Below are 72,089 nucleotides of genomic sequence, written 5' to 3'. Positions count from 1 at the left end.
TTGGACGTTATCCAGATGACTCAAAATTCACTAGAACCTACTTGCAACCAGTTGGATACACCTGGTGTCTTTCAGAAATAAGAGCTTTTGTGATGGTGGGTATTTTGATGGCACTGGACAAATGTGAAGAATCTGTTTACAGCAACCGGATCACCAGTGAATGTGATGATGTGGTGTAATAAAAGCAGCACATTTTCCTGCTATGCATTATACCACACACACATGCACCTGCTGGCATGTCTCCCAAATTGAAACAGACTAAAATTTAAATGTATTTAAAAAATAACATGACACATTTAATTAGTTAAAATGCCATGTATATACTTATAAACCTTCATCTTCATAATTGTACCCTATAGTCTGCCAGTTTACACAAGACCCGGATCTCTTTGAATTTTGGCCGTTTTCTGACATGTTGTCGTTTGTCACAGTTCTTCACAGGAGAGTCCATGAACCCAGAGGGCATGGTTGGACTGCTGGATTACCGTGAGGATGGCATCACACCATTCATGCTTTTCTTCAAAGATGGCCTGTTGGTTGAGAAATTTGTAAGTACTCATCTGAGTTTCCAGAGACACACATGTCATGAAGCAAGCAGGAGAACTCCCTAGCTGGTAAAAGGCAGAGAGAGATTCCCACTCTGCACTCTTAATGTTTTCTGGCTGGACCATTGCTGGTCTGCAGAACGTGCACAAGAGAGCCCTCATGCACTTGATTGCACATGATTTGACGGCCCTAAGCCCTCGCTGACTGAGTAGGAACGTGCCTCAAAGTAAATATAGTCGAAATCACAGCATAGCCATTAAAATCTGCTGAGTGAGCCCAGGTTCAGGTCTAAACATGTTCTCATACTTATTCAGTGTAATTTCCAAGGCAGCAGCAGATGACTTTATGACTTTGAGAGTTTTTATTAGCTATAAGGAAAAAATATATTAAAGCTCTACCTACTAATAAATAGACAACACCTACAAATTAAGTAATGCTCCACATGTTTGTGACTGATCTCACTGTCTGCCATTTTAATCACAAAATAACACTGGTTAAACAAGACTTCTAGTGAAGGGGTTTGACCTATGATGTGCCCATCCTCCCAAAGACATTAACCAGTGCCATGTAGTCTTATTACACAGTATTCCCCACTAAATATCATTCCACTTTTGAAAGTAATGATTAGAATATTGAAATGTTGTAATATACACAGTAAAAGTGCTATATCACTTAATGTGAGCTACAGCAATATTGGCCTGTTTTTCGAGATAAAGACTAGCACTAGCACAAAGCGTGGACTTGATAACCTTATTTCTTAGTCCACATAGTTTTATAATCCCCCCGCCCACCTTTTGTTTGAGTATTTTGAAAGTAATTTAAATTGAAATATTATTTTGTAGCAGCCACTGGTCGCACAGTTCTGATGGTACATTTGTTTGGTAGAGTGACCCTGTAGACTGCATATGTGTTGTGGCATTGAGCAATGCTAACAATAAAATGTACCAGAACTTGAAATGGTATAGTAAGTGGTAATGATTGAAAGTTAAGAGTGTATTTATTTATGTGTATTCCTCTTTCTTGCAGTAACTACCTGGAACTTCATCTGCTTTTCAACTAGCTGCTGTCTTCCAGACGGCCCCAGGAGCAGACCGAGGAGCACTATTTTGCATCATGCCTGAACAAAAACATTCTTGTACAATTTCTTATATATTCACATTATGGCCCACAGTACAACTCCCCCCTTCAGACTGGGTGACTGAAAACATGACTGGTCAGTTTTTAACAATTTCTTTTTGGCTTTTGCAGTGTTGGACAGTGAGCAAAGATCTGACTCTACCTGAAAGTAAAAGAATTTTCTTCTGTCTGCGTACTGTTTTAGCAATGATTCATACAGTTTCAACCTCCTCATACCTCTGTGTTTATGGCTGCATTAGATTCCATCTACAATGGAAGACCGAATTTCAAAATAAAATCTAGACCCACCACTCTTGATTTCTGTATTTTTGTGTGTATGTTGAGTAAGCGTTCACCTCTCTACACTCAAACAGGCAGTTTTTAGGTTGAAATTTAGAATTAATGGAGGCTTAAAATGTACATATTACTACAGAGTAGAGTGAAATTGACCTGTGCATGAATGGAGAGCAGTTCCTTTCAAGTGTTATCATAGAAAAGCTTTAAAGTCCTTGTGAAAAGCTGATATGTAATCTCTGGCATGTTCCAGAGCTTTTGTCTTGAGTGAAAAATCATCTAATCAGTTGTTCACAAGCATTTTTCAGTGTTTAACTCAGAGAAAATGAACACAGGAATTTTGTTACTTACAGTATTTACAGATATGGTCCTGCTGCAGAAAACTTCAAAGATGTGATTGTTTAATGCATTTTGCAATTAAACATTATCCACAGTTTAGTCCATATTGACTGCTAATTTTGAAAAGTAGTGTATATTCGATTTACATGGTGTGCTTTGGTGTGTTTTCCAACTGATGGAAAGGTATATGATGAGCTGGAGATGCTGGGGATTGAACCCAGGACCTCGTACATGCGAAGCACACGCTCTACCACTGAGCTACATCCCCTTCACTCTGCTAAGTAGAACAGCTCGTAATTCACCAATTATCTGTTCCTTTTCAATTTGACTAGTTTATTGATTGATTAATTAGTCTATTGTCTTTTATTTATTTTAAAAAAGCAAATTTCAAGCGGCACTTATGAGAGCCCTGTCTTCACATGATTATAGTACTGAAGGGATCACAGCAATGTTATAAACAGTTTAGGTAATATCTAATGAATTATAATTGAATTAATTAATGAATAATAATTATATTATTACATTACTTTTTATTTACCTCTAAATCACATGTGTCTGCACTACCAAAGGTGGTTGACGGCTTGTTGGAGACCATGTGCATGCAAAACACACTATCACTGATTTACAACTCCTCATACAAACACATGGGCTGCCTCACTGTTCGGCGACTTATTTTAAAAATCTTCTCCTCACTGGACCAAATCAGTGGGTTAATTTATTGATTTGTAAAAATGAATTTTTTGTAAAGTTAATTTAAAAAACTGTCTTTTCTGCCTCTTTGTGATCAAGACATTGTAGGTATAACAGGGTCTGACAGTTTCATTACTTTATGTAATGATGGAGATGCAGGGGACTGAACCCAAAACCTTGTACATTCAATGCGTATGCACTATCAATAAGCTACATCCTCCCCCAGATAGTTCATCCGGCAGGGATGCCACTGGTATCATGTCTTTAACAGCGTATAGATCCCACAGCTGACATGTTTCAGCTGCACACCGTCCTTCAGGCGGGAAAAGGTGGACAACCCAACTCTCTCTAAAGAGAACGGGTGGTGAATGCTGTACCATCGAATCCTCAAACAGGTATTATTTACACTGAGTGATTCAACTACACCATAACTCAGTATAGTTGCTATGGGCTGAGTAATGGCAGAAAATGGACACAAGGGGGAGGCATTTACTTTTATTAGTGTGGGAACAGTGACAGTATGAAAACATGGTAGGACTGCAGTGTGGGTGTCAGAAGGGCCACATGAAGTAATCATTATTGAGGTGTCTGTTTGTAGCCAACATCAGGAGACTGGATATATATGCATTTACCCAAAATCCATGGTAGGTCGGAAAGGTTGGAGGTTGGACACCCCTGATCAAAGTTCAGGGGCTCACCAGGAATCATTGAATATATCCACTGGACCGTCAACATCAGATATCTCTCTCTCGACAAAACTGTCGGTAAGAGAAAACAGACAAATCATCACAGTCCTTTCATCTGCCCTGATCGATTGATCTGAAAGTAATGCCACCGCTGTTAGTAGCTCACAGTAGTGCACATAAATATACATAATCAAATAGTATCTATGAGTCCATGCCATAGTGAAGCTGTGGTTTAAAAGTACATTCAGGTTCTGCTGTATGCATCAGTCTTTCAGTACCTGTGACTGAGTCCTCCGGTGTTGGTTCAGATCTATTCCATACACCTCAGTTGTTGGTGCCACCAAAACCTTCAGTGTGTTACCTTAACAGCCTGATGTCACACCTGCCTGAGTGTGGACAAAGATTAGCACCTGTGCTGTAACAGGAGCAGGTATTCGTTACTAATTTATGCCCTCGTTACTCTTTTAATGACATCACCTGCATGTGTGCGACAGAAGATAATGAAGGTGAACCCTGGACCTCTGACACCCAAGGCTCTAGAAGTATATTCATGTCAGTTCAGCATTGGTCTGAGCAAGATATGAAGTCAGTTTAATCTAATATTCCACATTTCAATTTCAGGTCAGGAGTTTCTGGGTCTTTGCTGGTGGTTTGATTTAATTAAAATGGACTGATGAGGGAACATTGGGTTAGATACTGATGCTGAATTCCCCTCAAAAATCACAATTCAATGCTCTCTGCAAAGAGTAGAATTTAATTTGGGCAGCTGACTCTGAGTGAATCTACTGTGTCTGTGTCATCAGTGAGTATTAGAAGCTATTCCCTTGTGTGATTTAGGTTAAGCTGTATGCATTTTATAATTCAAACGTTGTGATGTTCCTGTGACACGAACACCACGCTAACTGTTTTTTGGTAGCCTATCACGAGACAGAGAAAAGACAAATAAAAACATCTACAGATATTGTTTTGTATTCAGTATATATATATATATATATATTTCTTTTTTTTTAATTTATATTTTTTCTGGGAAAGTTTTCATTCAGTTAAGGGGACGTCATGGACTCCACAGTAATATCTATGTCTGTGACAGGCAGAAAATGAAGTGCAGTTGATGAATGGTGATGTAACAAATATTATTAATTCATATTAGTGGCCTGTAACCATATGTGAAAGCCAGAGGTTGTTGTTGTTTGTTCTGGAAAGACAGAAGCAGAAGAGACCTTGGAAGCTGTTGTTAGGGGATGTGGAAACGTGCACAGTATACCACATGTCAAGTGTTAGTATTTACTGATGTTATAGGCTTGATTGTACTTTCATGTTTTCACTCCATCACCCGCTGCTGCTTACAATATCAAGGACACGCGGGCATTTGGCAGACTATAGGCAGGGTAAATTCCAGCTAGAGCTATATAGGTCAAATAAGCGAGATTGATGTACGATTAAAACAGTTTTGGAGTTGCCGGAAAGCACCTTTGAATGTAGGTCAGCTGTTGTCCTCTCCTAATGTGTGTCTGTGCTTTTTTTAGGCTAACAAAATCACAGAGTTAACACTAGTTACTCTGTACTCAAAGCTATTTTCAAGAAGTCTTCATGACGTTTTTCTTGAAGTGGCACAGGGGAAATATCAGCTACCTGATACTGTTATCAACTGAATACTGTAACTCTGAATTCTCTAACTGAGATATCGAGCTATATCTTGTTCAATTCAGTGTTTACTGTCATGGAGTTTCAGTCAGACAAATCTCTCAAAAAACGATTTTAACAGAACATCTCTTGATTAACCCTGTCTGCATTTGTCATACAGGACCACTTCAGTGGCGACATACGGCTCTTGTGCCATAACAGATCCATAGAATCCAGAGGTAAAACTATGGTAGTTTGAAATCATTACATCTTAAGTTTTACATAAATCAAATAAGGTGTGCTAATGAAACATGTTTGTGTTTCTGTCTGTATCGTAGGCTACACTGAGCCCTGACATCCAGCTCATCTGCAGAGAGAGAGCTGAGGGCCTGTCGGAGCTGCAGGTCAGCAGGTTCAGGTTGGCAGAGCTTCCAACACACACACTCACACACACACACACATTTTGGTTGTGTGCCCATATCTCAGCCGTGTTTGTCTGCAGAGAGGATGAGAGAAAGTAAGACGGAAGAGAGACAGACAGGGAAGGCACAGGGAGAATACAGAGCAGAGAAGAGAGGAAGAAAAAGGTATTGAATCTCATCAACTTAACCCTCTTACTCCTCGGGCTGAAAATCTTCTTACCCGCAAAATGTTGCCAGCATCAAGAGGGGGACAGTATCTGTGTCTAACCATCTAATAAAAAGATTAAAAACCGAGGGTAACTGTAATGCAGCAGTAGCTAATCCCTGGAATCTGACAGAAAACAATGGATGGCAACTAGGTGTTAAAAAAGACAAGGTGTAAGGTCTTCACACATTAGTTGCACCAAATGGCAATGGATGTTAACATGCCAGAAATTTTCATTTGAACAAATAATCATGAGCCAGTTTACAGCTTCACACATGTTTATTTGTATGAAGGACAGGAAGGCTCTGGGAAGAGTAAACAGGTTAGGAAAGGAAACTGGAAAAGAGAGACAGAGACGTCTGAAGCCGAAGCACTAAGCTGTTGTTGCTGCTGAGACATTACCCTATACACGAAGAGGGATTCCTCTCTCTCTCTCTCTCTCTCTCTCTCTCTCTCTCTCTCTCTCTCTGTTTCTATGTTTTTCTCTGTCCCTCCTCTCGTCCCACAGATCCAGTGACAGGGAAGGAATGGAAGGGGGGCTCGAAGTCGCACACAAGGGGATTGTGGGTTGATGACCCAGTTACCTGCCGTGACAAAATTGTCTGGCACGCTGGCCTGGCTGAGCCTCCAGCCTCCAGCACATACTCTGCCATCACCATTCATTCACCTATAAACACTTTCCATCTTACCGAAATAAGTGGAGATGAACGATGTGCCAGGGGCATAAACAAGGAAAAATAAAACCTAAAAGGCCATTTTCTTTCTTCTGAACTCACATATGAGATACATACAGCAAACCATTATTGTACCTTTCTCAAACCGACAATCTGACAATCACACCTACTTTACACAGTGACCGCCCAGACGAGCAAACATCTAAAAAAGTAAGCCCAGGTTTGACCTTCTCTGTCAAACACTCTTTTATTTTTTCATGCTCCTGAACACCAGAGACACTGAGACTGAGAACCTCTAACCCCATTTGTGTGACTCGTTGTGTGGAGACTACAAATACGTGAAAGATGCAGAGTTCTTGAAGACAGAGATCAGGGAGATAGTGCACTGTATCACTGTATCTCTGTATCTCTGTATCTTGTCAGTGCTGCCCATGCCTGTGAATGTTTTTTCACTCTTGGCTGAGGTGGAAAAGCAAGCCTATCATACCCACACTCACTGGGTGGGTGTTTAAGGATAGATTCACGTTTTTCAAGCCATTTCAATACTCATATGCTCATATGTTGTTGTTGTTGTGATAGTTGTTCCTCCGGCCCCATGGGTGAGTAAGTTGGTTGAGTTATTTACAGTTGTCACATTGATTAACTGACGGGTGCCCCATCCATAGGGAACGAGAGGTCACTGAATAGTTTGATGAGTATGAAAATGATCTGAATCATAAGCTTTGGCTCCTCAGTCACTAGATCTCGACCCCATTGAACATCTATGGGAGATTTCTCCAACACCATCATCAAAACACCAGATGAGGGAACATCTTTCATCCCTTGAGTGAAGCTCAGATATTTGGAGAATCAATAACAAGGAGCAGTGAAGCTGTTCTGGCAGCATGTGGTGACCCAGCACCTTACTAAGGCACTTGATCTTTTTCCTTTAATTTGTCACCGGCCTGTTTTTACAAATACATTCAGTTTGTTTTGGTCACATAGATGGCAGGATGTCTGCTGTGAGGACGCTTCTTGGAACATTTTCCATCTGGGTGGAAACAGTCTCTTGTCCGTGCTTACTCCAAAGTTTTGAAATGAAAACTGACATTTCCTCACAGCAAAGTTGAGCTCTCGACCTTCACACAAGGTTTTCAATTTATATTGTCTCCTTAGTCCTGTCAGGACATTATTACTGTGCACAGAAAGTATTCACTTTTTCCCCCTCTAGCCCAATACTTGTGGAAACATCACCATTAACTTGCTTCTCTATGTTTCTGTGTACAAACATCCTGTACATTATACATGTGCTGGTGTATTTGAAAATGGTCGTAAGGAATTTGGGTCAGTGCTTGTGAAAGGTTTAGAGGAATGTGTATGCACACAGACCCTAAACAGAGTATCTGTGTGTGTGTGTGTGTGTGTGTGTGTGTGTGTGTGTGTGTGTGTGTGTGTGTGTGTTTATTTGAACAGTTCTGTTTGGTCTTGCTTGTGTTGGATGTGATTTTTTGTTTGATGACAGTTTAATTCAGTTCATTTCAGACCACAGCTCCACATTAAGAAAGATAAAAACATTAAAATATCACATACAAATGGTCAAAATACAAACAAATTGTCAGCAACATCATTCTCAAAATTCAATACACATAATATGTACATGATGTGGGCACTTTGACATATAGGCTTTACTGAAATTAAAATATTGGCAACAGTCATATATGTGACTTTGCAAACAGACCTAGAAATTTGTCAAATTTAATCTTATTATCTTATTGGTGAAGCACAGTTGTCTCAATTTCGCCAGGGGTGTGTCCCACGCTGTCAGACCGCTGGACCAATTTATTATATCATCTGAGAAGGAACTTCCATGAAACAATGCAAAGAAATTCCTTCATCAAGCAGCTCTCAATTCAAAACCACAGATTCAAACCTAATAACATGTCTAATCTAATCTATAATATCTAATAATAATTGATAAACAGTAAGATTTGTGTGCTGAATAACAGTCAATAATAAAGTAAAAATTTTACTCAGTGTCACCATGACCTGGCAACACCTTGCAACACTGGGACACCTTGTCTTAGTATTGCTTACACATCAATGTTTTTATAGGCAGAGGAAATGAGGGTTGTGTAACTATGGAAAGGTCAGAAACATGGCAGCCACATGACAGTGTGAATGCACCTGGGAGCCAGCTGAGCCCAAACTCATCATTATATTATCTTATCGTGACTCTTCAGACCAAAGTAAATACAGCAGCTCTGTGTAACAATATCAAGAGGTGTTATTGAAACATTAAATAAACAGAATTACTAATTCTATTCATTTACAGCTACTTTGCATTATCTTTGATCGTTTTAGAGGAAATATAATGCTAATGTACTGTAAAATGCAACACAGTGCAATTAGTTTTCCATGCAGGATCCGCTCTGGGCAGCTACAGCTTGACAAATATTGAATATTTTCCCTCATGCAACCAAAACATTTGGTTAAGGTTAGGGCAGGATCATAGTATTTGCTGTGTATTTAAACAAAGTAGATCCTGATTTGAGGCATGAGACAGGAGACAAGTCATCCACTGTGTACGTCAGATGTCTAACTCAATGTCCTGCCTTGACTTTTCACTAGTACGCAAATCAGGTTTAGATTAGGGATGGCAGTTTCATTCAATGTCACGTTAATTTTTAAATAAAAACCTGCGTGACATGTGCACCGCTAGTCTGAGGGAGAGAGGCAAATTAAAACCAAATAGAATAAAGTTCATTTAGTACAATATTAGGAGACATATTGTTTACAAGACGGCCATACAGCATATTTCCATGTGAGCTCAATAATCAGAGCACACAAGATAACTAGATTAGAAATTACCCCATTGAAAGTTTCGTTACTGTAAATGTAACTAAAAGGAAGGAGTGAGAGGTAAAGAGGGGCCTTCATCAGCTGGTCGCTGTGCGGCTTCTATGCCCTGTGCTCATTACTGCTACTTTCAGCCTTCAGTGATCAGCAGTGTTGTGTATCACCCCCAAAGGACACCAGCTCACACTAACACACACATGCACACACACACACACACACACACACACACACACACACACACACACACACACACACACACACCTCTAAATGACAGTCTGAGGCCACAATAGCTTTTTGTCTAACGGAGTGAAACCATCACACAGAAGATAAGTTTAGCCTGAGGTGGGCCATGCAGACCTCCATATGTGTGTGTGTGTGTGTGTGTGTGTGTGCGTGCAGGAAGGCTGCTGATTGTTGTTCTCTTATGAGAGGTTTTGCATGTTTCAGCCCCCTTGCTGCTGAGCGTTTGCAAAGGCACTATCACAAATGTATTTTTAATTCTTACCCTTCAGGCAGCAAACAGTCGAATTTATTTTAACTGTGAAATCGCATGACAAACATCTCAAAACTAGCAAACAAACAATATTAGAAGTAAAGACCTTTTTACAGAGAGCACATCAAGGATAAATAGAATGAAAGTGTGAAGATTTGATGGCAAAATGTTTGTATTAAGAATATTTACATCCACCACAACAGCTGCCAGCACCTGTGCGTCTTATAAGCGTGTATTTATAAGAACACTCATTTTACTCCTAACTGCGTGTTAATATCTGAGTGTGTTTTGTATGGGCTAAGTCAAAGAGCACCAGCTGCTGTGAGACTTACCCATTGAGGTGATCTACCACTGTTGTTGCCCTGTCGCTGCTACCATATGTAACTTCTCTTGTTGTGACAGCACATGAAAGTTACACTTTGTATGTGAATGTGTGAGTAAAAAGGGTTTTAACTTGTCTTGCACAAATTGTAGACACCATAAAGTTGATGGTGCAAGGGGCAGGTCTCGTTGTAAAATGGTTATTGTTGTGTGCAGCCAGCTTTGTACTGTAATATAAAGAAATTTTTGTGTTCTTTTGAATTTTAGTTGAAACATGGGTCAGAATGAAGCTGCTGGTGATTCACATCTGATTGTGCGAAAGCTTGTGGACATCTGTCAGAGGGAAAATTATCTGAAATGGCAACTAACAAATGAAGTTGGATCACCTATGACCCCACTGTTCAACAGTTGTTATTCAAAATTCTGGTTTCAGAGCATCCTTGAACGCACCCGGAATAGTTTCCAAAACAGTCCCTTCTCGCAGCTGCTGTACCACACGATGATAATGTAATTAACAAAGAAAAGGAACATAAATAAAGATTTCCAAACTGATTACCTACTGTATGTCTATCAAGTTTCATGTCTGTGCAGGAGGCGACATTATAACAGAGACAAACTGATGTTTACCGTAACAACATCTTGTAAATCTGTCTGTAAATCTGTTAATGCTTGGCAGCATATTTCGAACAAGTGAAGAGAGCTCTCTAGCAAGTCGTGATAAAGTATTGCAAATTAGAATTAATGTAAGATAAATGCAATGTTTTCCAGAGTGTAGTTTTTGAACCCACTAGATTATTAAACCTAGAGGCAACAGGGCAACTTGGCTGTGATCACCAACTACAGGCAGGATTACTGCTAAGTACAAGTCAGACCCATAAAAAAAACAAGAACACAAATATATTAGCTGTTATTCACTAATGACAAGAAGCCCTGATCTTTGAACTCTTGTGTGTTTTAATGTTGGTGATCTAAGATGTTTTTGTGCTGCACATCCGCTGTGAGGTAGATAATACTGTTAAGATGAAATATAGCCTTTAGAAAAGTTATTAGAAAAGCACTTTCTTTTTTGGAGCACCATCTTGGATCCAGCCAGTGAATTTCATTTCCATGAAAAGTGTCAGCCGAGCATTTCCACGGAGACATAAATCATCAGGCCGACGCTCATTAATTAATTACATTACTCTCTCTGACATGCAGAGGCCTGATGGGAAGCTGTTTCTTACAACACCCACAGAAATAAAACCCTGTCAGAGGAGATGGGGTTTACATTTCTGAGCAGAGCCGCCCCCTCAAACATCACCAAGCTCGCGTCACTGTAGGAGGTCCTCTCTTACAACCAGATGAGGAATGTTTGATTTAACCATTACTTACACACACGCGCACACACAATCAAGCTAAATATAAGAGGTGCTGCTGTCACAAATGTGACTCAGCTGGATTTCTAGTTACACCATCACTGTTGCTTAACATCTAAACAACATCAGACGTTTTTCTCACGAGAGTTTAATTCGAAAAGAAGAAGGAGTTTTTACACTGTGACTGAAAAACAGCATCAGTAATTAAACAATTTTTTATTGCACTGATGGTATCTCGATTAATTGTACTGTAAAATGATATATACTGTAAAGAATAATATATAGCCTACAAATTATTTACCGCTTGAAGACTTTTAGGTGTTTATGTTTACACAACAGGGATACTGTTGAAATTCTCTAAATTAGCAGGTCACCTGTTGTTGACTGTCTGCTTTAGGGCTGCGGTACGCTTGAAAGTGTTATCCAACCATGTCTAAAGGCAAAAGTGTTTATTTGATGGTTTAAATTATACAAATGGGTCTAATCGCACAGTTTTGGACCACTCTCGCTAAGACCATTCAGTGTTGTATTTGGTTTTTCACACAAAAAAGCTCATTACAATTCTGACCTTCACACACACCTGACCAACTGCAGCATGAAGTGAGTGAAAATGAATTTTGACAGCACAGACGTTGCTGCAGCAGCACACACCAGAGTTTAGTGTGCGACACTTTCGGACTGATTATTACCATGAACTCCAGTTGCTTCACTTCTTCACCTCCAGGCTGTCTCCTGCCCCTGGACATTTATCAAGTGGAATCACGTAACTCAGGTTAACCGCAAATCTTGTTCATGTTGCAACATTTTCATTTAATTCAGGAACATCCTCACTTGAATTTTTCTGCCACCGGTGTCCACTCACCTTTGTTTCTGTCTTGCTGTTGACTTTGAATTCATTCATGCAGCTGGTAACTTGCACTTTGTCCTCATGCACCCAGACAGGAGGACAATGATGTCATCAGGACAAACACAGAGGTTTCTCACCGACATCTTAAACACACCAGGGGAACTTGAGTTCACCACACACCCCTCTGAGCTTCTCCCCACATCATCATCTGGGAAAATAAAAGCCAAAGTCACAGCTTCCTCCCTCTTGTTTTTTTTTTGTTTTGTTGTATTTCTTTTAGAACTGGACGTCAATTATTTTCCCAGGGAGTCTTGTAATGGCTGTGGTCACATGGTGTTACGTTTTCACAAATCTGCCCCTGATTGATGGCAGGGAGAATAATGGGCCACAGCAAACAATCCACATAGTATTTATTCAGTGTTTCTAGGAAGAGGCCTCTAGTACAAGCTCCTGAAGGGAGCTCAAAGGTCAACATTCATCAAGTCTGTCGAGGGGATTCTCAAAAAGACGGGTTCAGAGAAGACGTCTCAACAACCACTGGCAAGACTTCCAAGAAATTCATGGAGGATTTTCAGGAATGTACTTTTATATGCCTCAAAGCAAAGTGCTGCTTCGTGCACAATCTTAAATGGTCTATTAACAGGAGATTTAGTGAAAACAGCATTAAATGGTCACTTCACCCAAATTACAAAAGAAAGACCTTTATCTATTTCAGTGCTATCCACACAATATTACATTTAGGCCCACAGTGTGTTGTCCACTCCATCCATCACTTTTAAGTTTTGGGGTTACAAGCTGGTCTTTTAGTCTTTGTAGGGTTAGTTGTTGTTGTTGTTGTTGTTGTTGTTGTTGTTAGTTTAACTGTGCATCTGGTTCTGGTCCAGCGTTGGAGGCCTCCCAGTGCAGTCACAGCCCTCCACTGTTGAGTACCATGTGCTCTTGTACTTTCAGCTTGTGAGGGCCAGACAGTTAAGCTTTTAGACCTTGACAGTGATGACGTTTGGTCACTCTTCGGTTCTTTAAAGGGCTCTTTGAGGGTTAAGACTAGTTTTCTGCTTCAGGTTAGTATCATTAAATAAATGTAAGGAGTAGTGGCACATATCAACAAGTTTGTACACACATTCAGATGCTGTCAGCATCTTCTCAACTGAAAATAAGAAGTACATATTTTCACATATTTTCATGAATCATTGCTTTGGTTCTGACACCAGCTAAATAAAGGAAGAAAGCGCATCAGAGGAACAGTGTTCCTGTGTGTGTGTGTGTGTGTGTGTGTGTGTGTGTGTGTGTGTGTGTGTGTGTGTGTGTGTGTGTGTGTGTGTGTGTGTGTGTGTGCGTCTCCTTGGCTTGCCAAATGCTGACCCAGTTTCTCTGCTGTGGGTTGGCATCACCTGTGAGCATCAATTGGATGGCACAGAGACTCACACACACAAATGCACACACACACACACACACACACACACACACACAAACCAAGAAGTGATTGTGTTTGAATCTGCACATCCACAAGTGTGTGTGTGTGTGTGTGTGTGTGTGTGTGTGTGTGTGTGTGTGTGAGTGTGTTGACCTTGGCTGTCTGAAAGAGGGACTCAGCGCTCTTTAAACAGTTTTGGACTATTCTGCGGCAGGCCTGGGTCTCCAGGAGGAGGACATTTTCCAGCATGTTTATCCAAAACACACACACACACACTCACTCACAAAACACACACATTTCTCATGATAAAAATAAGCATGAACTGCTGCTCTTAAGTAGCTGATGATAATTCAGTTTGACTTTTGCTCATGTATGTTGTCTGACTCACGGTTGCACAAACATGTGCGGGGCTAAATACAAGCTCAAATTTATACAAACACGCACTGATCTGTGCAGAATAATTATGTTATTCCTGACTACAGTTTGTGTGCATGTGTGTGTGTGCACAAGGAAAGCTATTACATATTCATGCTGGAATTCCTAGAGGAGGAATATTCAAATGACGCAGGACGATCAAGTAATAAAAGGTCTTTTTATTCCACATTAAAATGCAAGACTAGACTTTTATGTTTCACGGAGGCCTCTCATCAGGGAAGACATTAACATGAAGGAGAAAACAGGTCCTGATGCTCATTAATTGAGTCACACCTAATCTAAAAATGTTCAGTCAGGCATCATTACAGTGGAAGCACAGGCCTGTATTTCCTCACATTTTTAGTTTGTTCATTTATTTCAATTCACTCAAGAATGAAATTGATGTATAAATGAAGGGCTGTTAAAGCAACATATGTTCATACTCAGTTGGCAAAAAGATTACTCAAATGTGCTGTATATTCAGTGTTGCAATATGAGAAACACTGTCACGGGACACACACACCCAGACGCCAGAACCTTAGACAGTTTCCACTAATATCATGAGACTGTTTTATGTTTATTCGTTAAAATTTGGGTCTTTAAAACCTTCCAAAGACAGTGATGAAACACATATTAATGCCAGACTGTGTTTCAGTGACTGTGTAAAGCCCAACACTCTGCTGTGCATGTTTGCTGGTTTCTGCATGTTCACTTTGGGCTTGTCCCCATGTGAGACTTGTGTGTACGTCTTTGCCTTCACACACATACCATAAGTGTGTATATGTATGTATGTATGTATGAGTGTGTTTCTGTGTGTGTGCATGTCGACGTGCGTGTGCCCTCTGCCCCTCGTTCTTGCGTTCTCTTGGGTTTTCAGGCTTGCAGTCATTGTGATTCTTTTGTCTGCTGCTGCTTTGTTTCCTAGTAGTTGGTCAGTAAAACAGTAGCGGTTAGCTGCTAAACCAGCGCACTGGTTTTGTATCTCAACACAGGAGGACAATATGAAGCGAGCTGGAGCTACATAACCAGCAGAAGACCCAAACAAAGAAGTGCGGGTAGCACTAATCATCAGGACAAAGCAACATGAGAAAACCTTCAATCACCAAAAACCCAAAGCCATCTCCTGCAGGGGCCAGGTGATGTGTTTCCCCAGAGAGAGATGTTTTGAATTGGCAGGCCTTAGTGACAGCTTCACTGGCTCCTGTCTTTTGGGTCTTGTAGCCAGGGGCGCCGCCAGGGATTTTGGGCCCCATGAAAAAATATCACATTGGGCCCCCTCACCAAAAAATATATATATATATATATATATATATATATATTTATATATATATATATTTTTTTTTTGGGAGGCCCCCTTTCAGTCATGGGCCCTTAGAATCGTCCTAACTTTTCCCCCCTTTACGGCGCCCCTGCTTGTAGCTATCTAAGAGTTTGCACCTATGTGTGAGTGTGGTCTCTTGTGCACCTGTGTGGACTTATGTCACTGTATTGGTTGTCTTCTATATAAATCATTTTCTTTCAGTCATGGCGTATGCTCTGAGGAAGGTCTGTGGCTGAAATACATCACACCACAATAAAGGTTTAAACTGTTGTCAATTCACTGATGAAAAACAAAGATTAATCCGGCATGCACAACTTCATGCCCTATTTGAGTGACATGACAGACAGGAGGTCACTTCAGTCACTTCAATTGGACGGTAATATACAGGGGCTCTTTCGCTCTGTGGGCATCTGAGGTGACTGATCGTGTCAAAAACAAAGCAAAACAATTTGATTCCACTTATTTTCATTTATAAAGGGGTTGTAAGCTCTAATTAATGGCTGTATTACTAGTTAATAAATCAATTAATAATGCTTTATACAGTGGATCAGTTATAAGCCATTAATGAGAACAAACTTTGGGTTGCCAGGTTGTGAAAAATCCTCCTCCAGCACGAGAATGTGCTTGTCTTTTTAGCTTTTTAATTAATTAGGGAGACTTCTCCAATACATATTTTGACCATTTTGGGCATCTGGCACATCTGGCACATCTGGCACACACACACACACACACACACACATACACACACACATACACACACACACACACATACACACACACTTGCACTTTCATCTGATGAGTGGCTGTTGTTGAAAGATGGATGAGTTAGTGAGTGGAAGTGATACTGAATGTGAGTCGTCACGGTGTCTGTCATTTGCTGGATTATGAGATCACTGTGCAGAGCACACTGAGCCCCTCGAGAGCAAACTATCGTTGTCGGCTTGAAGTCATGTTTGAAAAGCAGAGTGCAAATCGAGGCCACCGGAGAAACAGTGGGTGGAAGCTCAGGGTGACTCCACACTCTGGCGAGAGCAGGTGTGAGTGTCCATACTTGTGTGGTCTTTTAATGCATGCATGTGGGTGTGTGTTTGTGTATCAATCTGGTTTCAGATTACCCTTTTCAGACCACAGGAACTTCCAGGAATCCAGGAAACTTTTTAGGAACTCAAGAACTTTACCTGCCGTTCAATCGCTGGAGTCCAGTTTCAGATGTTAATGTTTGTAGGACCGAACATCACTGACTGGTCAATTCTAGTTTCTGTGTTAAAAAGGACAAAAACAGAGTGTCAGTGTCAAAGCACCAATCTGACATTTATGAAAATGCTTGTTTTGTCAAACCCACAACCAGAGAAGATTATTATCATTTCAAAGCCTGGACGCAGCGAGAAAACAAAGTCACTTTATTTATTTGTTGTTACTATGGTTACTACCATTATTACTTACTGCTCTTGCTACTCACCCTGTGATTAATGAGGTTAGAGATACTGTATGTCCTGGTGAAGAGTATTATGTACATCCACACAGGACCTCAAGCAAAGTCTCCATCAGCAGATGTTTCAGGTTAAAGGAGTGGGGGCAAAAATATTACAATAAGACAAACAGAGGGTTAATTATATCATTCATTCATTCATTCAGCTTTATCTCTGTTTTTGTTGTTTTTACAGCTGGCAGGTTTCTCCAGACATGTTTCATGGAAATGTTTGTTCAACACTGCAACCTTCCATAGGCCACATTTTGAGGGGGAAACAAGGTCACCTTGGATAGGTTTTTCTCATCCACTCTGAAAAGTGAGCACATTTCCAAAATATAACTTTAACAATGCCATTTTTCCACATTTTAAAGGTAAATGAAGGCATTACGAGGTCAACCAAGAACTGCAGGTGATCACACATTTTTCCAAATTACTTAGTGTGTCAAAGGAAAAAAGAAAAGTTGTTTTTTTTATTGTTTTTCAAATTTAGACAAAGACATAATGCAATATTTAAGCAACAAAATCTAAAATACTCTACACATACTAAAGTAAAGTAATTTAGTATTTCTACTGTAGTTATTCATTTTTATAGGTTGATAATATTTAGTGTTTGACAGATGTGTGCTTGTTGTGGCACACTTTAGATACTTTTTTCTTATTATACATTTATGAAAACTGCAAGGGTGGAAAGACATACACAGCATACACACACACACAAACATACACACACACACACACACAGACATGCACATCTCAAGGTAATCCTTGAGTCTGGTATTCAAATTGGGTCGAATAGCTGCGGAGGGCGGGGGTGTGTGTGCACAACACTGCTGCACCTCACTCACTGCCAGTCTCTGGGGACAATTAAACCAGTTTGGGCAAAGTGATCAAATGATGTGGGGCCAGGATTTATTCTGCTCCTCTTCAATTTTTTTGTTGTGGTGAAAAAAAAAAAAAAAAAAGTAAAAAGACATCTCCCTGGTGGAGTCACTGGAATCCCCATCATCTTAATAGTGCACTGGTGCGTTGGTTTCAGAAAACAAAGCATAAAAATCAAAGGATACATCACCTCCTGTCAAAAATTGCGTGTGTGAGTGTGCATGTGGTTCTGCACAAAGCAGAACCTTCACATTGACCTATTTTCACCTAAACCAGACCTACTTTCTATTTTGCTTCCCATTTTCACTCCCAATTAACCACGCAAATTAATGCAAATTAATGTGTGTTTCCATCCACTACAGTTACATGAATATTAGGAGATGGTTTGTCTAGAAGAAACAACTGGTGCTGCTAATTCTCCAGTTAGGTGCAAACAAATCAATGCAGAGGAGGCTACGTCCGTTTCCATTGTACTTTTTTTTGCAGTATTTCAAGGGTTATTCAGATTTTCTGTTTCCATTTACACTGTATCTTTCATCTTTAATCTAACACCTGCTGCAGTGTCTCTGGTAAGCTAGTATTAAACTTAAAGGATTTATGACAGAATTTAAGTTAAAAAAAAAAATGCGACCATATCAGTGGTTTTACTCAACAGGGACAACCCTCATTTTTCAACTGTTGAAATGACCAAACCTGGAACATTTTTAAGCAGAAATGACCCATCTTGAAGATGATAAAATGTCGCACGTTGGGTATTTTGATTCTTTGGGAGTGGAAGCCCCTCACACAGCCCGTGTAGTTGACTGTTTTTGGAAAAAAAAAAAAAAAAACTCCAGCTGGAAGCCTTCTCAGCTTTTCCAGGGCACTGGTAAAGACCTGTGCTTGTGTGGCAGGAAAAGAGTCAGTGTTGTTTCCTGTTCATGACAGAAGCACTGAGGACTCAACACATCAGTGCTGATTTGCTGACATGAAATAGACTGAACATGCGTTGCACTGTGTATTATGTTAGGCCTGGATGTGTGTGAGTTACTGTATGTAAAATCACAGATGAAGCTCTGTCTGGCCCCGGCAGCATCAAGGCCAGTGGGGGCCTGGCGATCAAAAGAAAAGAAGGGGGCTTGTTTGGGATGTAATGAGTTTCAACCCAGCGACCCGCCTATATGTTTTCATACAGAGCTTATTTTGTTCATGTCAGACCCTCACATGCAGACATCAAACATTTCCTTCCCTCGTCTACCGCTCCACCCTCGTCTCTCTTTACCTGAATTCATCGCTCACGTTTCAGGTTTATTTTACTAGTGTTAACTACTGTTTACCCTCCTCTCGTGCGGTGGCTGAAATATATGTTTCTGCTCGGCAGGGTGCATTTGGACTATAATTAGGGGAGCAGGTTTGAGGTAAACAAGCCAGACTTTAGGTCAGATAGTCTAAAACTTATATTCCAAAACAGGGCTACTGTGAAAGGGGTTTTTCTTACAGTGGAGAAGTGTGTGAAGTGACAACAGGTGATGGGTAGCTTTGCACTACACCAATTCACAATTCCCATTTATTTATCATATCTCCTGTGTGTATTCCTTCCATGTATTTGTGCATAGCCTTGTCTTTAATGGGCTTCCCTGATTCGAGGATGACACCTCAGGTATTTCCTCTGTTAAAGTCAGTAACAGCTGCAGTGTCACAGATGCATGTGCGTTCACGTTAACATGTCTGTCTGCCATCATGCAGACTTTTTGCATGATTATGGCCTCAAGGAGCTATAAACGGCCCCACCCCAGCCTGTATGTTGTTTGGTCTAACAAATATGTAGGTCACTCTGTACTTACATCAGTGTTATTACTCACACGATCTGTTATCTTCATGTGTAAATTTAAAACACTGTGTTTAAACAGGTGGAGAAATTCTGCATGTTTGGTCTGTACATTTGACCTTCTGTGGACTAAAAAGTGTGCGCTGCATATTTGTGTTGCCTGTTTCTTTGCTCTCAACACACTGTCCTCCATTAATATACTTGACATATTTCTGGTGATTGTGTTCCTTTAATTTTAAGTCCATTTTGACAGGGATGGTGTCCTCTCTCTCTCTTCTCTTCTCTTTCCCCTGATGGACATCACAACATCAAAAACCACAAGGTGGAGGGAAGTTGGAAAGAATAATTACACTGGTTGGAAACTTTTTTTTTATTTTGCACAGCTTATAAGTTTTTATTATGAGAAAGAACAAAACATTGAATAAATAGCTTGCATTCTTATTCACACTTTTCTGTGTGAATCACATGCATTTTGTCATCTAAGAGGGAGGGATTTCTCATGTGTAGTTTTGAAGTCAATGTGATATTAAAAGCTTTTCCATGAATATTTGATTGCAGAAACGGTCACTTTCATCAAAGAGAATGGGCTTGTAAGGAAAAATCCTTTACAGAAGATGCAAGTTTCTCAAAAGACACAGCATCAATTTGAACTGAGAACTGAGTGTAAAAAAAAAAAAAAAAACTAAAGAAAATATGTTCTTACTGTCCTGGCCCCCATCTCTACTCTCTTTCACTAATTTCCAATTTGTTCTTGCATTATGATTCTTTTCTTCCCTACAGTACAACTTTAGTCTACTCTCTCTCATAGCGAGAGAGAGAGTCTCACACGGAGAGAGAGACACAGACAATGGAGACCCCAGGGATGGGAAAGTGAGAGGCCTGAAATCCAGGTCAGCCATTGATGCTGACTTTGAACACATGAGGACATTTGATCTGCTGCCAGGACCTCTGTTTACTTCCTCATAGCACTTCTACTGTCTCTCTCACACATATAAAGAGAAATGTTAGAAGTATTTGTGGCTTCAGGCAGGGGTAGAGTACTGGAAGTATGTCCTGGCAAACAACAGTTGGGTGTGGTGACTGTGTGCAGCACCTGGAGTGCTGTTGTCACAGTGAGGATGCCAGGTTTTGGTACAGTTTTGTCTGTAAAGATAAAACCAAAGCCTGTGCTCAGCGATTATGTTCAACGACTCCTGCTACACCGCGTTGCTTTACAGAGGAGCTGGAAGGACGGATAAACTGTTATTTGTCGAAAACAAAGATTGCTGTTTTTTTTGTTTCAGTTTTTTTTTCACATGATTTTTGTCTGGACGCACTTCCTGTCTTTATGCTAAGATAAGTTAAAAACATCCTAGTGCTCTGTACTTAACACACAGACATGAGATTGATCTTCTCATCTCACTCTTCGAAAGAAAGTGTATAAATATTTTCCAAATGTATTCCTTTAAATGAAGCAACAGCAGCATGTTAGTATCATACTGATGTATTGATATCAGTGTCCTGACATCAATATATCAGTATCATGCAGGCTTCAGACTGATGAGCCAAACAAGCTGCTCTTAAATTAGAAAAAGAAATGCTGCAATGACAAGAGATACAATCAGATATTTGCTTCAGGGAACTTGAGTCATTGCAGCAGTGAACATTAGGGATTGATCAATCCATAAATCCATCCATATTCTCTATCACTCATCCTGCTGAGGATTGTAGGAACCAGCCTGGAGGTGGTGCACACCTGGATGGGTTACAACAGAGGAAAAATATAAGCACAGCTGAAGATTAAAATTAAACATGATGAGGGTTTTATCAACCAAAGTCAAATACACACCAACACTCCCAGGACTACAATGGAAATACATTGTCAGGCGTTATTGTGTTGGCCTTTTAGCACTAACAACAACAACATGTCCGCTGATGAAGCTGTACATGGTTGTCTAACTGTACTTGACAAAACAAACCAAATCCTCCCCTTTCTACTTACAACGATGTCACACACTTGTCAGTCTGCACATCATTATTAGTCTTCTGTTTAGACTAGTTTGCGTGTCTCTTCCTTTCTCCATTGGCGGAGTTTGTTTGTCCCTCCCCAAGCACACCTCTTTGATGCAGTTGCTAGGCAACATCTGCTCTGTCTCTGCACTCCTTTCTCTCTGGGCAGACAGCTTGTACTGTCAGAGAGTGAATGTTGTAATTTTGCTGTAACTGATTCAGAAATGTGCACATCACCCTGAGAAGAGCTGAGTAGTCATTCACCATGTCAGGGTTGGAATTCAATAGTTGTTTTAGAACTTTTTGTTTGTTTTTATTATCACCATAACATGGCCAGGAAAGGTTAATATTTGCAAATCATGTGTGAAAAAAGTTGCAGTTTACTACCCTGACCTGAAAAGATCTTGTCAGTAGGTAGTTATTACTCCCCTGTATTTATTCATAGAGAAGAAGGCTGTAATTTAAGTAACTTTAGAGGCTGCTTGTGAGTAGCATAGTGTGGAGCTAGGACTATCACGCTGGAAGTATGGGCTAGATTAATTAAATTACTATGATTCTTTCTCATTCAAAATATTGCCCCACCGCTGCAGTTTTCGAGATTCTTCAAGTCACAATATTCTTGTAGCCAGGACTATGGAGGATTACACCCATTTCTCATCCCGAAGGCAAATACCCTTTAGATGCCAAATATGGCACACCCAGATAAAACTAAAGCGGTTTGATACAACAGTTCTGCAATAAATCCTACCTCCATGAAGGTTATCATGATCAGTCTTTGTTGAAGCTGTTTTAAAAGCTACAGTCTGTGGTGCTAAAGATTTTAACCTTCATAAAGGCAAGCTTTAATGGAGGACTGGTGTATTAGACAACCTTAGTTTTATCTGGGTGTACCTAATTAAGTGGCAACTGAGGGTACTTGTCATCAATATGAACTTAGATGATGTGAGTCTTACTATTTCTATTACGACTGCTGCTGTTGCCACTGCTATGACATCACCTATATTTTTTTTCTTGTTAGTTTGTTTATGGATATGTGCTCACATTTCGGCCTCCATATGTCAACAGATACACAATCAAACCAGATGAGATCTGGCCACGCTCATCTCCGCCAGGTGCAAAGGGGAGCTGTGTGAAGTGCAGCAAAGTGAGGCAGGTAAGTTCCTGTGATAACTTCCAGGGTAAAAGTTATGAAAAACACTTTGCATTTAAGTCCCTTCGGGAGTTTTGACAACAAGATGAAATAATGTGGGTAGTACAAATGAACTTTGTGCGCTTCTGTAAAATACAAAATGTCGTTTCGTACCTGTTCTTTAAATGCTAAATCGTTCTACTAATACTTCGTGCTTGTATTTTGAAAGTGAATTCGTCGAGTTTCCGGTTTCACTGTGCTAGCTTGATGCAGAGGTGCTGTCGTCAGCCTGCAGCATCAGAAAATCACAGGCTAAACACACTAATTTATCCCGGGTATTGTAATCGTTCCGGAAGATGGTGGCTAAACAGAGGATCCGCATGGCCAACGAGAAACACAGCAAGAACATCACGCAGAGAGGAAACGTAGCCAAGACGCTGGTGAGCCGTTAACTGTCAGCGAGACGCCAGCATGACATTAGCCGGGATAAGTGACGTTCTCTCCGCTGTGAATACAGCAGCGTGGCGGTGGTGGTGGTGATGCCAGCTGGCTGTTAAATGTGCCTGTTTATCACACCTATGTCGCACAGCATGACTCAGGACCTGCACCTCACCGTGCGGTCCGGTGATTTAGTCAGTTTACCCTTGGACCCAGCAGACAGGGCTGTTTCGTTAAAATGTAATTTATTCAGCCTGGATACACTCCGCTCGTTACCGCCCTCCGCACTGTAACCTGACGGTACTTTGTTGGAGTGACAATAAAAAGTGGATGAATTTTATTATATGTCGTTAAATAACTGGAACCACTGCTGATTCATGCATGGATTAAATATCAAACTGTGTATTTAATATGTGAAGGTTAAGAGATAGCCAGATGAAACGATTAATCGATCATTCAATGGGAAAATTAATAACATATTTCAGTCCTTTTGAAAGTAAAAAATGAACATGTTTCAGCTTCACAAATATAGATGTTGAACAGTTTTAGTAGTCTTCTGTGTTAGTGGTAGGAAATTGTGATGGACATTTCAAACTCTTTTTATGACAAATAATTCATTCATTCATTCATCAACAAAAATTTGATTCAACATATTAATCTGTAAATACAATTATTACTTGTGGACTTTGGGTTTGTAAGCATTACAGGAACATTTTGACTTAGCTAGTGGTGAAACTTTTTATTGATGAATCAAGTAGCTGATGGATAGAAAATTAAGCAGCAACTGTTTTGATGCTGTGATAATCATTAATCAAGTACAACTGTCAGACACTAATTAACACTAATATTTAATATCACTGTAAATTGAGTATCTTTTGGTTTTGTGCTGCAATTTGATGACATCACTTTGAGCTCTGGGAAAATGTGATGGACATGTTTCACCATTTTCTGAGAGTCTCCCTTTTGATTGCATCACATGTTTATCAGCAGAAGGAATTTGCCCAGTTGTTATGAAGATGTAGATATTCACATTCCCATCCCTTTGAGCACTTTGAGGACCTCTCATCCATGCTAATTGAGAGTTGAAGTTCATTCTTAACCTTGGAAACAGCAGTTGACAAAAACCCATTTCATACCTGCTCTCATAGTTGTAGCCAAGATGAGTGAGGAGAAACAAACTCCAGAGTAACAACATTTTTTTCCCATTTATCTCTTTATGAAAAACGAGGCATCTTTCTTCATATCTGTCATAAGTTTTCCACCCAACCTCTCTGCTGTAATAGTTCATCAGAAGAAAAAGAGAGTAGCTAGTGTTTTTTTTCTGTTGCAACAGATTAATTGATAATGAAAAAAGTTGTCTCCTGCATCTCTTACATGTTGCACAGTTGCAAAGACGACCATTGACTTACACTGTTGTTGTCTTAAGCAGGGCCCCTATATTTTTTTTTTGTCACCGGCCCTCCAGCACACACACATGTACACATTAAAAATCCCATTTACTGTGAGGAACCCACCAGGGAGGATTGAAGTGGGCTTGGGAGATAATATTGGTGTGAATGAGCACATCACTTTTTTCCAGGGGCATCAAGATCATCACTGTACCCTCGCCACCAGCAGAAAAACATGTGACGCAGATGATATCATCTTGTGGGATTGACGGGTACTCCCTAAATTCGTCTAGACTGACTGACTCGTGCTGTTCCACTCATCTTTTCCACATGAGCCACAATGTGAAAAACCACTAACTCTGCACCTTTCAATGTATAATTAGACACTGGGGTTTGTTTAGTGTGACCACACAGTTGTTATTGTGGGCATATCATCATCGTCTCCTTAGTTCTGAAAAACAAGACAATTGGTGGTTATTGGGTTAAACAGAAAGAGCAACCACCACCTGACCAGTGATGGTAATGGGAAACTACTTTGTAAATCAACCCACATTGAATAAGTTTTATTTTTGTTCTGCAGCATCTGTCATAATTCTGTTGTGTTGCAGTAATGCTAATTTACAGTGTGTGTGTTCGTGTGTGTGTGTGTACGTGTGTGTGTGTGTGTGTGTGTGTGTGTGTGTGTGTGTGTGTGTGTGTGTGTGTGTGTGTGTGTGTTTCCCATAGCGACCACAAGAGGAGAAGTATCCTGTGGGCCCCTGGTTGCTTGCCCTATTTGTATTTGTTGTGTGTGGATCAGGTACACACTTTTTGTATCTACAGAAGAAAATGTGTGTTTGCATTATGTCTTTGCCTTTGTTTGTTTTAATGTAGTGGCTGATTATACTAATGTGGCAATAAGCTAATATAGCCTCTGCACCATTTATATTGTATTTATGTGGCATTTTATTTAAGCTTCATTTTGTTTTTTTCTCTTTTGGATTTTCCTTATCGCTTTCGCTTATTTTACTTGGATTAACCCCTGTATGTGCCCAGATTTGTTTTGCTCTGTTTCCTGTTCTTCATTGACTTACTGGAATATGTTGTCTTGTGTTGCATTGTGTTTTTTATCTATTACTTAATAAAAAAACAAATAAAAACTTCAATTGCATAACTAATACAGCTATTATGATATTTAACCAATGTAGGTAATGCATGTTGGATTACACCAATATAGTCATAAACTAATGCAGATAATATGGTGATTGATTACATGTATACCTGTGGTAGTAAGCTAAAGTAGATTTGCAACACTGTGGAAAAAGAGCTTCTTTACTGCATGTAGAAGGTAGAGGTAGAAGCAGTAGATGTGGTCTTTCTAAATACAATAAAATAATATAATTTTAGCATTCTACGGTGTTGTGAGTCATGAAACAAAGAATCTTCAGTTTGTTGAACACTGCCCCGTATGTGAACGATGTGCATGTGTTTTGCACACAGTAGACTAATGTAGCATCTGTGCCAAATCTAAATGTGAGAAATGCCTTGGTCATGTATTTGAATAATAAAACAAAACAAACAGACATGGTCTAACAAGTCAGTGTGTGTGCTCTCAGCCATATTTCAGATCATCCAGAGCATCCGCATGGGGATGTGATTCAGAAGGTGCCTCCGGACCCGTGTCCTACCCCTTCATGCCCTCACTGAGCCTGGCTAGCCCGTGCCTGCACAACCCCAACTCCATCCAGAGGCCCAGAGACTGACGCCACAGCTTCAGATCCAGCAGATCTCAGAGAGAGAAGCTTCCCGGACCACCGCCTCCACCGGCTCCTCCTCCGGACATGTCCCAAACTTTGTTCAGCGTTTACAGTGTTGCAGTCTGTGGTACTGACAGCTTTTCTACGGACAGTCTAAAACCACGCTGGCTGGAGAACATGTGTCTCATTACTCACTTGGCACCTGTTTGTGTGAAGGTGTGAGACTGTTGATGCGAGACTGAGTGCTGCCAGTGATTCCTGCTGACAATGTGCCATATCTGTCTGTTTCAGTATTTGTCTGTGTCGTGTGAGAAGAATCTTTTTTCAAATAAATGTCGAGCATTTAGGGAGCACATGGTTTCCCTTCTGCTTTTGAAGACTCCCGGTGTTCATTAGTGCACCCACTCCTACACACGATGTGCTGATGTGTTTTATTGGAATAGTGGATGAGAAGCCCCCTCCCTTTCTAAAAGGAGGGCTTTAGGTTTGACAAGCCAACGCAGTGTGGTGGAAATACTGCACAGTGTAGTTTTAAATGCAAAATAACAGCAGCAAACAAAAAAAAACCCTGCTAACTATTTATATGAACAAACTTAAGAATTAATAAAAATATATTCTTTATTTAGAGGCATGTTCAACTGGGATATGGAAGATTCCACAAGCACATGATGAGCAGATGTCATCTGTACATTAACAGCTCTACAGTGGGCATGCATGTCTGGTGAGGAATTAAATGTTACACTCTATGTCGTGGTTAGGACAAAAGCAGTTAAACTCCAGCAGGAATTCCCGCAGCGTGACCATTCAAGGCCGTGTAAATATGTATTCATCACTTATTTATTAGTGGAAATCTTAATGTACATTGACCTGTAGATCACATTTGTGCCTGTGAAGTTGATTTTACATGAAATGAGTCAAATGCTAGTTTAGTGATTGTAATTAATTGAACATGCAAATTATAAGTATTGTCTGAATTTTTTAATATAAATTGTTTCAGATTACATAGGAAACCTTTAGGGAATTTTGGCTGAACCTACTACACGTGAGTGGACTCAGAAAAACAAGCAGCCTGTCAGCATTTAGAGGCTTGGTTCACATTTGCATTGTCGCATCAACTGGACAGTAAAAACTACAAAGAGATAGTGACCAGGTGGTTATTCTTCCTTAAGCATGTTTATTGAAAGTTGTGAAGTGCAGCTGTCAAGTGCAATTGTGGTATGTATGTTACAATATCTTATCCGGTCTTTGCGGAAACATGCACAGAACATGAGCATACAACTGATACACAGAATGAAAAAGAAATAACATCTCCAGAGTTTGTATTTGTTTTCTGTTCTTTTTTTGTTAGTTTTTTTTTTTTTTTTAAGATGTTGAGATATTGTCCATCCAGAAGTACTTCACTGTCAAAACTTTTTTTAAAAAAATTAAAGGTGCAATACTCCAGAAAGAAAAAGAGCCAAGTGAAAATGGATTTACAGTCAAAGAGTTAATGTTGCAGTAAGGGATATGGACAGCATTGTTCGCTGCGTGTTGTCAGTTAAATAACCTAAACTCCTGTCGATCCACAGTCCTGAAAATACAGCATTAAAAATAGACAACACAGACTGGGCAAGACTAGCACGTCCCTCGCTCACCCGCTTCAATCTGTGTGACCTAGATAGCATCTGTTATTTTTCTCCTTCTCCTCACTATTTTACATGGTACTTACACTATACAGAAATATACATCGTTTTCTGCCCATCAAACTTTTAGGAAAAAAGAAAATGCAGCTTAGCCCGATGTCTCAACCCTGTCAAATAAGGTTTAAATTACATGCCACTGCAGGGTTGAGAAAACAGCAATAATGAGCTTTGTCAAGGGCAAAATGAGAAGCTTGAAAGTGAAATACTGAAAATAGAATATCATCATCTCCATAAGAAACCATGTTTTGTTCATCCCACCAACCCACAGTTGAAGTAACGTCATCAATGCTGCCAAGTGTTGTTCAAAATAGCCTCCCACCCCCTCCCCAACCCTCCCCCTGACTCCCCCATTCCAGATGGGGACTTCGTCATGATAATAATTGCTAACATTCTTCATTTGTCACTCTGAGAAGGCCTTTTCTCTGTTCCTCTCTCTCTCTCAGATCTCTCAACTTGTAACTTTAAGATCTAGCTTTGAGAGAGAACCACTTTTATTTACATTATTCAGCAAAAAGGTAACAACCAATAGAGTCCTCCATCTCCTGCTCCATCATCATCTCCCTCATCAGTAAAATCGACATCACTTAAAATCCAGACACAGGCACAGTGATTTTTTTAAATCTATAGTTAAGTATACTGTCGCCACTGATAAGCTGTTTTGTTTTTCTTGGTAAGACATTCTAGTTGATATGTCCAAGGGTTATTTGGCAAATGTTCAATGATTCATCCTCCTATTAAACAACCCCACCCCAGCCCCCAAAACAGTGTCTCAAGATTGTCACCCTCCGCTGTGCTGTAAAGCACAGCACTGCTCGTCCCGCTGGCTGCATCCTTCTGAGAGATAAATATGTGCAAATTCTTGTCTTAACAGCGCAACCTCCTGCTGTAGAAGGCGAGGTTTGGCTCTGCTGCGGTAGCAGAACTCAAAAACTGTCAGTCAGTCTGTTTTGTCAGTGCAGACCGGGCTACGCCGAGGGGCCAGAGCTGTGCGATGCGGGCTGGGTGAGGGTGGCGGTGTTTGGGGGTCCCGGTGTGGCAGCTGTCGGAGGGGCAGGCGGGGAGCCAGTCTGAACTTGGGCCTGAAACTGGGCCATCTGTTCTGGGCTGGCCAGTGTCTTCAGCAGGGTGTTCTCCTGCTCCAGCTGGGAGTTGCGCTCTATCAGCTCCTTGATCTGCTCTTTGAGGACCTCCACCTCCTCACGCACAGCGTACATCAGGTGACTCTTCACCAGGTCCTGAGACAGAGAGATATGAGTTTATGATTGGAATCCATCAATAAAATCACCTCAATGAAAGGTCAGACACAAACCTGGGGTTTTTCAACCTCATCTAAACTGTGACAAAATTTTTATGCCGCAGATTTTTTATGATGCTAGAAATTTGATCACACACACTATAAGAAATGATTAAACACTCCAGTAAAACAAATGCTAAGAAATGCCCCGTGATTTCTAGAAAAAAAGATAGGGAGATGGCATTAATATGATATTGAACTTTACAAAAATCACATTCACAAATAGGTAAAAACCTTTTATATCAGAAATGTAAGCCCCTCGAGGACATTTAAAAAAACAATTTTTCTTAAACCTGACCACCATACATTTTCAAGATTATCCAGTGTGGTTATAAAAGGATTTCACACCTGACAAGGAAATTAAGTTCTTCAAAATGTACAGCAATACCTAACCTATAACTGTATACAGGAACAGTTCAAACAGTTCATTGGTTATTAAATAAATGGATTAAAGCTTGTTTGCTCTATAAACCACTCCATATGAATACTATTTAAAAATAAGGTTAATCAGAATATAAACTAATTGTGTAGCTGAAGCAGCAACTAGTCATTGAGACATACAGCAGGTAAAAGCCCTTTATGAGAATAAAGAGAATTGTATGTTTTATGTTAATGATTCACAGACAGTCAGCACTGGAGTATGTTATGTATTAATCAATGAGTTGATATGCCCCACAACAAACTATACTGGGGAAGAGAATCGTAAAGGTGTACAAAAAGTTTCTGACCTAAGCCTACACACATTTCATGTCATAAGTATAGACAGATCTTTTGTGACTAAGGCTTCATCCAACATAATGAAGTGATATACTACACAAAACGGATGATAATGGGAAAACGTGAGAAAGAATATTCCCAGGGTGAAACGTCATTAACCCAGCCTACACTATAGTGTCGGCCAATCAGAGGCAGAGATATTTATAACCAGGCGTGTGAGCCTTCCAGTTTGCCTAGCAACAGAGCCGAAAGCGACGACAACAGAGGAAGAGTGAAACTAAAAGAAAAATAAAACGCCGTTTGATTTTCTGATAATAAACTGCTGAACTCAGAGACCTGGTTTTAAAATACCATGAGTGAACAAAACAAATATAAATAAAAAACACTTAAAACGTCCGTGACTTTGTCTCACACTGGTCACAGCAGCTGGTTTGAGGTAGTTACCTTTATTTTGTTGAGGACGCTAGATTTAATCCAACTACTTTCACATGAGTACTTAAATATTATTTTGATCCTATAACAATTTACAGGGTTTAATCCGATGTGAGCACATCAGTACAATGACATGTAACATTCAATTTATTCCTTAACAATATACAAAATACTCAAATTTTAAATGAATACATACACCACTGTCCATGTCGTGCACATTTATACTCTGATAACACATGTACCTGAATATTTTACCTAAACAAATCCTATCTTTCAAAACAAATTCCGTAGTTTCATACGGACTAAAAGCCACTGTAGTGATCAACCTTTTCCTCAGTGTAAAGAAAGACACAAGTTTTAACTCACCATTGCTTGTTCTATCTTGTTGTCTATGGCCACAACGCTGGCTCCTGACGAACTGCATAAGAAAAAGAGAGAAATTAGTAAAACCTTTTAAACCATTATGTGCTTTAAGTTAATACAAAAAAAAAACATGGAGTCGCAGCCCGCGGAGAAAACAGCCTCTCTCCTTTCATAGAAATGTGGGTCGTTACAGGAAGCACCTGGAAATTTCTATAAAAGTCAAGGGCCTGGTTTCATTGTGGGACAATTCCTCGTCCCTCTCCCTAGAAAGCGTTTATGGCAGTGTAGTCTCTGTGGGTGTAATGACACTGTATCATGCATCGACCGTGCAGGCTCTCCATCACACAGCGGTGACATTACTGCTGCATGTGCAGGGAGCTGATCCCTGAACACATGAATACAGGGGCGATTGTGTATCACAGCTCTATAACACAGCATTTACCTATTATCGAGCTTGACGTGCGAGCTCTCCGCGCTCAGCAACGACGACAGAAACGATATGGAGAAATTTCTCAGCTGGCAGACGCCTAGATCCATAGCTACGGTGTAGCACGGCGTATTCATGCTGTTCATGTTTTACAGTCCGTTAACGAACAACCCCGTGTCCCGACTCGACCTCCACACGACCAGCTCAGCGAGACACATCCACACGCACTACTCTGTGCTCTGTCCGGTAAAGGCTCGTGCAGCGACCGCAGCGGTTACAAACACAATCCAAGGTCGGCTCATCTCAGCTCTAAGCAAAAAATCTGCAGCTCGGGATGAGGCCGCATAATTTATCCAGTGACACGCCGAGAGGCCGCCTCCTGATTGGTGGAGACGGGGCCTGTTTGAATGATTTATTCAGGAACGCCCCCACCTGGCGCTCAGCTGACACGTTTTTGCATAAAATATTTCGGGAACGGAGGGGAGGTGGATGAAACCGGGGAGAACCGGATGGGAGAGGAAGAAGAAAGGGCTGTAGTACTAACACAGGCAGGGGAAAGGCAAGATGTACGACTGTTATATTACAGCGACAATACACATTAACCCTATGTCAGTCGCCTGTGCTGCCTTGGGCATTATTAACACAGGAGTGTACCTAAGAGATGTATTAATGTTTTGTTTTAAATGTCCATTACAAAAAAGCTTGAAGTTTTGTCATCCCAGGGAAACACTTGGAGGGAATCCCTCGGCTAGCAAGTTGTTTTTATAAACAGTTTACCACACATACTAAATGATAAGTGGTCATTTATATTCATCCCCTTAATATTAAGGAACATAAGCAGAGCTTTCAGTCACAAATTAGTAATATTTACATGCAAATTTGTACTCTTTTTGAAGTATTAAAAATATGATGCAATCAATTCCCACATCATATATTTTAACTAACAAACATTATCACAATGATCCATACAATCTACAATAAGAGCACTATATTAAGAGGATAGTTAACAATAATTTTCAGATCAGATAGAAATAAACCATTAAGCTCTGGGGCAGGTGTTAAATCAAAAGGTTTCAAACAACAATGAAATGCTATCTTGCACATATGCTGCCCTCATGTGGCCTTGTACAGCACTACACAGCTGTGAGGCTGAGCCAAAAGATCATCAAAGAATTCTGGCAGAATGAGCCAAATTATTACTGAGTCCTGAGCACTAAGGGGTAAAAACTATGTGGTCAAGCTGTTAAGCGTGAAGCTGGGAACTGGGACTGCTGGAGGGTACATACCCATCAATACAAAACCTTGTGCACAATCGATGAACAAAACATTTAACATTTTATCAAATTCAAAAATAGTTGGGAGTTTTTGTCAATCAAACCTGTTTTTTAACCTTTGAATTTTTTTTTGGCACATCAGACATTTGAAATGCTTTCCTACACTTAGCTAGATGTAGATTTAACAGATGCAGAACAGCAAGAAGATATTTTTCACAGAATAAAACAACACAGGGACTATCATACTCTACTGTAGCGTCATCCCACTTCCAAAATAGGGTGTAACAGGCATATTTTCGTGTAATTTGTTATAGAGACATGTCTTGGCTGTCACTAAATTGATTAAAACATCTCTTACAAGGTTTTAAACTCCACAAAAGAATGAGAATCAAGCTCTCCTGTGGATCCACAGACGCCAGGCTGAAAGCTGTTAATACTATATGACCCTTTTTAATCATTATACATCTTTTCTTAAAATGATGGAGGTCATTGTAGATCAATAAGGTCAATCTGACTCAAACGACATTACCGCACAACCAAAACTGCCTTCTCGACATTTTGCAGTGGGAGTATCCTTGTGCTGAACAGTCATAAAGACACACCTAAACAACTCCCTCCTCAGACATCGTCTGAACAAGACCCCCTCCCACAAACACACACCTCCCTTCATTCTCTGGAAAGCTGCCCTCACACATTCCATGCACACCCAAAACCCTCAAAATCATGTGTACACACTCCTCACATTCCTGCTGTCTGATCACACCTACACTATGCAGCATAAAACAAATACAGAAATCCTGCTTTTTTTTTTTCTTTTATCAATTAAGAGAGGGTCCACCAATATTTCAAATCTTTGACATATTGACCAACAGGAAATGGTTACACTTCCAGAATGAGATCAGGTGTGGCATAGAGCCAAGCAAGAAGACACAAAAGGGTGGGTTACAGGTATGGTTAAGGCCACATAAGATACTGCAGGTAATCCATGAACTATGTAGGGGTCCATGTTAAAATACACTCTAATAAATGGTCCTAAAATCCGACCTATTTCCTACTAAGCATTACTGAGGTGTAGCTGTGGATCAAGGGGCCTCAATGGCAGGCAGCTACCAGGGAGAATAAAACACAGAGTACATGCCAAGTACCTTCCAAATACTCTTTAAGTCAGTGTTCACATTTAATTTAAGGCTAATTTGGGTATCAGAGCTCAGTCCTGGCTTGTTAAGCACCAGTACTGTGAAGAAACAAAGCCTCCACGTACTTGTACTGATGTCAGCCTCTGCTCACCTCTGATCCCAGTCAAACACTTCAGCACTTAACAAGAAGCCAAATGGCTTAACAAGAGGATCTAAGCCACACTTATCTCTTCCGGTCTCTTCTTTGACTGGGAGACAGTTTAGCCAATTATCCAGACCCAAATAGCCAGTACTACCTCAGCTCCAATGTGGTCACACTTGCTCACAAGTACACAGAGGCCTGGTAGGAGCTATAATTGTCACCACTGGCAGCTGGCCAAGAGGAAAGCTAAATGATGTTCCAAGAAAACTTTGATAAGCCATTGGTCAAGAACAAGATTTACATGCTTTAAACAACAAATCCAGAGTCAAAGCACAACAACAAAACAAGTCTACTGAACTCCTTGTTTTGTGATGCTGTTTAAGGTTTGTTTAGATTTGTAAGTTTTTTAGATGCAGGTTCATATTTTTCTAAGTTTTCTACACACAATGTTAATTTTTCATTTTATAACCATTAAAGAAGATTTCAGCTCACCTGTAGGACCATGATGTCTAGTTTCCACCAGTGGACTTTACCTATTATATTGTACCTGAGCTGCTTGATGGAGATGCTAACATCTCAATAATGCCGCTTTATTACAACTTGTACTCAATTTTTACCAAAGTTTTTAACTGTGACACGAGCAGACCGTGTTATAGGTATGCCAGACATCTGATGCGTTGCTGTAAAACAACACCGGCCCAGTGACCTACTGAGGCAACGTAAGAGAGAAATGACCCAAGCTGTATTAAGCCAAATGTTCAAGCTCCTTTATCAGACATCTGGTTGATGTTCTATTTTTGTCTGACACTAATTTTTAGTACTGATGGGCATTTTAAATACATGAGCACACGGTACTGCTTTCCAAAAACAAATATGCATCAAGTCTCTATACAATTAATTAATATTCAAACATAAATGTGTTTTTTAAATATGTATGAATTTAACATTTCTCCATTAAAACTGGAGAATGTGAGGACCAGAACATCATCAAGGATTTTCTTTTAGAAATAAACAAGGTAATTTACATATAACATGAATGATGATTGAACTGACATCTCTCTGACACATGGTCAGCAATGACATGCACACAGTCTCCAAAGATAAGATTTACTGCAGGGCTGTTGTACTTGGTTGAACTAGATTGTACAGGTGTACTTAACAAAACCAATAACTCCACTGTCCCTAATTGAACAAATCTTTTATGGCATTTTCTTTTCTAGTAAAGGAACAGTACTGTGGGCTGCATGTCTTGCAATACTGCTGCAGTAGAGGATAACTTCATGTGATATGATGGACCAGATAGACCACTGTGATGGCAAAAGCAGAATATGATAAGCAATGCAGTGACTGAAAAAGAAACACACTGAGTGTTAATTACTCACTGCCCACTGGAGATATTTGCAAATGACACATATTCATACTGCAGATGTATGTCATCTTCTTTGTCTCAGCATGTCCATAGTTTACGCCACATTAATACACCCTTCAACTTGCAATAGATATTAAATCTAATTTAACTTACAGTGTGATGAGCACCCAGTAAACCAGTTTAATGCTAATGCTACCCTTGAAGCCATGAATGCATCCTTTTGTGTGCAGCTACTGTAGTGGTTGGCCCAGGCAGCTAACTCCCTGGGGGTTCCCCATCTTTATTTTACCTTTTGAGATGCTGCTCCAGCTCCCAGAACAAAAGCTTCATAGCCATCTCGTCATGGCCTTGAACTCGTACACCCCGCACTCTCATGGAGCCGTCCGTCAGCAGGAACATATACACTCCAAAGTAACACACAAGTGTGTCCCGAGCTTCTTTGTTTAGTGTTTTCAAACAGCCCTCGTTCCTTCTTAAAATTTAAAGAACAGATCTGCGTCTCCCCCTACAGATGCATTAGTGAGTGCAGCTGAATAGGGAATCAAAAGGCAGCATGCCAGGTTATGACTGTGTACATGTGTGTATGTCATCCATTTGTGTTTGAATGGCTGACTAGTGAGTGAATTACTGAGTACCGACAGGAGCTGGGCGAGTGGTGACGTGTGATCATGTGATACTAGGAGTTACATAAACCATCAACAGAGATTAGCATGTGGCCCAGTGATTTCCCTGCTCCTACACCACAAGCCCTCCACCCTCTATAGCCTGAGACGCAGATATACAATTACACATCACTAATTCTCTGCCTAGCCCTGTACTGTCCCCAATACTATGAATTAGTCTTTTGACTGGCCAACATACACTAAGGTCGTTTTATGTGCACATAAATGAGGCCACAGGACTGATGTAGGTGCACTGAGCACCGGATGCACTAAATGTGACATATGAGGGACTAGATGGTACAGATTGTCCCTAAAGTCAGGGATGACACAGATAACCAAGAAGACTACATATTTTCAATGGAACATACAAGTTGTCAGAATAACTGAGGGGTCAAAGTCGTCAGGATTTTTTGTCATCCCTTTGAAACTGCAAAAACAGCCATGATGCTTTAACTTGTTGGTTTAGTTGTCAGTTTCCAAATGAATCATGACTTTTCTGTACAACCTCTAGTTTTCAATGCCAGCCCTCTGCGTGACAGACAAGAGACCCTCTGCTTCTAGGCCTTATCTTGTCATTTCTCATTGAAAGGCAGCCTTAAGATGGCTTAGTGCCCCAGCAGACAGAAAACACAACACGCACTCACAGAGCCTCACAGAGCCTCACAGAGCGTCCACTGGCTTAGAGACAGTCGGCCAAGAAACAACGGGTGAAGGATGAGCACAATGCAGGGGATTTGACTTGTCCTAACAGACTTGGTGTGCTGGGGTGAATCAGTATCACATGACTTCTGGGTGGGTCGTACAGTCCTACAGCAGCCTGCTTACAGCCCACCAACTGCACTCAGAGTAAAAGGCTTCAAACACCTTTAATCAAACTTCAGTCCTCTAGTTACCTCACTCACTGTCAGTGAATGGATTTAACCACCTCTTGGATTAGGGTGCGTGTCATCATGCCTTTGTTGTGGCTGTGCAATACAGCTTCTCATGAGCAACTAACATTACTGACATTGGATCACTGAATCATTTCATTAGTTAACATGATGACCAAAGTTAAAAAGTCTGGCGCTGCATGATTTGCAGGAAAAGCACTATGCTACTGTACAGAAGGCTAACTTCAATGGACGGGATTGGGACATGTGCCAACCACAGCACGGTGCTGACATTTCTGATCTGTGCAATGCAGTCAGGGAATTTATCCTCAGTTACAAAGATAACAGAATAAAAGAAGTTATTGCTCTTCCATATTATTCATCCATTTCAGCCAGTGCTATGAATGTAGGGTTTGTCCATACTTGTGCTGTAGATGTTAGTAGGCTAATGTGACAGTAAATTACTTACTTCATGCTCATTACTAAGTAATTACTGATTACTGGCACTTGTTTTTGTCCACGACTTAAGAGTGATAAAAAGATACATTATACTACAACACTAGTTCAACAGACAATTGTCTACTTCCCTCAGACACCAACATTAACGCTTTTAACACCAAACACATCTATTTAAAACAATTTTTGAATAAAGCTCAAGTACAAAACAGGGAATGCAGCTACAGCATCCTGCTTATACATCAACAATAACTAGCTTTGATAGTTGTTTAGAAAGTTCAGGAGTTCTGGTTTCAATGTCACGATTCTTCACAGAGGCTTTTCAAACTCAAAGCCTGTGGCAAAAACTTATAAATATGTAGTCTGGCTTTGCAGGGCTACAAATCATGCATATAACACACAATGAATACTAACTGAAAATATGAGTTAGTGTAAGTCCAATAACAGGCCTGTCTATTTATGCATGTTATCTACTAAACAAAAGCCTACGTCGTAAAAATGTATTTTATCTACCATTGCAAACATCCACAAATGATGAAAATCACACATAAAAAGATACAATTTGTTCAGTTAAATGAGGCCAAAAAAAGACTCAATACTGCTTCATTAATAGGACTGACTATTCAGTATTGTTTTCCTTTTGATAATAACAAAAGAAGTGCTATATGTACATTGGTTTTGTTTCTGCTTTAATTCCAGTTTCTTTTTTGGCAAAATGCGTCATACAGGAAGAGGAACTGCACTCACATCTGCTGTCTTTCTGGGGAAATGCAAACTCTAAAAGTTGATAAAAGGGGCCTGGCATGTCCCAGCGATGAAAAAAAAGAGGCCTATTGAATTGTTGAATTGTAAAGCCTTTTGGCTGAGCTGGAGTTTGATAGTGGAAAGCGCACACAGACTTTACCAGTAAGCCCTGGCAGTGGTTTTCCATAGTCACACTCTGACTATGGAGAATGACAGAGAGCTACTGAGTGAGTCAGTCAGATAGGCAGGGAGGAATGATGAGTGGCCATTTTGTCCTCCATACGTAAGAGAGAGAAGCGCTTTTGGAGCATTTGGGCTGACAGCAGCAAGTCCTTAGTCCTCGCTCTATACTAACACACACTGCAGGAAAGAAGGAGGGAGAGACTCGGCCAGAGACACAGAGCCAGAATGGCCTGGATCCACCGCCTCAGCATTCATACTGTCTCAAAGATTGGTTGACGGAGGGAGAGCACAGAGGGGCAAAAACGAATGTTTCCAATATGGTTTGACTGATGTGGATTTTTTTGCTTCTTTTTCACACCACGTTTAGACAGAAAGCAAATTCAACCAGAATCTCTCATCTGAAAACACAGAAATATTAACAATCTACACCTTAAAGACCAAACTGTATCCAACATGATGGAAGGAGCCTCTCCCACCTCACACCATAGCTGAATGTTCTGAGTATGTTATCAGTCTACCTCACCGTAGATGACTCTGCACAAAATCCAATGGCAGAGTTTACAAATCACAATGTAGTAAAATGGCTTCAAATGCACCAACGCCTGTGGGATCCTCAGGTATCCTTATCCGTGATTCACAACTAAGACATTAAACAATAATATCACCTTCTGCTTCTGTTGATAAATGCTACCTGTAGTATGTTGTACAGTTAATTCCCCCTACAAGTATGAATAGGTCCCAACTCATACACACACAGAAGATCCAAGTTACGTAACATTGTGTGTGATGTGTGTGAGCAGCAGGTTTGAATAATGTGGGGCGAACCTGGCATTAAAAGGATTAGTAGCCAAAGAACACACATCGCTCCAAGTCCAGACAACAGAGGACAGAAGTAATGCTAATACAGCAATAAAGATAAGAAGAGAAGGGGTTGAAAGGAAAACGTGGAGACGTATATTTATATCAATACAGCTGCATCAATTCAGACCTCACAAATTATGTGCTAGAATACTATACAATACTATCATGCATTTTACTTCAGTTGTAGTTATATCTGATTGCACTTTAAAGGAGCTATTTGTAAGTTTTGCTATTGCTACATAACCATTAACATTAACAGCTTTTTACTTAACAGTCTTGCCAAGAGCTTCAAACTTTGTTAGTTTAAAAAGAGGTTAGGCTTATAATACTTCTTTAGGAGAGACTGGACGTTATAGTGACTCGGTATTGGAAAGTGACTGGGCCTGGACTAGTTGGTTAGCAAGCTAACGTCAGAAGAAGATAAGAAGTGATAGAAATAGAAAAAAAACCAAGAGTTAAAATTGACGTTGCTTTCTACTGCTGGAGACAGCTCTTGGTGTGTTGGATGCTGAACTCACAATGTTTCTTCTAGACTGGGACGTAAACAGCTGATTTGACAATGCTAACATTGGCTATATAGCAATAGCAAAACTTACAAATAGCTCATTAAAGTACAACTTTAAGTATAAAACAGTAATATGTACAATTAAATGGTCTTCAGTCTCAGGAATCTGATAACATCTACTTTGTAATGCAACTTGTATCTAGTTAATATTAAATACAATAGATTTGCCTGTTTAAAGATTTTCAGAGGATTTCTTTACAGCTTTGGCCAGTTTGAAGTTCATGGAACTGACGAAACTACATATTGGAAAATGCTCACACTTTCAAAGACAAGACACACGCAATGGATTAATGGTCAGTAGTTAATTTTCCTAACACTTCCATGAGAACAGAACATCTCTGTTTTTCTAGTATGTCTTTTTAAGACTCTGCTGGGGGAGAATAAATTACTCACACTGGTGTCTGGGTCACAAAGCTTTACAAAACAGCGCACACACCTGCTACACATCCTCCACCTTGTAGCGAACTGAATTATATTCAGTAAGTGGTTTTGTGGTGGCTGCTGGGAGGCTGTTTTTCTCTTAATACCTCAAAGAACCACAAGACAAAATGAGTCATCTCTCCCTCATGCCCTAGTCTACATCTCAGCCTCCCTACACCCCTCACATTCAGCAGGTCTCTCTCTCTCTCAGTACAATGAGTAAATATATAAATATATATGGATATCTTGGGGCCTACAGGATCAACAGCACCAGCAGCGGTCTTGTGTATTTTCAGTACAAGGCTTTCTTTTTCTATTCCTATTTCTTTTTCTATTTGTGAGCTGATTGGATATATATCAACCATTAGTTTAACTAATCAATGAAGACCAAATACAACATACATCATCAGTCATCTATATACATGACCTTTATTTTAGATTTAATTTGGGCTGGGGCCCTAAAAAGAAGAGAAAACAGACTTAAGGAAGTCAGGGTGCAGCAGAACTGATTTTATCAGTCAATTGATGAATGAGGAAATTTACCCTCTATCTGTCCTGTAACTTTTGAAACGAGAATGTCCTGTTGCCTCAAAGTACACCCATTTTATGAATTGTCTTTGGCATCTACATGCCAAGAGAATCACTTTTTGTTTTTACTAACATTGGTACAAAATATATAATCATACAGAAATGTGTCTTTATATAATATTTAATGGTTAAAAATATCCAATCAACTGATAAATTGGAAAAACAGAACCATTAAGAAAAGAGACTCCCGTTTTCTTTGCCTTCTACATCAGCTGTTGAAAGAGGTCAGGGAAAGTTCATCAAATCAATAACCCTGAAACAATTAAGATACAACCTCTGACCCATTTCCCTCCCTTCTCATTTGTGAGGAGAGAAGTATGTGTGTGCGCTCATACAAGATTACAAGTGAAAAGGACAGGACAGCGAGTGGATTAACTAATGATGACTCCAACGTCACTAGGCTTGAATCTCTGACGACAGCAGAGCTATCATAAGCACAGCTTAGTTACAAACAAACTAACTGATGTTTCCGACATGGCTTTACAGGCAGGCAGGCCAATGCAGTGTCCATCCTTCACTGGTCATCTCTACTCTTTTATACATTTTCTGTGAGTTGTTGCATTTGTTCTCTTCCAACCACACAAAAGCCACGATAAGGTCATATGCCAATTATGAGGCCTTGATAAAATGATTTCATAGTAACACTTCAGGCTCAATTACACTGCTCCACCCCCAACAAATGATTAGGAATCTGGTATGGTACTGATGAGAATATCTACACCTTTACAAACTACTCACATACTCACTTAGGACCCCCATAGTGAGTATGATATTTCTGAGTTTACATCTGGATAGTTTGGTCATTGCTTTCAGAGCAGACCTGAAATGGCAAAAAAAAAACAAAAAAAAACAACAAAAAAACAGCTAAACAGCTAAATAGAGGAAAGGACCACCCAAGTCCAATTACAGCTCATCTATCAACAGATACAGCATTATAACTGTACACCACAGGAAGAGGAACAGCCGTCTACACTGCCATCTTCTGGTGACATATCAGAATTCAATTCAAGGGTCTTTGAATAACTTTAAAAGTAAATTTTGTTTATGGTGCTTTCTGTAAGTTGCCTCACCTACAAGGAGAGACTGACCTGAAATTTAGGTTCTCTGCTATAGTGGACTTGAACATGATATCGAGTGGATCTTAACAATTAAATTGGAACCTCCTTAAATATTATGCAACCACATGCACTTCCTTTACTCATATCCAATTTAACAATTAACCGGGCTACAGTCTGATGTTAGCGAATCTAATATTGTGTACATAGTTAACTTGGTTGAAGAGCAACGGTCATACTAGCTGCAGCAGACAGAGGAGGAAAACATCTGCCTTCTTATGACCTGGATTGTAGCACACTTGTGTAACTATAACTTGGATCACAGTGAGTCAAAAAAAGAGACAAAAAAAGTCTTACCTGTTGCAGCAAGTAGGCGGGCCACGGGGAAATATGAAAGAAAGAAAAAAGTAAAACTCATCAGTGACAATATACCAACATATTGATTTACAATGGTAATGAAATGCGTACAATCAACATCCAAAAAAAAAATCGTATTTATTATTAAACCATTTACAAATACAAACACAAATGATGAAGCTCCTAGTCCATCAAAACATCAAACATTTAGAATTCATTAAATTCAGTATAAAGATGTAGTAACTTATTGTTACTTATGCAACAGGTTTTAGCTGTTAAAAAGACACTTTCTGTTTTAGATGTTTTTTGACATTGATAGAGTCACATTATGTCTGCCCTGCTAATAGAAAGACCCCCTATTTACACTTTACTGTTTGTATCATTTGCAGAAAATTTGCTTTGACCCTTGAAACTGAGCAAAGCAGTTTTCTACCAAAGGATTCGTACTCCTGTCAATCCGAGAATTACCCTTACTTTTAAATAAAGGGATACACATAAGTAAAGTACATAATTAGAAAATCTCCTGACTCATTTAGTCAAACACTGTGAGCCAACATCCTCACTTCATTAGACTACATTTATATTCAAAATGAAGATAGCCTGGGCACAACACTAACATGACTTCATCTGATTTCTTAAAAAAGAAAAATCTATAAATAAATAAATCTAAAGCACTGTATTGGTGGTCTACAAAAGCACATCCCACTGGCTGTTAGCAGGTAAACTGAGACCTCAGAGGTATAAACTGCTACATACTGCCATCTAGTGGCAAATACTAGAGCCAATGCATGCCTTGCTACCATTTAAACTTCTCACAATAAGCCAATTCAAATCTCCTAGGACCTAGGTGGGTGAAGGGTCTAGAGAAAAATGCTTACATAAGTCTGACATGTCACAAAAACTTGACAAGTCAATAGCTAAGTCATTAAGTGCTTTTCTTTGAACACAAAACCTCAGAAGTCTAGAAGCTTTCATCTCCGTCTGGAGTTCAACGAACGAAGATGTGGTCAGCTTCTTTGGTAGAGAATCAAACTGCCTAAGTAGCTGTGCTTTCTCACTGAAGCACAGTTCCTCAGTGGATGAAATGGTTCTGATGTGCCTGCTAATCTCATGCACTGTACGCAACACTGTGCTTTCTTTCCTTCATACAGTGTATTTTAAAATATTGATTGACGGGCTCTAAAAGAAGTGTGCCACAAAAATTAAGCTCTTGTCTTTTAGAATCACTTCAGTTATTTTCTGCCATATAGTGCTTCTGATCAGCCACTTGTAGCAGGTTTTTGATCCAAGGCTCCTTTAAGTAGAGTTGCCCCTCATAAACTGCACTGCTTCCAATTATGATTAAATGAATAGAATAAACAGCTTTTAGTCCTGACCTCTGGCCAGTCTGTACATAATAAACTGAAAAGTCCAGTGCAGCAGAGGTTTAACGTGCAACTCATAATTCCCACAATGGTCGCTATTAACAGCCCGTTGCTCATTAAATGTGTCTTAGTGGAGTGAGATGAAATCCCATCTTCATTTTCCTTAGTTAACTCTGTTAAAGTGGGTGGTTACAGTGTGCTATGCAAAGACCCTAACAACACTTCAAGAATAAAGTAAACTATTCAGCATTAAATCAACCATTAACCTCCTAGGACCTGGCGTCCACATATGTGGACCTCACATTTTGGGTTCTCTAGACCACAATACTAACTTTTTCTCAACAAGGGCCTGGTGACCACATATGAGGATATACTCAGTAATCGAAATTTAAAACTAATGTCCTCATATGTGGACATCATTTTTCTCAGGTCCCAATCAGCCTATATAGCAAAGAATAGAGCTCGGGTCTTAGGAGGTTAAGCAAACAAGTGTGTATATTTGAGAGCAGCATGGTGTGTCTTCAGGTGCTCAATGTCACTGTGAGAAAAGAACATTGCATTCTTTTCACAGCTAATCCCTCTTTTCATCAGCACTTTAACAACCTCATTACCTGTCATCACACCTTAAAAGCTATAAAGGAACCCGGCAATAAAGATGTGCACATGGTTGTTTCTCAAGTAACAGTCTACTTTCTCTCTGAAGTTATTTTTAAGGGGGAAAATTCAGCTCTCACTGTCCTGTCCACGCCTTGAAGAGGATTCTGGGTAAGGGTTAAAGCATACTGACCCCAGTGCTTCTCAAACAACTTGCTATTATTGGCTACAACTGGCTAACTTTTATTCCAACTTCTTTCTGCTCCTCCCTTACAGTTCACTTTGAGATTTGTTTTGTGAAACGTTGTTTTTTTCACTCTTATTAATTTCCTTCATGGGAATAAACTGCACTGCTCATTATGAGCTCCCTTTATCCTCAAAACATTTAACCAAGCAGTTCCACAACAATTCACATCTCCATGTATGTGACTTTTAAGATTCTCTCAAATGCTTTGTGACCTCAATAACTCTCACATGATTCTAGTCTCAGATGCTGAAGCACATGAATGCATGAACCTTTTCAGAGCAATTCACTTTCAAATGCAAAGCACCACACTGAAAATGTGAATTTCAGAAAATAGATTTAATGATTACAGTGATGGACAACCTATCACCAGCAAGCAACAAAAATCTAAAGGTTACTTTAATAGCTTAGCGAAAAGAATGAAAACAATGGCTATATTACCCGATAAGCAGAAAGATTATGATAAATTAACCAATAAGATTAAAAATTAATGGCCTATGAAACTCAGAAGGAAAAATCATCTGTCTAAGAAGGTTCAGAGAGTACAGCGTTTCCTCTACATTCATTTAGCAGTGGCTAAAGAGCATGCCCCCCCCACTGCTGAAAAAAATCCTAGAGGAAACACTGAGTAGTATACTTTCTTACTGTATTGGGGGTAAATTGAATAAGTTTTTGGAAAAATGATTAGTTCAGCTGACTAACTGTACGCATTTCACTGACAGTGGACCATTCTGCCAGTGTTAAGACAGAATCTGGATTTTGTTTCCAGTATGAATTTAAAGCTCTGCTTCTTCATGTTTCTTTCCCAGCATCAATGCTAGCATGTCTGAAAAGGAGCATTCACAGCACTTAAGCACTCCTCCACAGTCAAATTAAGACAAATACAATGCTTTTAAACCTAAAAACAGCATTCAGACAGTCACATCATGACACATTTACAGTACACATGCATACAGTGTGATAAGCCCCTGGTGTATGTAGGCAGTTCACAGCTTGCCAGCCAGCAGGGGGTAGTACAGCACTGTTTACAGAGTTGAAAATGGTTTGCAGGCAGACTAAACTTGGCATTAATGCCACTGTGACAGCGCCAAAAGCAACCGAAGGGGAATTTATTGGGTATGTTTTGCTCTGAGCAAATTACGGTAATTTAAAACTGTTAATCACTAGTCTAAAGAGATTTGAAGTAAAGACACTAGTATGACAGGGTTTCCCAAGACCTGAAAATATACTTTGGGTCACTCCAAAGAAAAGAGGTGGTCTGAGGGTATGTTGAGCTGCAACAGCACTGAACATGGACAAAACAGTGGAAAAACAGTGCTGACCTCAACTATGAAAACCATACCATTTCACCATTCCTGGAGATTTGTCAATTAATCTGCATTTCAATACAGACTTAAAAAGAAATAAGAGTATAATCTTATCTATATCTTTTCTTTGGGTGGAAGTGTGTCTATCTGGGTGGCCTACATAAGTGAATTCACTATAAGGGAAACAGTGAGTACAGTACATGGATGTTAAACTGCCGGACACAGACATGAGGAAGAGGCAAGTGTCTCTGTGCTTTATTCCTGATAATAAGAGAAGCAGCTGGCTAGACTATTGAGGGCCAAAGATAAAAAAAAAAAAAAAACTTGACCCCCTCCCTCCAGCAGCCTTCCTCATTCAGCCACAGAGCATAGAAAAGGGGATTAGCACACACAAAGCGAGGGTGAATGAATATAAAACCCTATGGGAAAAGACGCTCAGTGGCTGGAGCTCTCGCGTCATCACAGCTGAGCAGAAAGGCTGAAGCTATCAGACTCCATTAATCTAAGCAAACCAGATAAATTTACAACTGATATTTATGAACTGTACACAGTGTATTTCTGAACTTTTCACAGAGTCTGTCTTTATGCTAAGTGAGGCTAACATTAACCCTTATTTTAGCTCTAAAAGAACAGAAAGCAAATAAGTGTTTTGAGATGTACCTTCATAAATTGACATGTATTAATGAGACATTTGCCTGTTGGCATCTGTCCTTTTAAACTTCTTTGCATTTTTTTGCAGTGACTACACCACAGTTAAATCAATGCCCTGACAAGATTCAGCATTTTTATTGTGTTGATTCTACAGTTGAAACATTAGTCAAGCAGTGGACTGAAACTGACAATAATCAGTTAATGATTTCAGCAAAACTGCCAAAAAGTTATATATTTGTTGATTTTCTTATAATTGTAAACTGAATATAACAACTTGTTATGTCTGACTAACAGTTCACCTTGGCCTCTAAATTAACACTGAAATTACATTATTTCAAAAAACTATTTTCTAGACCAAACAATCAATGAATTACTCAAGAAAAAATATAGTCAAATTCACTAATAATGAAAGTAATAGCTTGTTGCAGCCCTAGTTGATGCTGGGGCTAATCCTGTCTTATGTAGTAACAGCATTTATATCATGATAATAATCGAGTGTTAAATCCAGTGAATAGGATTTAAGTCCTGAAGACTAGATGTCATTGCTGCGCACAAGACACTTGCCTCATTACAGATAAAACTGTGTGACATTCAATCAGTGTCATGTGTGTAAACTGTCTCACAGCATCTGCAGTTAAAAATAAGACTCGTCTGTAGAGTTTTGTTAACAGACTCAAAAACTACCCAGCTGATCTGTAGCCAAGAACACAGATAAGAAGCAAGGTAGCGTGTCACTTTCTTTTTTATTGGCTCCTTTGTTTATATCCTAGGATGACACTGGCACTTTTTATTCCTGTCAGGCTGCAAGAAACAAATACAAACACTGCACCAAATGAGAACCAAACAGAACAAACATCATGAAAGACATGGAGGAGAAAAAGGCAGGAATGCTTTCGCCAATAGCAAAGTCATCCACTGCATTTTCTCTATTAGTGTGTGTGTGTGTGTGTGTGTGTGTGTGTGTGTGTGTGTGTGTGTGTGTGTAATTCCTGGAGCTGACTGGACAGTGTTCTGGCCACAGGAATGCCGGCCATGATTCAGCACATTGCCTGCATGTTTAGGGGAATGACAGTGGCAGCCCACTAAAGCCTAAAGATAAAAAATGTGTGGCTGAAGATGAAACCTCCAGCCACACCATTTCATAGTGTCATACATACATTACGCATGCATTATGCAAATATATCACACATGCTGCAGATAACAGGAGCTTACAGTGACTACAAAATAATGACTGCTCCCTTATTCGCCTTTATGTTTAGGTCCAATAAGCTGGCTTCTACAACAAATGATGAGAACTCTAACATCATGTTCCAACAATGCTATAGCTCCAGCAAATGTCTCCCACTCTCTTGAATTTCAGTGCGGGATTACAGGTAATGTGGATAATTTCATCAATTCCTGCAAATCTAGCACTTACACTGCAGGAAATTCTTGCACATTTTTACAGCGATGTCTCATAACATCCAGCCGTACACCGGTGAGGAATGCCAGACAACTGACTGGAAGCGCTGCATCAGACAGACAGCCTGCACAACACACTTGGCAAATCTCTTTCTCTCTCTCTCTCTCTACAAGAATCTGAGCCCCCTCTTCTGTTGCCGCATCTCTCGCTAGCATTTACAGAAGTGTTTCAATGATATGAATTTCAAGGCGTACATGGATCACTGACAAAAAATGTGCATCATCTGAAGTGGAATCCGCTCAGAAAAAAAAAAAAAACACTGGAACCTAAGAGGACTAATGGATCATCAGGATCATCAGGATCCTCAGACAGGTAACAGTAACGTTACTAAAGGAAAGCAGCAGGCTAAAGACAAGTTTCAGGCAAACTTAACAATGGTGAAACAAGCTGCTCAATTTGTAAAATGTACAGTGCTGCATTTTTTAACCAGTCAGTGTTACAAAACATCAACTTAAAGTAACTGCTCAGATGGTATTTCCTCACCAATCTGATGCTCATTTCAGGGCTTGGCCCTTCCCAACTGGAAATAGTTGAAGCAGAGGGGAAAGAGTACAAGGAAAGAATAGGACATGGAGACAAGAGGAGGCTGAGGACGCCGATGCAGCTCAAAGAGATTTCCACTAAGAGAGGAGAAGGAAAAAGAGATAACAAAGTACAGCAATGTATATAGTTAGAAGAAAATACCTTAAAGTGGAGGAGAGATCTGAGGTAAGAATAGGACAAGGTAGTTAAACTCATAAGCAGTAAACTGAGACTATGCTGGTGGGCTTCAGGAAACTACTGTACATACAGGACACATACAGTGTCTATGTAGTACTAAGTACTGCATTAAGTTTCAATACACTGTGACTAAGACAATGAGATACTTTTTATAGGTCCAAAAAGCAATGTTGGCTCACTGCTGGTAGCATGAGCAAGTTGACACTGTTGCTGCACAATGTTAGCACTCAGAATTAGACCAAATAATCTCCCAGGGACACAAAGGATTTCAGTGTCTACATTCTCCTGAAATAATAAGAGAATGAATCAGCAAGACAGTCTAAAAGAAAAACATGTATTGTCTTTTTCTTACAAAGACTGAACCTTTCATGAAGCCAAAAAGACGGCCCATTTTGGGTGTGATAAAATGAACGAGACAAGTGGTCACACAAAGGGACTCATAACGCCAAACCAGCTATTAAAATTTGTTATATCACGATGACCAAAGGGACCTTAATGGACTAGCAACATCCGCAATGGAAGCACGAAAAACACTAACTCTAACAGTTTCTGTCTGTAACGCACAGGTACAAAAAGAGCCACAATAAAAACAGCAGTTTTTCGACAAGGTTAGAACATCATGGTGCTGTGTGTGTGTGTGTGTGTGTGTGTGTGTGTGTGTGTGTGTGTGTGTTCAGGGGTGGGAGGCCATTTTTCTCATAGATGAAAAGCAGTCTAAAAACACAATCCATTATCATCCATTACAAGCCATTAGTTTTCCCACCGCACTCTTAAGTGAAACAATCCTGTTTATTGATGGAAAAATAAACCATCAGCAAGAAGGCGAGAGACAAATGAAATCAATGACGAATCTGCATACACAGAGCATACAAATAAGCAACGGACAAAAGACATGATGTGATTTATAGATGTATGCAGATGTGAGTGGTCTGTATTAACCTCTGTTTCATCAACACACAGTAAACTGATCACAATCTCCTTGCTCAGTTTCATTCTACCATTCATGCTTTCACTGCTTGGCTTTAAAAGACAGTAAATATTCAGTAGCGTGTGGTGAGACCCCCCCACCTCTCTCCCGCTCTCTCTCTCCCTCCCTCATACACAGCATGTTGCTGCTCTGCTGTGTTCTGGTGTTCTCTGGCTTGGTCTATGTGGTAGGAATGGGGGGAGGTGTCAGCAGCATAACAAATAACAAATGCTGTTTACTTTTAGTGAAACACTTCAGTGATGTGCAACTATGGATAAACAAGAGTTCTATATAAAAGGCCATGGCTAAACACTACAACAATATAGGTGCATTTTCCATGAAAGAAATGAATTTGTGGTCGAGTGTGTTCTCACTGATTTAAAAGAGCCTATCACCTATCCAGTCTTGCCTCCTGTGTGCATATTAAATCCATCCCTCATCTTCCAGCTCCATTCAGCAAAAATGATCTTGGCAATACTTTTTAAAAATCTCAACATTTATAAGGCTTGTTGACATTGGTTTACAAAAGAAATGCTCTAATCAGAGCAATAATTTGGACTAACCAGCCTTTGTTAAATGCATTTTTGCTTGGTCAGACCAGTAGTGATATTATCAGGATTTCAACTGATGATTTTTGTCAGTATCTATTGATCTCATGATCCTTTTCTCAATTAATCGATCGATCGAATGAATCTCTCTAAAGCGTCAGAAAACTGCGAGAAATGCCCATTTCCACTTCCAAAAGTTGATGTTATCAAATATCTTGTTTTGTCCCACCAACTAATCATATTCAACTCACCTTTAGAATGTTCTGTATTTTTACTTGAATATTGATTTTTCAATTCATTATTCATTATCAAAAAAGTTGCCAATTAATTTTCTGACATTTGACTAATCAATTCATCGATTAATCTCTGCAGTTCTAAACATTCTTCTACTGAACATTAAGAACTTCAAATACTCTTAGACAGAATAGCTGTTTTACTATTACAATGACCAACACTGAATTCATCAAAGGATGCAAGCAGGGGGGGAACATTTTATACTAAAAATACAAACTATTCAGTGTACAGTTACAATAGTATTACATCACAGATAATCCTGCATCTCACGATATATTACAACAAAAACATCTATGTCATATCATGATACCTGTGTAGCTGAAGAGGAAAAAGCCAAGATGTGTTCGGGTTCAGCCCAGGACAGTTTGCTCCTGAACTCACCCCACTGTGGGTACAGCCATTAAAGACAATTTGGCCTGAAAGGACAAACAGTCCAAGATTTGTTCAATGTTTAGAATATCTCTTTTATCTAAGACTGAATGTAGAACAACAGACAGGAACATCTGGACACCAGGTCGGCCACAGTTTATAGTATAAACTTCATCAAGCCAGTGCTCTTCCACACAGCAGACAGACACTGATGAAGGAAACTAAAGAGCAACACAATGGCTGGATTTATCAGAGCTGGAACAGTGATGCACAACTCTGCTCAGTCTGGTTCCATCTCATCCAGTCTGCTGGATCCTCAGTGGTCTCAACCAGCTTCAGCAGATCTGACTAAGTTGGGTTGGGTCAGCTTGGGTCACTTCCTCTGTGTGTAGTGCATTTTGGGGATCTGGTTGATCTCCACACAATGAGCAACAGGCCCAGCACAAACTGGCTCCCTGTGCTGCCAGAGGGAAGATTACATTCAAAACAGATAGCCACAGAGATAGCCATCACACTGCCAGCCAGCCCACATTCCCCTAAGCCTTCACACATTCAAACACACACACACACACTTAAACTGTTCAGACCAACAATAGCTCTGCACTACAAAAAAACGCAGCGTCCTCATTCATTTCGATGAACCCACTGGGTTGGCACAGAAGGGACTTTGGCAATAAGGTGCACGTTTGTTTATCAAAGAAGTTGTACCTCGCTCAAGTTGTGCCACAATACAATGTCAAGTCATTGGCACCGTGCTGGCCGGTGCATTCATGGTAGCTACAGAAGACACACCAACGCAGACCTTGTGTTTTTTTTTTGTTTTTTTTTTTGTTTTTTTAAACACAGGGCTGCCTGAACACCCACTTCTACTTCTACTATTCAACACACTGCTGGTGGCGAATATTGTTGACTTCTGAGCCAAATGGGAAAAAAAAGAAGCACATATCTGCTTGTCTGGCACATACACATATAAGGCAACAGCCAATATTTAGTGGTAATATTCCCCATCTCTGCACGTGACAGATTGTAACCACAAACAAAAGCTTGAGACACTGTACCTCTTCATTTAAAGCAAGAATAACCATTTGTCTGTGTGCCATTTTATATTAAGAGGAGGCCTTTGAAGGCAAGATGACCCAAAAGAGGGAATCTTATCTTCAGAAAACAAAACAGAAAGTACTTAACGTACTTAATTGTGGAACAAAGTCTCAAATCTTCAATGGCTGCTTATGAAAAACATTGTTTCACCAATTTCCTTTTTGCAAAAAAACCTGAGGTTTAACTTAAACAGTTCAACTTCATACTTTGAATATCATTTCTGAAATGAGTTCACAGCCAAATCTCACCACAACACCCCACCAACACTAAATGATAATGAACAAAATTAACAGAAATACAAATTACAAACTTAAAAATTATGTTTACACTACCTTATCTTCAACACCAAGTTACGACTGAACTAAGCAAGTTTTGCCAACTAGTCTGTATTACCTCTCGTCACAAGACTGTCTTCAGTCTGAAGGCTTGAAACAAGAACTACACTACAGGACAACAGCACACACACAAAGAGAAACATGCAGACAGTCTAACTGCACAAAGCCACATCCTCATATACAAGAGTCATACGTGTGGAAACCTGCAATTGACCACGTTAGAATACCTGCTCTCATATTTGTTACATTTTCCTCATTCTTTTAAACATTTGGTACTGTTTCCTAATTACTGTTAACCATTAATGGCCTATAACCCAAAACATTCAATCAACAGCAGCCTGGTCACACACATACAGACCACCCAGCCACCTTGAACATATTAATGACGTATCAGTGAAGATAGAGCAAATGCACAGTTGAAATCCTGCCTCATTCAAACACTGTGTGTGTGTGACACACACACACACACACACACACACACACACACACACACACACACACACACACACACACACACACACACTTACTTCAGAGGTGATTTATAAGGGCAGGGCCATCCTACTCTTTAAAACCTGAAAATACTGTAAGTTGACAGGAGCCACACAGCTGACCACAGGGTCTTGTAAATAAATTCCTAAAGAACAAGTCAGCTTTTATGGCTCCTCTGCAATTAGTACATAAGAAAAAGGACCCAGGTCTTAGCACTGCTTCCATTAGTGATTTCCAAAAGGTGCAATCACTAATACTTTATTACCTCTTTGCAAAAAAAATGACCATCAATTGTAGCAGCAAAGACACAGTAATCAATATCCACCACCCCTATGTTGCCACAGTGAGATTTAGGGTAATAATTTGATATCTGTTGTTCAAATAAATGCAAAGTGAAAATAAAAATGCACACGAAAGTCAAAATTTAAGCTTCATAGACAGATACAACTTCGCCCTGTGTTTTAGTTTGGTCCTGGTTTAGTTTCTCTCTCACTTTCAAACTCAATCAACAACAGTGACTGAAACAAAAAAATAGAGTTGAATCAAAACTTCTGACACAACCTCAACATAACGGTAACATTTCAAAGTTCACACAATAGTAACATAAGTTGATAATTACATTTTGTTAAGCGAAATATTCTCGATACTGGATCCAATCCCTGTATTTTCAATCATTATGCTACTCCCCCTGTATTTTCCTAAAGGACTCACCTATGCTGGTCTACAATTAAAATGCATAACATTGTCTCATTAATATATATGGTCTTTTTAATCTGCTGCTAGCTTTTAAACAAAGCTCAACTTAAAGAAATTTAGTTAACTAATGAATACACAGTCACAAATCAGTCACAGGGATCAGCTGTCAAAAAGCTCTTTGAATGGTCATTATGTTGTCATTAGTGTTGAGCACAGGTTTTGTGGAAAATAACTGAATCCATTAGATTTAGTTTTTTATTTTTATTTTAATGCAACTGTGTCATTTATCACAAGGAAATTGAGTTAAGTGACTTGACAGTGCTTCATAGCAAATTAGTCAAACAAATTCAGTTCAGTATCAGCAGATTTGACATATGAAAGGATATCGAAGGACTAGGGATAAAAAAAAAAACTTGCTTTCATCAATGTTGTTTTTTTTGTTGATGAAGGTCCATTGACTAAGAGGGGCAGACAAATAGCAAGTTTCGGTTGCAGCCACCACTCAGTAGGGAGGCCCAGACTTCAGCAGGATCTATCAGCTACTTGCACTCAAGTGACAGCAGGTAAACTAGACAGAACTGAACCATGAGCATAATTCACCAAGACATTCTTCTCATTTGTAAGAAGGGCTTTGGTTTCACCCAAATACTGCTTATCATCAAAGACAATAATCCACCTGATCCCACATAGATTTCACATTCCTCAGAGTTAAACATCATGTGATAAAAGTCGCCATCCTTTAGTATCCATCTAACTGACCCATAGAGACAAACTGAAACAAAACTACCATGTTACCTTCTACATTTCTAGTAATCAACTTCTTTTGGTTCCTCCTCCCTACCCTTTTATTATAAATATCCTAAAAGCTAATAAAAAAGGTAATTGAAACATTTTCAGAAGTCAGGAAAAAAGGCTTAGGATTGTTAGGAGTGACTGAAAGGTGAGCAATTTCCTGCTGCTGCAATGTGATTAAAATTCCTGTCTAACCTCAAAATGAGTTCTTAAAACTTATTATTGGGAGAACATTCCTTGGGATTTTCATTTGGGTCATAGCATAAATCACTAGCAAACTGTAGTGACAGGAGAGGATTGACAAAGAGAGATGGAGAAAAAAAGAGATGGGGGATAAAGAGAGAGAGTGAAAGAGAGCACTTAATAAAATCAATAAGCTTTTAGTGAAGGGAAAGGACTACTGCACTGTACTGTTCATGTCAACAAGTAAACCACCATCTCGACCTCATGAGTTCATCGAAAGGCAGAAGGAGTACTTTTAAGACTTTCTTTGCAAGATGGAGTGTAAAATACAATTAAACATTAGCTGTAATGTTTTATTTCATCTGTGGAATTAGACAGATTTAATTTCTATCACATTTACAGCTGCTTGCCTTTTTCTATCTCTAATTAAATAATCACATAACCTCCATCATGTATCCTGCTTTTCAACAACAAAGGTGCTGAGAGTGAGTACAGCGAACTGCGCATCCAGCAGAAATTGTGCACTTTAAAGAAGACAGTCAGGATTCAGGAAAGCAGGCAGGCTAGGTAAAATGTTGAATCACTGCAGCCCCTTGATAAAGACAAGAGACGTCACATGCAGCTGAGCCCTGCACTGTGTCCCACTGACAGAGGAGAGACAGACTGTGGCAGCCTGGCCACTGTCTGCTGGCTATCTAGGAAAACAATAACACTTTTCTTCCCTTGCAGCTGCCACAGCAACCAGTGAAATCCTCCAGCTTCAAACAGACTCTGAATACTGAGTAAAGCAACAAACACCCATTTAACAGCATGCATCTCTCACTAATATACTTTGATTCCACACTAGTGGAGAGATTTTCATCACATGTACCTGTGCTGAGACTTATGCAAATGTCATAAATTTGGTTGCAGCCTATCATATAAATATGAACAAAAAGAGTAAGGAAATAAGAGCTCTTACCCATCCTCCTCTCCATCAACAGACTTAAGACCAGCTGATGCAGTTAAGGCACTGGCGGTGGTGGTATTGCCCTCAGCTTCTTGACCCTGGCCAGTGATGGATCCAGATCCAGCCTCCCCTCCGGACAACTTGGGCAGCCCCAACAGAGCCGACTGGTGCTGGAGAAGCAACCGCTGGGCATCCTGCAGCTGAGTAGTGGTGAAAGTGGGCAGACTAGCATACAGGGCACTGGCCTGGGCAGCATGAGCGAGGGCCTGGGCACTGCTGTGCTCCTGGGACAAGCTGGCAGATGACGGCTGGCTGTGGGGAACAACCTGTGCGGGCATCCTACCACTATTCCCAGTGTTGTGGGCTTGGGGCTGGGCCTGGGGATCACTCTGAGGATTGGTAGGAGGCACACTCGGTGCAGACACTTGGCTCTGGTGGACTGTATTGGGCAGCTGGGCACCCAGGCCCGGGGTTTGGATTTGTGTGGGGAGTGACTGTGGCTTCTGCTGCTGACAATCCAGATGGCCAGGGTGGCTCTGAGGCTGCTGGCCAAGGCCTGCTACTCCAATATGCGAGGGAATAGTAGAGGTGGTGGCCTGAAGGGAGGAGGGCTGCTGGGGTTGTGTGTGGAGGAGTGCCTGTGACTGTTGAGGGCCTCCTATCATCTGACACGATCCATTAGCCGATCCACCTTGGTTGGACAGAGATTGAGAAGCAGCAGCTTGGGGGATACCTTGGTGTGGCTGGGTGTACTCAGGTGGCCTCACTTGCACTGGGGCTGCTTGGGGGGCAGCAGCTGGCTGCTGTGGCAGGGGGGCATAGCCTATCTTCTGCTGATGAACACCTACTAGGCCCTGCGTGGAGCCTGGAGGTTGATTAGCAACTGCCTGGGCATAGGTGAGCTGCTGCTGGGGTATAGAAGGTGTAGGGAGTCCAATGGTAGTCTGGTGGCCTTGCATGGGAGCAGGCTGATGAATGTTTGTAGGAGCCAAGGGGGCCACAGTAGTCTTCACATGTGAATGGGTAAGATCCTGGGCGTGCATGTGAGGTTGGGTTAGGGACACTCCCATGCTTAAGCCACTGGGGAGGATTCCTTGAAAACCCTGAGGAGGGGAGGCATAATCCTGGGCATGCTGGGGTACTGGGGGTCCCCCAGCCTCTCCACTGCACACACTCTCAGTATAATGGCTCAGTGTACTCATAGTGCTACTCACAGAACTACCACTTGTGCTTTCCCTCTCTGAAGCCCCAGCAAAACTCTCAGAGACATACTGACGCATGCTGAGAGATCCAGCATCAGATGCAGAGGAACTGGGAACAGAGGCTGGGGTTTCTTTGTCATAGAATTCAGTACATGTCCATCTGCCCTTCTTGAAGGGCTCAGAGCTAGAGTCCAGCTTCACCACCCTGAAGCGAGAACTGGTGGTAGCCACGGCAGGGGCTGGAGCTGGGGCAGGAGTAGATGATACAGAGGTTGTGGCCATGGCTGTGACAGGGGCACTCACAGGCTGCAGCACAGCAGATCCAACTCTTCCCTGGATCCCACTGGAGAGTCCCATTCCAGAGGCACTGACAGCAGCAGCAGCAGCAACAGCAGCAGAAGTTGTAGTAGTCATAGTAATGTTGGAGCTGATGTTTTGGTGTTGCTGGATCATGCCAATTTTAGTGGTGTTCATAAGGCTGCCCCCGGCTGCAACAGCGCCACCTCCGCTCCCCCCGTTGCTGCTTATCACATTGAGAGGAAAACCACCACTGCTACTGCTAGCACTTGTGCTGATCCCCCCTCTCACAGGCACGTTGGCAGAGCTCAACATATTCACATTACTAACGCTGCTGGTCTGGGGATTAACTATACTAACTGTAGTGCCTGTAACAGAGCTGTGCATTCCAGGGACAGATCCCAAGGCCACAACCCCCACAGGCTGAGCAACAATATTTGGAGGGGCAGTCTGGGAAACATTCTCTTGAGGGCCCCCCATATTAGAAGGCATTTTCTGGGTGACACAAGATAACGCTCCAGGAGTGAGGGCAGAGTGGATGCTCCCAGGCCCAGAGGACAGAGAGTAGACCTGCGCATGGTTAGGATGATGAGGGTGTTGATGGTGATGGTGCACAGTCCCATTCACCATGGCCCCACCATGCTGTTGAGCCTGGTTCAGTGCATGGGGGTGCGAAGGCTGGTTGGGGGAGACAGCCCCAGGGGTCTCTGCCTCATGGAAATTATTCAGTGTCTCCTCTGAAGAGCTTCTTTCTCCTCCGACTATGTCATTAGCTCGGGAGAGGGACACGTCCAGGATTTCAGAAGAAGACAGATCCTCTGTGTGGGACTCATCCAGGTCATCGTAGCTCTCTGTGTCCTCTGCAATACTGTTGTTGGTACTCACAGATATTTGTGCTGGAGTCACACTTGTGATCTGGAAACCACTCTTCTTTTTCATCTGAGCTCCGGCCGATTGTGCGGGCTGGGGCTGGGAATGCAGATTCAGGCTGTGGGGAGGCGGATGATGGGGACCCGGGGAGGATGAACCAGCAGGAGGTTGGCACTGAATCAACAGGGAGGGTTGATAATCATCGGCTGAGACGTGGCTGTTATTGACCACCGGGTTTGCAGGTGTTGACAGCGTGGAGCCGCTCCCGCTGCCTGTGTTACTACCCCTTCTGTGAAAGACAGCCGGGTGCGCCATCTTTCTAACACTGCCAGAGTCTCCTGCAGGGTCCGGATGATGCATTTCGAGAGAATCCGGGGGGTAGTTGGTCTCTGACAGTATGCAATAAGGTTGCAGTTCGTTAACGGCGCCGTTTTGACAAAACTACGGTCAACAGACAACACGATCAAAAATAAATATAAGTACTAAGCGTCGGGTGGCTGTTTTCAAATATCAGGCAAAGTTGTGCCAATATTTACAGCCTCTCATATACGATTCGGTGCTCTCCAGTGACAACGAGGCAGAAGAAGCTAGTGGCCGCTCGCTGAGTAGCTAGCAAGCTAACGTCAGCTGATGCCAGTTGTAATTCGCCGGCTAACTCCCACTGTTTTCCGTCTGTGAATTTGCTAAACACAAGCTAACATTTTGTGGATTTTCTAATGAGAAGCTATATTGTAATGAACACACGCAGTGAAAGCAGAATAGCTGCTGAGTAAGTTAGCGTTATATTAAATGCTAGCCTGACAGAGGAGTAACGTCAGCTAGCTAGCTGCCAGTCTCCATCACCGGCTAGCTAAACATAGACTGTGGTGAGTCGTTTTAACTGCTAGATTTGTTCAAAGAAAAGAAAATGAAAACACGCAACCTTTCATCCGGTGCACAGTGGTGTAAAAGCCAATACGATCACTGTATAGAGGCGGCCAAAGGTTTAATCCATTCCACTGAATCCTCGTTTTGGTGTTGGTTTTGCTGTATCACTGGTCCTCCCCAGCGGTAGCGTTGTTCAGTATGTAGCCTCCTGCACCGCTGCTGTGGCTCTGTGCTGTGACGGGACTGGAGGGGAGGGGTGCTCCGTAATATGGCGACCGCGCATGGTCTCTGCTGCCAGACATAAAGCAGTCTGGGAGAGGCGGCGACGAGCCCAACATCAACACCAACGAAAAGTGCCGGAAAGTGCCGAGTAAAGGGCGCTCCCTCAAACCAGTTCTGGGACATAGATAACAATAGACGATGTGTTTTTTCCTATTCAACTCAAGGAAACATGGAGATAGGGCAAGATATAGATTAAAATGAGATATATTAAAATTAAAATTTTGCATAATTTACAGAGTATGGTGCATTGTGACAGATTTAACTACCAAATGACATAATAAAGCAGATAAAATAAATTACGTCCTGACCAATCTGTAGCATTTAAAGGCCATTTGCATGTTGACAATACAGTAATATAGCAGAGGAAATAATTAAACCACCCGAAATGGCAATTCTACATTAAGTATGAACTAATAATCTAGGGATGTGGACTAATCCCGGAAGATAATGTAAAATAATATAGTATCACCCAATGAAAAGTAGAACAAATATCATCTAGGCTGTAAACATTTGTTGTTGGTTGAGCAAAACATCAACATCACAACAATGTTTCTGAAACAAAGGTGGGCGGAGAGCTGCTAGATCTCTCTGCAGACACAGGTGTTAACTACACTGAAGGATTTTTCTACACACAGGTACTGTTTGGGGCCTCTCTCTCTCTCTCTCTCTCTCTCTCCCTCTCTCTTTCTCTCTCTCTCTCCCTCTCTCTCTCTCTCTCCCTCTCTCTTTCTCTCTCTCTCTCTCTCTTTCTCTCTCTCTCTCTCTCTCTCTGTCTCGCTCTGGTGTGTTTGACAGAGAGACGCTGAGAGAAATGTACACATTTGTTGGTCTGTAATGTTGCCACTGTAGGTCAATGAACTCTCGTGTTAAACTAGTCAAGCATCTCCATTTTCTGTGTTCTGGTCTCTTCTGTTCGTGTGTGGATATAAAGACCCTGTTGTAATTCTAACCCCTTTCAATTAATATTTTCTCTTCACTTCTCTTCTCTTCTCTTCTGTTCTCTTCTCTAGATAGATAGATAGAAAGATAGATAGATAGATACTTTATTTATGCCCCAGGGGAAATGAATGTGTCCATTAGCTCACTGTTGATTATAATAGTAATAATAATAATAATAGTAATAATAAAAACAGTTAATAATAAATAAACAATAGCTCGATAGGTAGGACAAAGTGCTTCACTGCAATGGCACAGATGAATGCTGGACTTGTTGGTACAGCAAATATACAGTAGGCTAGACTGGGCTCCAAAAGTCTGAGACCAGTAAAGTGGTTTAAGTTATAAACAGGTAAAACACTCAAAAGTAATTTTCATCACTAAAGTAAGCTAAAGTAAACTAAACTGAATTGTCTCTGCGTATAGCAGGAGGCAAGACAGCAGGTTCTTCAGAGATGAGTCACTCCCATGAAGATGTTTGAACATCCTAAGTTGAAGATTTGGGCCTTATTTTGGGGTCTATAATCTTTAATATACTAAATATTTAGCCAATACATCAATATTTCCAGGTTTATATCATAGATGTCCAGCCTGACCATCATAATACACTTCATTTATCTTTATAAATTTGACTAAATACACGGATGCTTTAATGCAAGTGCACCTGGAGCTCTCTGTATGGCTGTGTTTATTTGAGACATATGTGGCTTTTGCAAAAGGGTGAAACAATCTGCAAAATGTCTGAAAATGGCTAAATGTTGCATTTAAGATTGTTGACCAATCTTTCCTTTGGGTAGTTAATGTACAAATATGAGACATTTTGCTGAGTTTGTCAGTTTTAGGATTTGGGAAAAATATAAATCCTAAGAATATTTGTCAAAGCCTTGGGTGGAAGAGAAGCAGGGAGGGAAATGCTAGAAATAGAGAGAGGAGGAGTTGAGGTAAAAAGAGAGACGAAGGACAGAGCAGTGGTTAGTGAGGGAGGTGGAGGAATGAGAAGAGAGAGAAGAGAGGAAGAGATTGACTGTCAGGCAAGCAGACAGGCTATGTCCATCGATACAAATGATAGAGGACGAGAGACAGCAGGAGCCTAGTGCAGTGTAAGCGTCTGGTGCGGTCAGCAGCTTTAAATCACACTGGCACTCCACAACAAAAAAACACACAGCACTATTGTGCCGCCGCCCCAGCAATAATGAACAATTTATACACTGGACTCTGCATTCATTTTGTAAATACTCTGCTCCCTTTCTGACTGGAAGTAATAATCCACAGTGTTTCTATATGAAGAAATAAAAACCTTATGCTAATTATAGTTGAAAAACATACTGATTGCGCATGCGCTATACAATGTTTGCTTCTTATTTAATTCCAGAAGAACTGAGCAGCAAGAGGAGGCTGTAACTCAGGTGGAAGGCAAGTTGGCTCTTAATTTTGGGTTGACAGTTCGCTGCCAGGCAGCTCGTCCTTTCTACATGTCTCTTAACTCCAAACTGCTACCATAAATCACTCTGGAGGAAATAAAATCTGTTGAATGAATGTAATGTAATATGGTTAGCATGAGCTAAATTAGCAACAACAAAATCAAACCTTATCATTGCTGTCTGCCAAACAGAAAATCTTCTTCTTTTGAAAGAAGATGAAAGTTCCCAAGAAAGTTGACAAACAAATTTAAAGATTCCCGCTGATGTGCTCTACAGTCAGTAATTATCAACCACAGTCAAAACATGTCATAACATGGAGCATGACAAATCTGTATGTCTTGTATGGATTTCAAAGATTTCAAACCTCAGTGTCTTCTTTCTTTTGGAATAAGGCAGTTTAGTGTAGATGCTTTTTTGTGATTATTATTTATCATATTAATCAAGTTTGTTGGTCAAGTACTGTGTGATCACATATGCAAGGAATATATACGACCCTGGTTGAAAGCAGTAGCTCTCAGTATAGTTAGGCTACATGCAGGGCCAAAACAAACATACAGGAAGATACACCTGTTATGTGCAATTCAGATTAACAGTGGAATAAATGGTTCCAAGTGTAGTATGTGAAGTATTCCAGTTGTCCTCAACATGTACATTTTCTAATGTATGTGGTGTGATATATCACTCAGCTGACTTTGAGAATTGCCTTGTTCAAGCCAACAGCAAACTCTCTGAATAACTATGAGCCATGGCCTGCTGAAGGACAAGTAATTTGGATGTTTTGAGCATAAAAACCCAGATCTGTCAGAGTGGAGTTGTAATGACGTGCCCATGCCCAGTGATGCGGGGCAGGGTGTCTGTGTCTCTGTCTGGGGTTTGTGTCCACTGATCCTCCCCTGCTCTGAATGGAGGCCAGAATACATGCTGGCTTTATTTGTACTGGGTGATCCTCCCAGCAGAAGTGTCTCTGTTACTAGATGCCCTGGCCCACCACACTCATTCATGAATTGTTCTTCCCACACATACTGTAGTCTAAACCTAACCTGGCACTGCTGTACTTCACTGTCATGAAGAGAGAAGAATGATGAAATCTTATGAATTTGAATGGCTGGCAGATGATGCAATGGCACTGAAAAAAGCGGTCAGGGAAACAAACCACGCAGTAAATTACAATACATTTTCACTGTTCCACACATACGTACCTGGATCATGTAGATTGCCGAAGGTCACTCCAAAAGTACTAAGCATCCACTTTGTAAGTTCATATTTGATGATTTAAACATCCAGTCATCCAGTTGCTGTCCTCTGCATATCTCATTTACACTCCACCCTGGAATATAATCTATAATCCATATTTTTATCTGTGATTCACTGAGAGAATTGCATTTTTTGTAATAATTATTAATACTAAAATCAAAGGGTTTAGTATTAATGTGTAATATAATGTCATGACCATGTCAGACCACGTGTTTTATGTTCCATGTAAATGTCACATGGAAACCTACACAGTCAGAAGTGTATTGTCTTACACATAACCTTTCAGTGTTTGTTTTGCTCTTCTGTCTGAATGAGGGTAAAGACCCGAGGACATGTTCTGTTCTTATGTACAACAACCAGCAGACTCACATAACATGTCTCCAAAGACAAGCAAGGTCCTGGAGTCTGATCTCTGACTGTCCCATCAGTAAAATTTAAACACTACTACAACAACTGACTGCTTTTGTGGTGGGAACTTGTGAAGTACTCACTGTGTAAAATAGCACAGTGTTTCCCTCATAATGTGCTACTATGGAACAAGGATACACTGTAAGTATTTACTTGGCAGTGTTATAGGTGTTAAAGCAAAGCACTCCTCAATAAGAGTAAGTGGATTGCCTTCAAAATGATAATGTAAGACGGATTACAAAAAATGGTTGTTTATTCATTATTGCATTATAGGACTAGCATAAAGTCAGCACAATGAATTAAACAAAGCAGTAACTTTAGATCAGCATGCTTGACTGATGAGTGAAAGGGAAACTTGAGAGCAGCTGGTGGACAAACTCTATTTAATAATGAAGGAGAGAATATAAGATGGCACTGACTCACATTCATGTCAGCAGAAACTATTTATGTACATTAGGGTTCATAAGTCCAAGACCACTTACCCATTAAGTTATTTTATTGAAATTCTTTAAAGGAAAGTTAAGGATTTGTAGAAACACATAATGTTGATCACAGATACCATTAGCAATAGTCTTCTTTTTGCATTTGATGGCAGGTAAAGTGAAAATCAGTGAAGAGCTGATATTAATTCAACCTTGCACATAAACCATGTTTTCTCTGCAATTTGACAGGTTTCTTGTTTATGTAGATGTTATTATATCACAGGGGACACTGTTATTTAGAAATATATCAAATAAGTATGAGTACAGACGTGTTAGATATCTCCCACAACCCTTACCACCTGTCAAGAGTCCCAACAAGACACTGTAAATAATTGTCATTTCTTTTCCATAAATTATGATATGGTGAAAAAAAGACCTTATAGCACCCTCATCAGTTCAATCAGTGTATTTCTGAAATACTAAAACTGTGAAGATGCATCGTCCCTCCAGGTTTCATGTACATATACTGCTAATGACTGCAGTCTCATCAACAATATCAAACATATACTCTTCTAAATCTGAAGTAGCAGCAATGGTGTGCTACTGCTGCCCGGTTAGACATGTAGTGTAGGACAGAAGAGCATATGTGTACATTATGCAGAATGTAGACATCTACTGTAGCTCTGACAGCCTGACATGAAATCTGCCAGATGACTTCACACCTCACACAGACAGTTTCTCCACCGGAGGGAGCCACACTTCAGTATTCAAGTGTGTATAGGAGAGAATGTTCATTGAGTTTACAAGGGAAGGTCCACAGTACACTGTATATAAAAGCCAATAAACAAATCCTATTCAGAATTCAGCTTTACAGAGAAACACTTTTAATCTGTGGCCAACAACAAACATCCAACTTCCCCAGAGAATCATGTGCTTGCTATTCAAAACAATATAGATCATGCAGGCGGCCTGAAGAGATGGCTTTTTCTTATTGATATATTTGCAAGTATATCTAGAGTTTACAGAGATCAATACCGTGAATGAAGTTATATTACCAACACTATAATCAGATGACTGAAAACAGAAAAAAAACAAACATCTGGCCTGACAAATCTTTTATATCAATCTGAGTGATCGGGAACAAACAGCTTAAATCCATGGATATGCCTTGTCTTTTGTGAAAATAGTGATGGTTAATTGGGAAGAATGTTGTTAGAAATAACATAATATGCACAAAATCTGCTGTTCTTCCCATCCTCTTTACTGGCAAATCAATTTATGTGCATGAAAAACAAACTGTCGCTATACTGGCTTTGCAATCAAGGCATATGAACCAGAGAAGATTGAAAAGGCAGAATGATTTGGGCTACATTTACAAGCTAATGGTTGTTGGATAACGGATGAAATCTATTTACATAAAAATAATTGTATTCTAGCAGTAAACCGTAGTCAAGGTCTTAAATCCCTTTCCAAAATCATTCTGTTTTTGTTGGAAACTTTCCTTTTCTTTTTGGCTACCTATTTTAAAGACTGTTTCTGCCAACCAGGAGCTACCATGGCAACAGTCCTTCAATGAACTATGAGCTCTTAGTGTAGAGATTATAACAATGACGATCATGTTTTATATTAGAATAATATTAAATCATGTCAGGTTCTGGAGAAATCCTCTTGCTTGATCAGTCTATCAAAATAATAATAATAATAATATCACAGAGATTGTTGTTTAGCATCTGAAGGTTAGGGTTTATTGATGGATACGGTTCAGAGTAGTGTGCTGGCATTTAATTCTGTGGTAGATTTATCACCCTGGTCTTGCCCTGACACAGTATATACCCAGACTGTGGACAAAAATGTGCCTACCTCAAAGCGAGGATGACCTTGAGCGGAAAGCCAAAACCCTCAGCCAGTCAGTGCCAAGTTCATTTTATCCCTGATGAAAAGGGATTTCTGGATCTTTCAACCAGCAGAGGACTGATAGAGGATTTCAGAATTTTCACTGAGTTTCAAACTTGGGTAATAATAGGAAGCTAGGCTTAAGATTCATTGTTTCCCTAAGCATGCTCTCTCTCTCTCTCTCTCTCTCTCTCTCTCTCTATCTCTCTCTCTCTCTCACACACACACACACACACACACACACACACACACACACTTGTATCTCTATCTTTGTAAAGACACTCCTTGACATAAGGCATTCCCTGGCCCCTTACCCTCACCTGAATTACATCACAACTAAATGTCTAAACCTGACTCAAACCTAAACCTGATTCTAACATGACCCCTGAAATCAAGCCTCAGTCCTTAAACCCTCTATAACTGTAACTGGTCCTCACAAAGATGAAAGTACAAGCACAGGCACATACAAACACACTTTCAACACATTCCAATAATGCTGATAAACTGCGTGCAGAAAAGAAGCTGGGACACTTTGGAGGCTGTGACTTGACGTCTTGATGTAGATCAGAGTTTTCTCTGTGTTGAGCTTTATGTGAAAGTGGTGACGGCTTGTCAGCTGACAGAGAGGACTCAGAGTTTTCTCTCACCAAAATCTTTGTGTTGCAGCGATTAGGCTGTTTTTTTCTAGGTCACACTGCTGAGAGATCCATATGGGGAACAGGAAGTTGATATTGCTCCGCATCCACAGACCAGTGCCAACTCCTAAAAATCTTTGCTGCCAAGGACAACACATGTACATTATTTCTACATGGAGGTCTTAGTAAGTGTTTAATTTCAGAATGCTGAAATTGAAAATGAAATTCCTGCTGAATGTGCAGGCTTTATACCAGTTAAAAACTAAATCAGTTGAACATCGTCTTTACTTGGCCTTTGAGAATCTTAAGACTGCACAAATACCAAGGCTATTTTTGCTGTTTTTATCATCTTACTATAGTGGGGTTAAACAGGGTGGTTGCTAGAGGAAAGGCCATGAGGACATTAGATATTAAAACAATGCATCCCCTTGGGAGCATGAATGTGCTTAACAAATTTCATGGCAATCTTCCAATTAGACCATGAGATATCCTGCACGTAAAACACATACTTTGGCTGTAGAGTGGTGAAAGATGAAAGGTCAGCGTGAGCGTCTAAGCAATTCAAATGGAAAGTGAACAATTTCTGAGGAGCATGTGTGGCAATTTTTGCCAATTTCTTGTGTGAAACTGGATCTTTTATCCCAATGGTTGATGACAAAGTTCAGTGTGTCCAAATCAGGATTCATCTTCTGGTGTTCATAAACATTATGGCAATCTGGCCTGCCTTGGTCATGTGACTCTGTGACTGGTCCAAAGTGCTGGATAAAATGTACCAATTAACTAGCTGACATCTCCGTCCTTAAGACTGACGTGTCAAAATCAATATTTTTAAAGAGCAGAAGAGGACGAAGAAACTTGACAGGGTGATTTGAAATGACAAATATCCATCCTCTTGGGACCATATGCCTTATACCTCTTCAAGATAACCACAACATGCATCCTCTGTCATTACATTTCTCAGAGAACAGCCATGGCATCTAAGACTGGATGGTGTACAATCCTGCTACCTACCTGTTCTCTGTTTTATTTTCATATGTACGTGACTTCATGTAAGCAGAAAAAATATATAATGGAGTATATAACAACAGCCATAATTTAAAAAAAAAATGTATAAATAAATGAATAAAAATGTCAGACTTTTCATTCATTCATTCATTCATTTATCAATTCATTCAGTCATTCATACAGTAGTGCTATGTCTAGTTCTAGCAGTTATCCACAAGGTGGCAGTACATACAAACCAGCTGCGGTGGTAAAGGACAGTGCCGCCCTATCCACCACTAAATTAAAGATGTAATTAAAGATGGTGCGTTTAAGATAAGCTGTCTTTGTCTCTGTCTTCTCTACTTTACAAACAGTTCATTACAACTGCATAATCCTAAGAAATTCTAACATTTTCATCCAGATCTCTCCAGAGATGATCGTGGTTTAGACACTTCTTATTATACGTTTTTGTATGTAACTTCACATCAGTCCAGATACACATCAGTTCACATGTTTGCTTTTTCTCATATCATCTAGCTCTGAAAAAAGGTGAGACATGGACAAAGAGCAGGTCATGGGACAGTATCTTATCAAGTCATACACACATTTATCTGATTCAAAGCAGAAAAAGGATAGTAAGGATAAAGTCAGCAAACTGAGCTTCAATAGTGAATGCCAGAGGCAAAGGGGTCTTAGTGTCCTGGTGATAATGTAATATTTATCAAAACTATTTAATTCTAAAATGACTCTGACTTTCATTGCATTCACTCTCGCTGCCTTAATCATACACAAATGTTTACCAGCAGTTGTGTTAGCAGCATGGCACATGTTAATTTTCACTTAATATTAAGTAACTGAGGCTCAATGCATGTGTTTTTATGTACTCAGCATTGTCATAAATGTTTTATTTACCCGCATTGTATTTTCTGATAGGGCAAACTAATGCTAATGCAGTTTGCAAATGCACTAATTACATTCAAGCCACACTCCAATGATTCATGTTAATGACTTTGGAAGCTAATGTAGATTTACTCTGGTCTCAAGCTCACCATACATAATTTATTTAGTGAAATAATTAGTCCAGTGCAGAACCGGCTTACCTCTTTATATGATCTGTAAGCAGTGACTTCAAGTCACTTGGGGCTCTTCAAATATTATTTCTGAAACCCCATTTTACCGAGAATTTTTATTTATTTATTTATTTTTATCACAGTGTAATTGAAGTAAACAATGAAATACTAGAAGACGATATCATCTCTATGACCGGTTTGAGTATCTGGCTTTCTTTTATAATTCTGTATATTACAAGTCAGTCATAACCAAACACGTCAAACACGACTCATGTGTCACTCAGACATCCTCAGCACTTTGGCAGGATCAAACTCAGACATCACTGAAGAAAACATCACATGCCTGGTTAGTGTCAGGAGAGACATCCATTTTGTTTTATTGTGGACGGAAAATTTCATATTTTTCTCAATGCTGACATACTGTACACTGGAAGGAAGAATATCTCCCGCTTGTGGATATAGAGGTAGTCGAAAATTATGAAAACGTGGGGGAAAGACATCAGCGATAGACAGTAAAGGGTGGAACACTTCATCACATTTGATGTTTACACATTATATTATCGTCTTCACAAGTGCTGCTGTAGGACCAACTGGACTGTACAGTTGTAGACAAGTGCAGGCTTTCTGTTGATCCACATGGTGATGCTTCTAGTCTCTGTTAAATAGGGAGACAAAAATGTTTAAGTCTTTTCATTAAAATAATGCATATGCATGCATTTTTCAAATAATGATAAAAGACAAAGTCAAGAGTATAAAAGTGCATATGAAATAGATAAAATCATTAAATCATAATAATATTATAGACCCATAGAAATTTAGAAAACAAGCCACAAGAATATTAATACAACTAAATTTTGAGTATCAGTGTGTTTCATGTCTTTAAAAAGTTCAAACATAATTATTACTGCCAGTAAATCTTAAATGCAAATTGACTTGTTAATTTGTTGCTTCACTTAAAATCCACTTAAACATTTTGACGAGTAAGCACTCTATTTAATTATGCTTGTTTTATATTTGCTCTCCCCTCTTCTTTGACATTTAATTTTAAAAGATGTTTGATAATGTTAAGATGGTACATTTAACTGTAATTCAAATCTTTCAATAAATATCGGAAAGGAGATGCAGAAGATTTCTTTGCAGGCCGTCACAGAGTGAGATGGCAGACAGATTCCTCTCGTAAGATGGTAGTCTGGTGGTTTAATTGCTAATGATGAAATGAACGTGTGGGCTACAGTCCATCCAGGAAGCCACCTGCTTTATCAACATGTTATATATTCATTACCATGCTTGACCGTGGATTTAAGTGGCCTGATAATCAGACTGAATTACAAATTTGTTTCACTTTACGGAATAAATCAGAGATGTGGGTGGTGACTCAAGAGGCCTTGACTTTAGAGTTCAGAAGTTGTCATGAGCTCTTGTGGCAATATGACCTCAGTCCATAGCGCTTTTAAAATTATTATGACAAGAACATTTTGTTAGACGCTGGTAGCAGTTGCAGGTGGAGTAACAAGACTATATAATTAATTTGCCCATCATGGTCTGACTACATGCAATCTGCAAAGGGACTTTGAGGCAAAAATGAGCTATTGATCTCCTTTCAACCTTTTGCCCCCCCCCCCACTTGCATGGTGTGCAGTATTTCTCTGTTAGATTAATACATGACCCTACTCTGCTGTGTGGCAACTCTACTGAATGCCAACTAAATTGAATATATGCACAGTATAAGCACATTATTAAATCAAATAAGGAAGATCTGAGATTTCGACAGAGGTTCCCTCTTCAACAAAAGGCATCAGATTCAGTTGTAAAAGTGACCCAACCAGTCAATATAATGTTTTAGTGTTGATTATTCTCAAACCATTAAAACTGATTACATTACACTACTGATACAATTGAATATATCACCTCAAACTGATTATCACACAGTTATGTGATTGTCTTAATAAGGGAAAATCACGTCAATCAATTTTTATTAATAGCCTGCAGTTCACAAAATCACATCTGAGTCATTTGTGTTTGACTTGTCATTATGTACTTTTTCCGTCTTTGTCTTTTGTATCTTATTCTTAATATTAACATAAATTCAATGATAAATAAAGATCAAATCGTTGTTGTAAATTAATAAAGCTGTTACGTTGTGTGCCTATTATGTAGTCCACAGAAGTGTTGATATTCTGAGTTTTATTTTGAAAGATGAAACAGGAAGTTTTATTTTGTAGTTTATTCTGGTTAAATTGGGTACCGGGCTCTAAATTGAGACGTTAACGTCACGAGCACTCTGCTATCTGTAGTTCACCCCTGAGCTCTGAACGTTGACACAATGTCAGATAAAATGGAGGTTAACCTATCCGGAGTCAAACAAAGTAAAGGCGTGTGGCTTGTAAAGGTTTGTTCAACTGCAAATGTAGCAAAGTAACCGAAGTAGCACATTATTTCAGTACAGTAAAAAGTGTTTATATATATATATATTAACGGAATAAGTTTGTCAACTGAAGCTAAGCTAGCAAGCAATTTAACTGAACGAATTATATTAACTTACTAAATTGAGCACTGCTTGTCAGTGTCATTCTCATAGAAATAGGAAAAATTGGAATAAAAGTGATTAATTAAAACTGTAAAGAGATGTGTTTTGTTGAGTCTGTTTTGTGTGTATGTAACTAAAGTTGGATCATATTCCTCACCAGGTTCCCAAGTATTTATCTCAGCAATGGGACAAGGCCACAGAAAGGGGAGAAGTTGGAAAGATTACAATTGGAAAGTATGTGCGTAACTTTTCATTAAGAAGCCTCTAATACATTTTATTGTTCTCTTCATATGATTATCAGTATTAGAGCTGCTACAGTTAGTCCATTAATTGATTAGTTAATCTGTTAATGGACAGAAAATTCTTCAGCAGCTATTTTGAAAAGGGAATAATGGTTCTAATTATTAAAAAAATATATTTGCCAGTTTCATCTTCTCAGGTTTGAGTATTTAATGCTTATCTTTTGCATACATGATGGTAAACTGAATATATTGAGTTTTGAAATGTTGATTAGACAGAACAAGCCATATGAAGATCTTGGACTGTGAGAAATTTGACAGGGTATTTTTCGCTAGTTTCTGACATTTTATGAACAAAATGATTAATCAATTTATCAGGAATATAATTGGCAGATTCATCAACAATAATAGCCATTAGGTACAGCCCTAAATCGTATCAGTGATGTACACTTTTTCTGTCTTCTCATACACCTGACAGAAAGCAAGACAAAACAGAGGTGAGACAACTTCATATGATACTTCACAGACAGTTTGTGCAGTATACCTGTACAACTTTCGGCATGGGGGGGGGGGTTAGTGGCAGTGATTGACACATTGATAAACTGATAATCTAAGCCCTTTTCACTTATTTGGTGAATTAACAAGCACATTGATTCAGCCAGCCTGACTCTTAATTACTTGTTGCTAATGATCGTTTTTGCCAGATTATACTGCCTTTTTCCGTTGTCTTCCTATTTCTTCTTTGTTTTCATGTTTGTTCTGTCAGTGTTTGCTGCTGCACTGAACACTGACTTCTCTGGGGTATCAGTTTCATCATGTCATATTTGACCTTATGTGGTGAATAGAAGTCAGCAATGTCTTGACTCAGCTGTGTTTCTCAGGTATGTTTCAGCCTGAATGCGGAGCTGAGTGCCTTGGGTGCTGTGGGGGAGAAAGATGGAACACTGCAGGTCCCAAGGGATCATCCCTTCACTATGCACACAGTGGGTGGACAGACCATGGCTGTCTTCAGCCAGAGCGACACAGGTCAGTCTGCATCTCAACTTTTCCAGCCCCTTGCCTCTCTGTTTCTTTTGTGCTACATAATATAATCTGAAACGCGTGCTTGACAGGTTGTTAGAGGGTTCAAACTGAAATAGATTTGACAATATATGTGAGTCGTGTAATGGTCCACAGGGCAGTGTGGTTTTTCTTGATTCAGAATGAGCATGTTGCGGTTTCCCAGAAGAAAAAGAACATAATATAAAAAAGTTTGTCTTAAATCTAAAATGTAGTCAGAGTTACAAGTTTGGTTGACTGTCTTGCACAAGCTAAACCAGTTTAAAATGTCTTTTTTAATTAATTTGGATGGAGAGACAAATCCTGAAGCTTCTCTTTTGACAGATAATAGAGAATGAACTCACAGGGAATTTACTCAGCACAGTTCCATATCACATGACATGTAGCCTTAGTTCTTCCAGTTTCATAGGTTTTCTGGCTTTGCTACATTGATTGCACTTTGAAATTCATGAAAACAATGAGAGTGGCTTCTGCTTTATGGAAGATGTTTGCTGCCAGGCATGATGTGTCATACTGCTTATGAGCTAGCAGGATTGGCAGGAATTTGCATCAGACACAGAGCTTAAAAATAGCTTAAACTGTACGGTTTAGTGTCTAACAGCATGTGACCTGAGAATTACAATAGATCATGAT

The 72,089-nt window shown here is 40.0% G+C and overlaps 4 protein-coding genes and 1 non-coding gene across 7 annotated transcripts in view; 3 read left to right on the top strand and 2 right to left on the bottom strand.

The window, feature by feature from the left end:
• Positions 1–1,973, top strand: part of tpt1 (tumor protein, translationally-controlled 1) — a 3,359-nt gene extending 1,386 nt beyond the window's left edge. Inside the window, 2 exon segments of the mRNA XM_023402655.2 lie at positions 432–548; positions 1,573–1,973. Of these exon segments, the coding sequence (XP_023258423.1) occupies positions 432–548; positions 1,573–1,575 (120 nt within the window). The 3' untranslated portion in view covers positions 1,576–1,973.
• A 518-nt stretch (positions 1,974–2,491) lies between these two features.
• On the bottom strand, positions 2,492–2,563 carry trnaa-cgc (transfer RNA alanine (anticodon CGC)). The gene has a single exon. It is a non-coding gene; the product is annotated as a tRNA-Ala (tRNA).
• Positions 2,564–23,168: 20,605 nt separating this feature from the next.
• On the top strand, positions 23,169–26,813 carry serp2 (stress-associated endoplasmic reticulum protein family member 2). Of its 2 annotated transcripts, XM_023402647.2 has the most exons (3): positions 23,169–23,310; positions 25,423–25,495; positions 26,292–26,813. In XM_023402647.2, exons 1-3 carry the CDS (start codon positions 23,227–23,229, stop codon positions 26,330–26,332), a joined length of 198 nt encoding a protein of 65 aa, XP_023258415.1. In that variant the 5' UTR covers positions 23,169–23,226; the 3' UTR covers positions 26,333–26,813. The 2 variants fall into 2 exon arrangements, with proteins under 2 accessions (XP_023258415.1, XP_023258414.1); XM_023402646.2 differs by lacking the exon at positions 25,423–25,495.
• A 773-nt stretch (positions 26,814–27,586) lies between these two features.
• LOC111652393 (TSC22 domain family protein 1-like) lies at positions 27,587–58,566 on the bottom strand. The gene is made up of 4 exons (XM_023402643.2): positions 58,382–58,566; positions 55,103–57,848; positions 30,924–30,975; positions 27,587–29,349 (listed from the first exon to the last, which is right to left on the bottom strand). The coding sequence occupies exons 1-4, from the start codon at positions 58,386–58,388 to the stop codon at positions 29,080–29,082; spliced, it is 3,075 nt and encodes a 1,024-aa protein (XP_023258411.1). The 5' UTR covers positions 58,389–58,566; the 3' UTR covers positions 27,587–29,079.
• An 11,352-nt stretch (positions 58,567–69,918) lies between these two features.
• LOC111652387 (general transcription factor IIF subunit 2-like) overlaps positions 69,919–72,089 on the top strand; it is a 41,128-nt gene continuing 38,957 nt past the window's right edge. The window contains exons 1-4 of one of the 2 annotated variants that reach the window (XM_023402636.2): positions 69,919–70,020; positions 70,319–70,392; positions 70,876–70,894; positions 71,279–71,423. In XM_023402636.2, coding sequence (XP_023258404.1) covers positions 69,955–70,020; positions 70,319–70,392; positions 70,876–70,894; positions 71,279–71,423 — 304 coding nt within the window. In that variant the 5' untranslated portion in view covers positions 69,919–69,954. The remainder of the gene's footprint in view (positions 70,021–70,318; positions 70,393–70,875; positions 70,895–71,278; positions 71,424–72,089) is intronic. The other variant, XM_023402637.2, reaches the window with a different exon arrangement.

The sequence above is a fragment of the Seriola lalandi genome, unplaced genomic scaffold (assembly GCF_002814215.2).
Source record: "Seriola lalandi dorsalis isolate HSWRI2012SDOR001 ecotype SW California unplaced genomic scaffold, Sedor1 jcf7180002053973, whole genome shotgun sequence".
NCBI lineage: Eukaryota > Metazoa > Chordata > Actinopteri > Carangiformes > Carangidae > Seriola > Seriola lalandi.
This window is presented reverse-complemented; position numbering and strand designations above follow the sequence as displayed.

Bases quoted from the DNA above. Each gene is read 5' to 3' on its own strand.
- serp2 (XM_023402646.2), top strand. From the start codon at position 23,227: ATGGTGGCTAAACAGAGGATCCGCATGGCCAACGAGAAACACAGCAAG. The intron at 23,311-26,291 runs GTGAGCCGTTAA...GTGTGCTCTCAG, and splicing joins GAAACGTAGCCAAGACGCTG to CCATATTTCAGATCATCCAG.
- LOC111652393 (XM_023402643.2), bottom strand. The intron at 30,976-55,102 runs GTAAGAGCTCTT...TTTCTTATGCAG, and splicing joins GTTGATGGAGAGGAGGATGG to TTCGTCAGGAGCCAGCGTTG. The intron at 29,350-30,923 runs GTGAGTTAAAAC...TCTCTGTCTCAG, and splicing joins ACAAGATAGAACAAGCAATG to GACCTGGTGAAGAGTCACCT.